Genomic DNA, 72,089 nt, shown 5'->3' with positions numbered 1-72,089 from the left:
GGATGGATCTCACAGACATTATGCTGGAGCAAAAGCAGCAGGAGGGCACAAAGGAGGGCATAATGCATGATTTCGTTTACATGAAGTTCAAAAATAGGAAAAACTAATCCATGAAGAAACCAATGAGAAAAGTGGTTCCGTTAGCTATAGTGGAGCGGGACATTGTAGTGAATTACTGGGAAGGCGAATGAGGGGATTCTGAACGGTCGGAAATTTTCCATATCTTCATGAAATTTGGGTTCAACCAGTAAATGGCATTTGTGAAAATTCACTGAATTGTAGATGTAATATTTGTGCATGTTATTATACCTAATTTTATCTCAAAATTTATAAATAAAATAAAACAAAAAGTACTCACAAGTTTCGTGGCCATTATTATCAATTAATGTGACATAACCAATATTTAAAAGTCCACAAAATTAAACTTTTAAGTCAAATTCCGTGACAGTAAATGAATTGAATCTTGACACATGTGTGTTCCAAAATTTCTATAAATGAGAAACAAGAAGAGTTCTCTTCTGGCTTTAGTTGTAATTTTAATCACCTTTGTTTATGCAAAGATTATTATTTTCAAATTACTCACCAAGGACCTGATTAAAAATGATGTGCATGTTCATCATTCTTTAACTCAGTAATGTGATCCTCAAAGACAGAAAAAAATGCTTGACATGCACCCAAATTAATTAAATTCAATAGGCTTGCTGTTCATTAAACCTCCTCTGATAATGGAACTATATTCCTTTCAATTTTGCTACTGGGAGGTAAGAAATCTAAAGAACAGGGGCCGGCCTGGTGGCGCAAGCAGTTAAGTGCGCGCGCTCCGCTGCAGCGGCCAGGGATTCGCGGGTTCCGATCCCAGGCGCGCACCAACGCACTGCTTGTCAAGCCATGCTGTGGTGGCGTCCCATATAAAGTAGAAGAAGATGGGCACAGATGTTAGCTCAGGGCCAACCTGCCTCAGCAAAAAAGAGGAAGATTGGCATCGGATGTTACCTCAGGGATGATCTTCCTCACAAAAAAAAAAAAGAAGAAGAAGAAGAGATCTAAAGAACAGATAGAAGGAATAAAAAAATTAAAATAAATGGACACTACTCAAATGTACATATGTAGCCACTGGTGCAGAAGGCATGCCCATACATCAGAGAGAAGAAAAAATTCCCATGTCAGGAAACTGAATATTCCCTACTACACATTTGTTCCCAGCCTTCAACATACGTTTCATTTGCTGAGTCTTTATTAATTCCTTAAGACATTTCCAGTAGCTCACTAGATCCTCCAAGTTTTGTATGCAAGTCAGATAAAACATAATCAACTTTGCAAAAGAACGTTTGGATAAGGATAAATTTCACTTACTAAGAATTAATACATAAAATATAAAATCCATTGTCCATTGCAAGATTGCAGGTCACCCTGTGGGTAAAACATTATGTTGTTTTAATATATGCCAGTTGTTGCTACCACATTAGTTCTTAGATTGAAGTCAAAATGCAGCCAAACTACTAAGGCCATTTTAGTCTCAGATCATATAGATATAAAGTTACAAGCCAAGGTATAGATATAGAAATAGTAAAAATGATAGGAATAGGACCAGATATAGGGATGGATATAGATACAGATGATATAGATATAGGAAAATGTGCAGATGTGAAAATAGAAGTGAGTGTAGGTATAGGTTTAGGTGTTGAGACTTAGCTATAAGTACTGTTGTATACAAAAGGAGTAAGACATGTACAGTAGTAAGAATCGTAATGAGTAAGGCAGATGGTTTTCTAGAAACCTGAAGTAAGAATTAAATTGACCACAAACCTTCTTAGATACCCTGTGATAAAAAGCTTAAGGGCCGGCCCCATGGCTTAGCAGTTAAGTGCACGCGCTCCGCTGCTGGCGGCCTGGGTTCGAATCCCGGGTGCGCACCGATGCAACGCTTCTCTGGCCATGCTGAGGCCATGTCCCACATACAGCAACTAGAAGGATGTGCAGCTGTGACATACAACTATCTACTGGGGCTTTGAGGGGAAAATAAATAAATAAATCTTTGAAAAAAAAACTTTAAAATCTCATTATTTTTAAAACAAAAAAAATGCCCAATATTCAAGAGATTTCTTCTCCTTTTTTTTTTTTAAACTAATTTCTAGGAGAGTTCCGTCGTGTGGCGCTTTAAATAGGGAACAGAGTTACATAATGGACAATGTCTTAAACAGCAGTTTTTCAGTATCAGTCCTTAAAGGCCTGGCCCAATTAGTGAACCACTCTATGATTAAGTCAACAACCAGATGTCTGCATGGCAGTGAAATAATTATGGAGTTATATATAGCCCTACAGGGCTAAGGGTGAAGGCAAGGAGCTGATAAGCAGGGCTTTCTAGATCTGGTCAACCGAAGTTCCAATGACTCAATAATCAGCCATAAATCTTGTATTTTAAATGTTTAAGCATAACTTTTGTATACATATTTTTTTTCTATATGCTATGAATTAATATGTAGTGAAATTATAAATATAAAGCTCAAATACAGACATGCAAAGAAAAGAATGCTGTCATATTTTTGATAACTGAACTAGTCTTGCTTCTCAAGTTGTGAACCATTTTCTCTGGGTCCTTCAGTGCCTGGAGATCCTCCCCTGTCAGTTCTCACCCGTGTAACTCCTTCTGGTGCTGGGGATCTCACTGAAGGCTACCTGTAACCTCAAGCTGAACTTTAGCTATCCATCTTGAAGCCATAGGCCATGGAATAGCCTTGTGCCATCCTCCCCCAACCTTCCCAATCCCATACACACATGTACACACCAATGAAAGATAACACTTGAGGATAAGCTACCATTCAGCATCAAAAGCTACATTTTAGGTTCCCCCTGGGGCAGATGGAAAACTCTGGATCCCTATTATTCAAACTCAAACTAAGGGAAACTTAAAAGTAGAAACTCAGATCCTCTCTCTGCCTCCTCAACACACCACCATCTTTACCCTGCTGGACACTCTTCTTTCCGTGTTTCCATAGCATGTTCCTGAGTAGCACTCTTCATTCACCTCCAGAGAGACCCCTGTGGGGAGTGTGACAAAACGCCCTCCATTTTTGATTCCCATGACCCAGGCTAGCACTGCTTTCCCATTAGAATGTCTCTAGAAAAGAAAATATAGCGCCCATTTTCCAAAACACCTGCCTATCTTCTCTTTCCTTCAGTGTCTCAGCCAATAGCATCCTTTCATCCTTGCTCTTGGACAAGGAATTGTGCCTTTTCATATTCTTCTTGCTCAAGTGGCATTCGTCCTTTCCTCTTTCCTGGGGCCTACTGTCACTACAATTTCCAAACCTGATTCAAAAGGAAAAAGAATAAAAAGTATACTTTTTCTTTCAGTAGTTTCAGATTACTATCTTGATTATACTTAATTCATTTTCTAACTTACCCCCCATCCATAGTGCTGCCTCTGACATGACAATTTGAATACTTCCAAATTTTACTGACATCTACATAGCAATTTTAGATTTTTCTGGCTTCAGGGAGAAAATACATAAGTGCTTTTTCTAGCTAAGTGAATTGTATGCATTGAGTCCAATGCTTTGAATTACTTAACCATTTTATTGCAAATATTTATGAAATAAATACTGCATCATCTTTTCCTCATAAACAGATTATTAAACAAAATCTAGTTGGTTTTTTTCAGAAGATTGCTATTAAAATAAGCAGTTGCATAATGATATAGTATTGTAATATCCCCAGAAACCTTTGAAAGGGTGTGTAAGGCTTTTTCTCCTACGTAAATGGCTGTGTATTCCCACATGTTAGGTATGTTTGTTTTAAGCCTCTTGTCGCAGTCTCTTCTTGCTATTGTCAGTGTCCCTGTTTATTAAGTACTTTCTACTTGACAGTAAGCAGCAAAAGCAGGATTCGGGACCTTGGCTACTTGACTCAAAATCTCGTGTTTTTCTAACTGTAACATATTGCCTATGAAAACTGTATGTCTAAGGACCATGAAAGCTCTAAATTTCTTATTCTGAAATCAAGCTGCAGCAGTTTTAGTGCTAGTACCCTGTAAAATGGGCTCCAGTACCTGTTGAGTGTGCTTTATTTGGGTCCTATTCCAGATAAAGCAGGCTTCCATATTCATATCCTCCAGATCAGTGAGACAGCAGTCTATGTATACTATTTATGAAGCTAAATAAAAGTTCATTAAATCTTAAGAATTCTTAGGAAAGAATGTTACATCAACTGATATAATAGAAACGTTTCTGGAGAGTCATGAAATCAGGTTTGCAACTCCTCTTCTTGATGGTGTCTCATTCAGTCAAGCAGATTTTTCTATTTTTCTCATCTATAGATGAGAGAGTAAGTAATTGATAGGAAAGAATCAGAAAGGTCATATAAACATCAAAATGCTATCCTGGGATTCCATATAGATCTATTATACATGTCACTAAGTGGAATTCAGACTCTTCCAATCTTTTGGAGGAAAAGATTCAAGACTTCCTGCCTGGCTAAGGTAAGTGCTGCTTCACTATGCCCATTCCATTTCATTACATCACCTTTTAAAAATATTTATTAAATAGAATTTTAATTATTTACTTAAATGTTTTTTTTCCCCTTCCTTTTCTGTGAGCTGTGGAAGGCAGGACTATTTCTTTCATGTTTGTTTACCTAGTTTCTAATGAAATGTCCAGACCCAGACTATTATTTACTGATTTATTTTGATTCAGTTTATTGACTGAATATTTAAACCTTCATAAGATCTAGTATGATTTTCTGTATAAAGAGAATTTTGAACTAATAGCATATTAAACATTATCTATTTCTGTCAAATGTGTGTGTATATATACTCCCATTATTGCCAATGAATTTGAGGTAGACCCATAGCATAAATTGATACAGGTGAATCCAGGTTCAATTCTTTTTGCATACATTTGTGCTCACCTCTCCACATTAATTTCACATGGCAAAGAATAAGTTCTCTCTAATGTTCTAAGCAGAAATAACAAAGAGTAAATTCACGTATTTTTCTTACTTTTTGAATAGGCCTTTTGCTACAGTACTTAATAAATGAAATTATGCTTAAATTTTTTAATCTTATATGTCATAACATAGGTCCAAAAAGACGTAGTCAAATTAACATCCCAAGCACAATAATCAATATAGAGTCCTGCCCCTAAAATTCTTGTTTAGCTTTAATTAACACTTTTGAATTGTTCCCTTTCCTCTATCTGTGGAAGTATTTGTCTGATGTATTCTTATTGTTACTTGTCAATAACAAGTATTTTTATTGACAAGGTTTGATTGAGGTTATTCAAACCCTCAAAATGTGCTGCCAATCACTCTCTCCAATCTTAAATCTCTGAGCTTCCTTTCACACAATTTATAAACTAGGAAAGTTCCTCAAATTCTTTTTCCCCACACATGTCCTGAGCTATAGTCTAGATCCAGGCTAGAACACAGAAAGAAACAATGGGGTTTGGAAATGTATTGCACTAGGTTCACATCCTAGTCCAGCAAATTGTTAGCTATAAACTTCTGTGCTATAGTTTTCTCACGCATAAAATGGAGGAAATCTTATTTTTTCAAATCACAAAGAAATCTCATAACCATTAACAGTCACTGTCCATTCCTCCCTCTCCCCAGGCCCTGGTAACCACTAAATCTTCTTTCTGTCTCTATAGATTTGCCTATTCTGCACATTTAATATAAATGGACTTATGCAATATGTGGCCTTTTGTGATAGGCTTATTTCACTTAACATAGTGTTTTCAAGGTTCATTTATGTTGTAGCATATATCACTTCTTTATTTTTTTACAGCTGTGTAATATTCCATTTTATCAATACACTACATTTTATCCATTCATCAGTTGACATTTGAGTTGTTTCCACTTTTGACTATTAAGAATAATGCTAATATGAACATTTATATACAAGTTTTTATATGAATATCTGCTATCATTTCTCTTGGATATATACCTACAAGCAAAATTTCTGGAGCACATGACAACTGTGTGTTTAACGTTTTAAGGAACTTCCAAATAATTTTTCTCAAATGTCTGCACCATTTTACAATCCCACCAATGGTGCATAAGAGTTTTAATTTCTAAAAACCCTCACCAAAGTTTGTTATTTCTCTTTTTGCTTATAGTTATCCTCATGAGTGTGAAGTGGTATGTCATCTGGTTTTGCTTTGCATTTCTCTGATGATTAACAATATGGATCAAATTTACGTGTGCTTGTTGGCCATTTGCACATCGTCATTCAAGAAATGTCTATTCAAATCATTTGTCCATTTTTAAATTGGATTATTTGTCTTTTTATTTTTGTATCTATATATTTTGAATACAAGTCCTTTATCAGATATATGATTTGCAAGTATTTTCTCCCATTCTGTGTGTTATCTTTTTACGTTCTTGGCAGTATCCCCTGACGCATAAAAGTTTTTTTTTTAGTTTTCATGCTTTTAATTGAAATTGAAATTTTAATCCAGTTTGTCTACCTTTTCTTTTGTCAGTTTTGCTGTTAGTGTCATATCTAAGAAATCATTGCGTAATCCAAAGTCAAAAGATTTACTCTTATGTTTTGTTCAAAGAGTTTTATAGTTTTTTCCTTTAGATTTAGGTCTATGATCCAATGTGGGTTAATTTTTGTATTTGGTGTATGAGGTAGGAGTCCCAATTTCATTCTTCTGTCGTGGATATTTAGTCCCACTATCACTTGTTGAAAAAACTATTCTTTCTCAATTGAGTTTTCCTAACACCCTTGCCAAAAATCAATTCACGATTGATTGGGAGGGTTTATTTCTGGACTCTCAATTCTATTCTCATCTATATGTCTATTCTGATGCCAGTACTATGTTGTCTTGATTACTGTTACTTTCTAGTAAGTTTTGAAAGTAAGAATTGTGAGTCTTCCAAATTTGTTCTTCTTTTTCAAGATTATTTTGGCTATTCTTGGTCCCACACATTCCCACATGAACTTTAAAGTCAGTTTCTGGGAAAAACAAAGCCAGCTTGGACATTGATAGGGATTTGTGTTGAATATGGATATTCATAGGTGTATATATATATTTATAATTGTTATGTATTTCTGAAGGATTATCCTTTTTATCATCATGAAATGGCCTTCCTGTGTCAAGTAACAATGTTTGTCTGGAAGTCTGTTTTTTTATATAGTTGTAGCCACAGAACTGTTTTGCATACTGTTTGCATGGTACTGGTATATATTTTCCCTTATTTTACTTTCAGACTATTTGTGTATTTGAATCTAAACTGTGTCTTTTGTAGACATCATAGAGTTTGATCATTTTTTAAATGAATTCCACAAACTCTTCATTTTGATTGGAGTGTTTATTTAAATTTAATCTAAGTACTAATAACGTAGGATCAAAGTTTACCATTTTTCTATTTGTTTCCTATATGTTTTATCCCTTCCCTCTATTATTGCCTTCTTTTGTGTTAAATATTTTTTAGTTATTAAATATTTTCTAGTGTTCTATTTTCAATTCCTTCTTGTTTCTTTTCCTATTTGAATTATTATTATTTTTGGTCGCCCTGGGGATTATATTAACATTTATTATGGACTAAATGTTTGTATCCCCTCAATTTCATATGTTGAAGGCCTACTCCCCAACATAATTATATTTGGAGGTTGAGTCTTTGGGAGGTAATCAGTTTTAGATGAGAATAAGACAGCATCTTAACCTAGAACAATCTAATTTGGATTAATACCAACTTAATTTCAATAGTGTGTAAAAACTTTTCTCCAATGTAGCTCTGGTCCCTCCACCCACTTTGTGCTATTATTGTCATACAAATTACATCTTTGTACATTACAAACCCATAAAAATGGTTTAATAAGTATTTCTCTACACAGTTGCCTATTAAATAAAATAAGTAAAGAGTTACAAATAAAAATACAGTTGCTGTCTTTTATGTTTATCACTGTAATTATCTTTACCGATACTCTGTACTGTGTGTGTGTGTGCACGCGTGTGTGTGTGTGTGTGTGTAGGTGAGTGACTGTTTAGTGCCATTTCATTTCAACCTGAAGACTTCTTTTAGTATATCTTATAGGGCATGCCTGCTAGTGACAATTTATCTCAGCTTTTGTTTGTCTGGGAATGTCTTAATTTCTCCTTTATTTTTGAAGATAGTTTTGCAGCATATAGAATTTTTATCTGACATTCTTTTTCGTTCAACGCTTTGTATATGTTATCCCACTGCCTTCTAGACACCATGGTTTCTGACGGTAAGTCAGCTGTTAATCTTATTGAGGATCTCTTGCATATAATGAGTTATTTTTGCTTTGTTGCTTTAAAGATTCACTCTTCATAATTTGGCTTTCCACAGTTTGACTATGATGTGTTCTGCTGTAGAGTTTATCCTACTTGGAGTTTGTTTGCTTTTTGGGGATGTAGATTAATGTTTTTCATCACATTTCAGAAGTTTTTGGTCATCATTTCTTCAAATATTCTTCTGCCCGTTCGTCATACTCTTCTCCCTCTAAGAATCCCATTATTCATATGTTGGTAGCTTGATGGTATCCCACAGGTCTCTAAAGACCTATTCATTTCCTTCTTTATTTTTCCTTTCTGTTCCTCAGAATAGATGATCTTGATTGACTTATCTCTGATTTGCTGATTCTTTCTTCTGCCCACACAAATATGCTGCTGAGACCTTCTAGTGGATTGTTTTTTTCATTTCAGTGATTGACATTTTCAACTGCAGAATATCTATTTGGTTATTTTTATAATTTCCATTTTTTTATTGTATTTTCCATTTGGAGAAATATCATTCACATAATTTCCTTTAAAATTTGTTAGACATGGTTTCCTATAGTTCTTTGAAAATATTTATAATAGTTGATTTAAGTCTTTGTGTAGCACAAAGTACATCTGGGCTTCCTTAAGGCCATTTCCCATTAACTGTTTTTTTCTGGGCAGCAGCCAGGCTTTCCTGTTTGTTTGCATATCTCACTTTTTTTTGGTTGAAAACTGGACTTTTTAAATGATATAAAGCAGTTACTCTGGAAGTTAACCCACCCTTTGCTAAGGGCTTCATATGTGTGTTGGGACACAACTTCAACACTCTAGCAATTTGCCACTTTGCTTTACCTCTCACTTCCTGATTGCACAAAACCTCAAGATTAGCCAGCCTTAGGAGATAGGGCCTTCTGAGTCCTTTCCTGTGTATACATACACTCCTGCACCGGAGTATGTCCTTCTAGATCCCCAGAAATATGTCATAGCTTTTCAAAACCACTATGGATATCTCATTTCACAGATTTTGCTTTTAAGACTTTGCTGAGTTTCTTGTGTGTCCAACTGGTACTGCCTCTTTGGGCAGCTGCAATGTTAAACTGTTGTTGCTGATTATTATTTTTTTTTTTTTTTTAACAAAATTCTAGGCATACAGCTTTTCTGGCTGAGTAGGCTCTGAGTCAGATCAAATAAAGATAAGCCCTGGAATAAGCTTTCTCCAGAGAGCTAATATACAGGTCAAATAGTAACAATTCTCTAGCAATGGAGCTTTTTGAGGAGCTTCAAATGCATTCTGCATCCTCCAGTGTCTTGTAGACTGCTGATTTTCAAAGCTTGCTTGGTTGCATGATTGATGGTTTTCAAGTGTACCCTGGAGCTGGAGAGAAGAGGATGGGAAAAGGACAAGTTAAAAATGCCACAAAACTGGCTGTTCTTCCCAAGATTCAGTTATTTTCTTTAAAAAAATACTCCTTAGATTATAGCAGTTCTTTGGTGAATTATCAGGGTTCAAAAAAAGTTGACATTGACAATTTTTGACAGTGTTTCCATTCCTTTTACGGGAGAGTGAGTTTTTGGATGTCCTTACTATGCCATTCCAAACAGTAAAATGGGTTTTATCAGAAAAGAAGACAAATATATTTGAAGTGTAAAACTGCCATCAAAATTTTTGAAATAAAAAAATTAAATTTACACTGATAGATGATAAATATGAGTACAAAAATAAGCCATAAAGTGGGCTTTTGGAGGTTACTTAATGGTTTGAAGTGGCAGAAAAAGAATTTTGAAACTGCATTGAACAGGTAAGTATTGACAGTTGGTCCATTCTAGTAATGTTGCACACCATTTTTCTATTTTAATTATTTTTCTCAAAACTCTAAAGTATATACCCTCATGTGTACATTTTGACCCTATGTGGCCATGTCTATGCTGAGCCAAACATATAAATGAAGATGAAGTGATTTATTTTTTCATAGAAAAGGAATGCATACCTGGGTTAATCTTTCAATTTTAATACAACTGATCACAGCAAGCAAATTAGAACACCACAGAAGGCCATAATGGTTTTGAGATAGTGATATTGAATAATCAGGTTTATCACTTTTCAGGGTTGTTAATTAATTGTCTGACCTACAATACTGATTCACTATTTAAAAATTTTCTATTAATATTTTTACCTAATAAATCTCTGAATGCCTCAGAAGAGATGAATGAATACTTTTCTAAAAGGACTGTTTGAAACTGTACTTGTATATAAAAGCTTTTTAGTAATGAAGTACTGTCTTCAGCCATCATATACACTAGTCATCTTGCGTGACCCTGCTCGCTTGCCCTGCCACTATTCAATTAACCTGTCATCCAACGCTCCAATAAAGGACACAGGGCATTACACATCATAAATGCCTCTCAAGTGAGCTCACTCAGCTGTGGTAAATACATTATGTGGACCTCGAGCAGAAGGGGAACTCAGAAAGATACATCCCTTTGTGTTTGGTTAAATTCTTTTCAATAATCCAATTCACCATGCTCTCTCAACTCCCAACAATCTCACTTAGTCAAAACAAGTGACCATACCAAAAGAATATTAGACTTTGGTATGCCATATTCCAGTCACATTTATTCTCTTGTTCCAAGGAAGCCTCTAAATGGCTGTTAAGTTAAGCTATACCAATTATTTACCCACCCTCTAATCTTTTTTGCTGCTACTAGCAGGGATCTTACACATAACTTTCTAAATATAAACCATGTCTGTTTTCCTACTCTGCATGAATATGTTTGTCTAGATAAATTTTTAATGCTCAGGTAATGTTATCAGCATTTTGTTTCTTTTTTATTTGAGAATTCTTCCTCAGCTTTACGTAAGTGAAGGGAATGAGTACAAAGGTTAAGTATGATAGCGGCACATTAAAGCAAATCCTTTAACTTGCTGAGTTAAGGGTATTCAAGATGGTCTTCTCATTCGGAATTCTGCTTGGGTAATATATTTAAAAAGCTTTTTTTTTTTAAGAGCTACTTTCTGCTTCATTGTTTTGCTTATATAAATATAATTAATTCATTAACTCTTGCCAGAAAGCAATGTGATTGATATTAAGTGATTATTCTACATGAGATTTCAGAGATCATTTTTTTACTTTCCAATTAAGAGCCAATTTACTGCTAATCATAGAGCCATCTGTGTGAAACTCAGTGTCCTTCAATCTGAAAAATGAGGAGTTTGTACCTCATATGAGAAGGAATAATACAGCCCATCTTTCCCTGGGGAGGAAGTCTTGGAATCCGATGAATCTGTAAGATTAACATTTACTATTTATATGAACTTTACTGAATTATTTTACCTTTCTGATTCTCAATTTCCTCATCTGAAAGAGAGGGTTGATTTTTTTTAATTTTAAAATTATTTTTATATATATATTTCTATTTCTTAATACTCTCGCTCTTTCTCACTCTCTTGTATGCGCTCTCTCTCACTCTCAATCTCACTCTTACTCACACACACACACACATTTGCATTGTAAAGCAAAGTAGTAGAACACACTATATTGGGACAAATAAATATATCTTCTTTACCTGAAAATAAGGTTCTACTTATTCCATTATTATTCGCATTTATAGGCAGCCTATTGTCAACTGAGTGTACAAAACAAGAAGTGACTAATTAGCTGCTTTCAGATGCTTTTTGAGAAGGCATCAGATTTTCAATGATTTTGATTTTGTTTCTTTAGCTGTTACATTTACCATTTTTTCACACACCGTCAGATTGGAAGATCACTAGGGAATATTAATCTATGAACTAAAAGCACTTACATATCGTTAACTCTTAAGTCAATCATGAGGAAAATCAGGAGCAGGAAGGACTGCTGTGAAATAAGAGTTTTGTTTCTTTTGTTGTTGTTATTGTTACTGTTTTAATATTACATATTTTCTGCTGACTATACAGCTTTATATTAGTTTTTATACTGTCACTCAAGAATTTAGCTCTCTTTGACAATAGCTCAGAAGAAAATTTATGTGATCAGCATTTTTACACCTCCATTAGACTAAACCATCAAGGACACAGAGCTCTCACACAGTAGACTCTCAGTAAATGTTTATTGAAGTGCTGACGAAATGAATGAATGAGTTAAGGAATTAATGAATGGAAAAATACATCTGTGACATCAAGTTCCCAATAAAATGTCCAAAGCAGCTCTTCACCTGGAACAGAAATCTCATCTACTCTCTATTTCCATTTTTTGAAATCCAAAGATCATTTAAGACTCTCTGTGCTTAGTAAGACCTCTATTAGTCACAAGTGGATTCATATATTAAAAATACATTGCAGTTTAATTAGAAGTTTAAAAATAAACAGGATAATATAGGATGATTTTATTTACCTAAAAGAAAAACTATTAGCATTTTATTTTTTTAAACCAAAGAACTCATAGTTAAGTGCTTTTGAAACTTTAATATCCAAATAAATTACATGGAGATCTTTTATTATGTAGATTCTGATTTAATAGGTCTTGGATGGGGCCTGAAATTCTTCATTTCTAATCAGCTTCCAGATAATATTAGTTCTGCTGACCCATGACCACACTTAGAGTAGCAAGTAGCAACTCAGTCTCAGACAGAAATTGTAGTTTAACTGGGGAGAGTCGAGCAAGCCCAAGGTTAAGCAGAGAGGAGATAAAGTCTAATCTAGATTAAGGCATGCTGAACAAGGTGGGGTCAAGAATGTCCTTGGAATCAGGAGGACTAATACTCTAAGGGAAGTGGACTAACGCAGGAACAACTGCAGCTCCAGAAAACTAGTAACAAGCTGGGGACTCAGAAAAACCAGGAAGCAAGAATACATATTGTACTAGGCAGACAGAAGATAAGCAGTTGGTCCTACGGAATATAGAGGTAGAGAGAAGTCAAGAAGGCTGCATAGGCAGACTCTGAACTCACCTCCTCCCACAGACACAGCCAATTTACAGCTACACGTGGAAAAATTACCCCTGCGAGAGAACTGAAAACTGGATAAGAGGAACTCCTGCAACAAATGATAATCCTAATTGAGGTGGAAGATGCAGAAATTCCCTTCTGGAGAGAAAAAATGCCACCTTCACAAGCCGCAGCACTTCACTGCTGCCCGGGAGCAGCCCACAGGTATACAGCCCTCCCTGGAGGAGTGAGGGACCTGAGATGGGGAGCGCTCCTGCTGTAGGAATTTTTTGGACCCAGCACAATTGAGACAGATGAGTGTCATAATATCTGACTTTGTCTGCTACTAAAATATTGGGGAAAACCCCCAGAAAAGCTGGTTCCCAAAGAAATTAAAACCGGCTCTTAAAGGCCCCACGCACAAATTCACCCATTTCAGAAAACAACCTAAAATCACCAGAAAGAAAGGTGCACAGTGCTTTGGCGAAAAGAGACTCACTTGATAGGCTCTGAGTGCATCTCAGTGTGCGGTGAGACCTCTCCACCACCGTGGCCATTGTCGTGGCCTGGTGTGGGCATGCTGACACACAGACATGGGCAGACACCATTGGAGTTGTCCCTGGGGCCTGCTAGCCCAGGGTCTGCCCCACCCACTGGAGCGCTGATTTAATCCAGCTCAGCCAGGGCAGGCAGCCCACCCTAGGGACTGGCCCCACACAACAACTAGCCCTTGGGCAACTTGTTGGCCTGCTAAGTGAGCTGCCTGGATTCTCCACAGCCTGGCGAGTGGGTCCACCTCTGTGGGGCAGGGCATACGCAAGGAGCGGGTAGAGAGCGTGGGCAGTGGTGGAGTGTGTGGGGCTCCTGCCTTGGAGAGACTGAGTCCACTTCAGGAGGTCAGGGCATGCACACTAGGGCAGGACTGTGTTGACTGTGTGTGTGGACCTATGGGTTGCGGGGCTTGTCAGCTGCAAAAGACTTGTGCTTCTCAAAGACCCAAATAGGGGGTTTGTCCCACCTCCCAAAGCCTGAAACAATTGGGTGCTCCCATGCCTGAGGTCAGCCCCACCCAGCTGCAATCCTCTGAGAGCTGACAAGAGACCTAAAGGCTAGAGGCTTATAGCAATTGTAAGCCCCTAAGCCTAACAACCTGCCACGCTGGGGAACTACTCACTTAAAAGAAATACTGCAACACAAATGTGCTACTAGAACTTGCAGCCAACTGTGCTGGGGCTCCCCACACCCAATAAAGAGACTGAAGGGCCCAAAACAACTACACGCAGCTGAGCATTACAACTGCTGGCCAGGAGCATAGCTCAGCCTCCCTGGGCACCTACAGGGAAAACAACCATGCCACAACAGAAGGACACAAGTAGCCCACATAGGAGTCACTCCTGGAATATTCAGAACTGAGGGAAGCACACTGAAGGGCCTCATAAGACATCACTTATATAAGGTCATCTCTCCAAGAGCAGGAGAAGTAGCTGACCTACTTAGTACATAAACACAAGGACAGGGAAAGAGACAAAATGAGGAGGCAAAGGAACATGTTCCACGTAAGGGAAGAGGACAAAACCCCAGAAAAGGAACTAAGTGAAACAGAAATAAGCAACCTACCCAATAGAGAGTTCAAACTAAGAGTGTTAAGGATGCTCACTGATCTTGGGAGAGAAGAGATGAACTCAGTGAGAACGTCAACAAAGAAATGAAAGATTTAAAAAAGAACCAATCAGAAATAGAGACTACAATACTGGAAATGAAAAATTCACTAGAGGGACTCAAAAGCAGAGTAGGGGATACAGAAGAATGGATCTGCGAGCTGGGCAAAAGACTAGAAGAAATTACCCAAGCTGAACAGGTAAAAGAAAAAGGAATTAAAAAGAGTGAGGACAGTCTAAGGGACATCTGGGACAACATCAAGCACACTAACATCCATGTTATAGGTATCCCAGAAAGAGAAGAGTGAGACAAAGGAGCAGAGAACCTATTTGAAGAAATAATAGATGAAAACTTCCCTAACCTAAGGAAGAAAACAGACATCCAGGTACAGGAAGCACAGAGAGCACCAAACAAGATAAATCCAAAGAGGCCCACACCAAGACACATCATAATTAAAATGTCCAGAATTAAAGATAAAGAGAGAATCCTAAAAGCCACAAGAGAAAGACAAGTTACATACAAAGGAAACCCCATAAGGCTATCAGCTGACTTCTCAGCAGGAAACTTACAGCCATGATATATTTAAGGTGCTAAAAGGAAACAACCTACAGCCAAGAATACTCTACCCGGCAAGGTTATCATTCAAAACGGAAGGAGAGAGAAAAAATTTCCCAGACAAGCAAAAATTAAAGGATTTTGTCACCAAGAAACCAGTACTACAAGAAATGCTAAAGGGAATTATTTAAGGGGAAAAGAGAAGACCACAAATAGGAAAAATTATCTATTTCCATGATAAGAGCGTAATGGATACAAATGCACATAAAAGAGGTTAGATATTGTATCAAGAACATAAAATGTGGGAGGAGGGGAGTTAAAGAGTAGAGCTTTCAGACAGAGGTCAAACTAAAGAGACCAACAACTTAACATAGATTCCTATATACATAGCTTATTGTATATGTACCCCATGGTAATCACAAACCAGAAACCTATAATAAATACACAAAAAACTAAGAGAAAGGAATCCAAACATAATACTAAAGAAAGCCATCAAACCACTAGGGAAGACAGCAAGAGAAGAAGAAAGGAACAGAGAAGGACTACTAAAACACTGAGAAAAAAAAAAAAAGTTAAAAAATGGCAGTAAGTACATACTTATCAATAGCTACTTTAAACGTCAATGGACTAAGTGCTCCAATTAAAAGACATAGGGTGGCTGATTGGATAAAACAACAAGACCCATATATATGCTGCATACCAGAGACACACTTCAGACCTAAAGACACTCACAAGTTGAAAGTGAAGGGATGGAAAAAGATACTCCACGCAAATGGCAATGAAAAGAAAGCTGGGGTAGCAATACTCATATCAGACAAAATAGACTTTAAAACAAAAACTGTAAAAAAAGACAAGGGCATTACACAATGATCAAGGGAACAATCCAACAAGAGGATATAACACTTGTAAATATCTACGCACCCAATATAGGTGCACCTAAATATGTAAAGGAATTATTAACAGACATAAAAAGAGAAATAGACCATAACACAATAATAGTAGGGGAGTTTAACACTCCACTTACACCAACAGACAGATCATCCAAACAGAAGATCAATAAGGAAACATTGACCTTAAATGACATACTACAATAGATAGACCTAGTAGATATATACAGAATATTCCATCCAAAAACCGAAGAATACACTTTCTTTCAAATGCACACGGAACATTCTCCAGGATTGATCACATATTAGGCCACAAAACAAGTCTCCATAAATTTAAGAAGATTGAAATTATACCAAGCATCTTTTCTGACCACAACAGTATGAAACTAGAAATCAACCATAGGAAGAAAATCATAAAAGCTACAAATACGTGGAGATTAAACAAAATGCTACTGAACAATGGTTGGGTCAAGGAAGAAATCAAAGGGCAAATCAAAAAATACCTGGAGACAAATGAAAATGAAAATAGGACATGCCAGAATTTATGCGATACGGCAAAAGCGGTTCTAAGAGGGACATTTATAGCAATACAGGCCTATTTCAACAAACAAGAAAATTCTCAAAAAATCTAACAATGCACCTAAAGGAACTGGAAAAAGAAGAACAAACAAAGCCCAAAATCAGTAGAAGGAGGGAAATAATAAAAATCATAGCAGAAATAAATGAAATAGAGACTAAAAAAACAATAGAAAAAATTAATGAAACCAAAAGCTGTTTCTTTGAAAAGGTAAACAAAATTGGCAAACCTTTAGCTAGACTCACCAAGAAAAAAAGAGAGAAGGCTCAAATAAGTAAAATCAGAAATGAAAGAGGAGAAATTACAACAGACATCTCAGAAATACAAAGGATTATAAGAGAATACTATGAAAAGCTATAATATGCCAACAAATTGGACAATCTAGAAGAAATGGATAAATTCTTAGAATCATACAACCTTCCAAAACTGGATCAAGAAGAAATAGAGAATTTGAATAGACCAATCACCAGTAAGGAGATCAAAACAGTAATCAAAAACCTCCCTCAAAAATAGGACCAGATGGCTTCCTTGGTGAATTCTACCAAACATTCAAAGAAGACTTAATACCTATCCTTCTCAAACTCTTCCAAAAAATTGAGGAAGGGGGGAAGCTCCCTAACTCATTCTACGAAGCTGACATTACCCTGATACCAAAACCAGACAAGGACAAGACAAAAAAGAAAATTACAGGCCAATATCACTGATGAACATCGATGCAAAACTCCTCAACAAAATATTAGCAAATCGCATACAACAATACATTAAAAAGATTATACACCATGATCAGGTGGGATTTATTCCAGGGGTGCAGGGATGGTTCAACATTCACAAATCAATCAACGTGATACACCACATTAATAAAGTGAAGAATAAAAATCACATGATCATCTCAATAGATGCAGAGAAAGCATTTGACAAGATACAGCATCCATTTATGATAAAAACTCAGAATAAAATAGGTATAGAAGGAAAGTACGTCAACATGATAAAGGCCGTATATGACAAATCCACAGCTAATATCATCCTCAATGGTGAAAAACTGAAAGCTATCCCTCTAAGAACAGGAAGCAGATAAGGATGCCCACTGTCACCGCTCATCTTTAACATAGTACTGGAAGTCCTAGCCAGAGCAATCAGGCAAGAGAAAGAAATAAAAGGGATCCAAATTGGAAAGGAAGAAGTGAAACTCTCACTATTTGCAGATGACATGATTTTATATATAGAAAACCCTAAAGAATCCACCAAAAAATTTTTAGAAGTAATAAATGAATACAGTCCTAGGGAATATAGTTTCCCCTCAGAATTAATGGAATGAAACAATATTATTATTAATTATTATTTATTATTATTAATATTATTATCACTATCACTTGTTTTAATCTGCAGACTTTCAAGTCTGAATGGATTCATCTCCGAAATTAGTGCTTTTTTTTCCATTTTAAAGAATCATGTTCAATAGTGAACAGTTTGATCTCCCCAGTGTCAGAATCTATCTTCAAATATTTCTAAATATTTGCTTCACTGGCTATGTTCATTTATGCATCCATTGAATATTTAGTGAAAACCACCACTCAATCCTAAATATTTTTGCATGATCTGATATTTTTAGCTAGACTGTAAACACCTCTTTGTCAAGAATTAGGGATTTTGCTTATTCCTTTGTGTCCTTTATATATAGTTTAGCACCTGGCATACAATTTAAAAATTTATTTCTCTCTAAAATATCCTACAATTCAAATCAACAATGATTCAAGTGTAACTCTCTCATCCCTTATTCCAAATTAATAATTATATGTTTTCCACCTTTAAATGTGCTTCAGAACATATTATAACATCAGGAAAACTGTCCTTTGTTTTTCTTCCAAGCACAACCCTTAGGAAATCCTAGAATTAAAAAATAATCATCTGCACTCATCAGGACCACTTGTACTTACTGAAAGCCTTGTGAATAATATACCTAGCTGTGAAATGAAGTATCTCGATTACTTGAGTAAATAAAGTTAGTAGTTTTTTTTCCCCCATTGTGCAAATTGTCCTAAAATACAAAATTATGGCCATTCCCTTTAAACTGTTTTTCATCACTCTGTGAAAATGTTTTTCTAATGACATCATCAAATGCTACAATAAGTTGTTCTGAATATGAAAAACTTAGGCTCAAAATTGTTGGTTAATATATGTTTCTTTACAAAATTTTATATTTACCGTCATCTTCACCTATCATTTTTGGCAATTCAGAAATCTCTAAAAAGACTAAGGTAAAGCAACTACAACAAATCATCAATGTAGGAAACGGTTAAGACTGAGAAAACACAATCTGTGTGCTAATCTCAGGGGAAGAATATTTAGACACCTTAGGTTTAAACAGTAAATTTGTTATAAAAAAACTTTGGAGAAACCGTATGTTACCAAAACATACTGTTTTGGGAATTCCCAGCACTATTTACCAACTGTTGTCCCAGTAGGAGATTTTACTGCTTTTAAAATGGGAAGATACGATAGCACTTAATAGTATGTATGTGTGTGTGTGTAATATATATATATATATATATATATATATATATATATATATAAAACTAAATAAGTAAGTAAAATCTGGTTTGTGTACCATAAGAAAGTAATACAGTGATGCCATAAGATTAGCATCAAAGTTTTAAATTCTTTCTTTTTTTTGTTTCTGTTTGCTAATTCCTGTCGAATATAATAAGTATGGGTGGAGTAAAAGTAAGATATGCTGAATATAATGAAACAGTCAGCTATATCATGCCAGGATAATTAACTCCTAGGCCAAGTATAGAAAATATGTAGTCCAAGGTAAAAATGAGTCTGTGCATCAGAAAATTGCTTTTACTCTTCTTGGGAAAAGATTCTTTCCAAATATTTTTAGTTTAATAGTCTTTAACAGATAATTTAAAAAGATGGACTTTAATTGTTATCAAACTAACCTTAGGATATTTAATGCATGCTAGGTAATCAAAGACTTGGAAAAACAAAGTCAATATGTACATTGGAAAATCAGTAAATTGTAAGCTACATTAGTTATCACTTATGTTTTCTGTGCTGATTTCTTCCAGTATTTCATTAATTCTTTTCACTTGGAGAATAAGAGAAAGCCAAGTGATAGATTGAGAATTAATGCTCATAGAATAAGAAGAGGCAGTAGAAAACCAAAAGATGTGGTTTCAAGAAAGTGGAGATGCCAGGCAACAAGGTCATAAGCCCTAGACTGGGGTGTGGAGATCACGGCAGATACTGTCTGTAGAGTCGTGGGAACTGAGGTCAAATTGCACAGGTTGCAGAGGAAATAGGTGGTTTGAATGCAGAAAAAGCAAATCTAAAAAACTGCACTCAGAATATCAGAAATATAACAGATTCTCAAGGAAAGTTGCCAGAATTTGATAGTAAAGTGACAAGTATAAAGTGAGAGCTTCGGGGGAAGAGAAGCTGCTTGTAGATTGTTTTGTGAGAGGAAAGACAAAGTTTTCCAATAAGCTGCCACCAGAGAGGGAGGGAAGAAAGAAGGGAGAGAATAATTAATGGGTTAAAGTACCACTGAAAGTGAGAAAAAGTTGGACAAAGAGAAAAGACAAAGAAAGTTGGAGACAGAAGCTGGAGAGAAAATGAAGCATTTGTACTATACTATGTGCCCATTTATTTGTGTCTCCTACTGTGAGAGATTGATTGCAAAAATGGCTCCAATTCTACCCCCCATCCTGTACACAGACCTTTAAATTTGGTTTTACAGCACTTTTCATCAAGAAGTGGAGTCTACTTTCCATGCTTTGAATACTGGCCTTATGACTTGTTTAGTTAATACAATGAGGCTGTTGTGAAAGTGTGACAATTCTAAACCTTGCCTTCAAAAAGCCTTGCACACTTCCTCTGTTTCCCTCCTTTGCCTTCACCATGAGGACATACCCAGGATAGCCTTCTCTTGGGTGTCTTCTTAGAATGTTTTAACCAGCCCAGGCTAGCCTGCTGGAGGATGAGAGATGATGTGATAGAGAGATAAGTTGTCCTACCTAAGGTCATTTTAGAGCAGCTATTCCCTAGGTCATTTGTCAGGTAACCACAAACACATGGGAGATACCAGCTGAGATGAGCTAATCTTGGCTGAGATCAGCAAAGCCACCCTGCTGACCTATAGAGTAATGAACAAAGACAGATGTCTATTGTGGTATGCCATCAAGGGTTTTGAGGTTGGTTGGTTATTATGCAGCATTGCTGTTGCTATATATAATTGATACATTCCCTCAAGACCAATATATCTTTAAAACAGAAACAGTATATTGTTTGCAGTTATAGCCCCAGGATCTATCATAGGCCCTGAGATAATAAATAGGTCTTAAAGATGATTTGTTTCATGAATGGATAGATGTTAGGTGGATGAATGAATTGATGAATGAATGAGATATTTAAAAAAATAGTAAATATCAGAAATTTCCTCCTGGGTGTTAAGTAAAGATAGACTCTGATTTTACAATGTCTTATATGTAAGGATTAGGAGTTAAGATACTACATATATGATAAAGAAGGAATATTTTTATGTTTTCATTTTTTATATGGGTATAACGATAAAAATATTGATGTTATTTTAAGATACTTATAGCAGTTTAAAAAGAGATTTCACATTTTATTCCCCTTGATTTCATGGTAAATTTGTGTGTCAGGTAAGCATTTGAATGAATATTTTATAGAGGTGAAAAAGATGTATTAGGGAGGTTAAGCTAATCACCCAGAGCCAAGTATTCTATCATATATTCTAATCTTCTCATTATATCACAAAGACTGACTCTTTTAGGAAAATTAACTTAGTGGAATGAGAGACATAGGAGGATTTTAATGTGAGACGTTGATTAATATTTTAAAAAACAATGTGCTAAAGCAACATCCTCCCATAGGAATATTGTAGAGGAAAAAGAGTGATTACATGGTAGATGATAACATGTAAACTGTCTTGTTTACTAATTTAACTGCGTTTGATGCAAATACCATTCAATTCCTGACCTTAGATAATACAAGTGACTAAGAACAAACGAAAACCATGCAGTCAAATCCAAGATTTCCAACATGAAGAATAGCTAATTAGTGAATGTTTTGTTATTTAAAAAAAAATTCCCAGAAATATTTTGGGCATTGATATTTTGCATTCCTTTTTCTAAAATTTTGTGATGTTATTAAAATCTTACTGATTTGGTATTTTTTTGATATTTTTTGTTTTCTTTTTTAAACAATCAATACAGTAAACAAAAGAGAAAAAGTCAATATATGTAAGTGGTATAATAAAATTAAGACTTGAAGGCATGAACATGACTATGTCTAAATAATAGTAAAATCTTTTAAAAACTGTCTCACAGCAGTAGTTTATTGAAACTTGTTACATATATTTGATTCATGTAAAGACCTACAAAGAATCTGACAAGTCACTTTTGCTCTCTATGTCACATCCATCTTCTATGCTTACCTTATTTTCACCATTTATATTCCATAAGAGTCATGAAAGCCACACAGAGTCTATGGATCAGCAATATATAAATCTATGAAGATCGTCTGATAATCTCATTGAAAGTCTCTTCAGTGATTGTTGTTATAATTATGTATTTCTCAGCAGGCATTCCAGAAGTGTGTAACAAACATGAGCTGCAAAATTAGTTACACTCTTACTATTTCCCTTTTCTCAACCACTTGATCATCTCTACTAAAATACATTTCTTCCTAGATTGATTTTTTAAATTTATAACACATTTAGTTTCCCACCTTCTCCCCCACACACCAGATTTTCTAAGATATCTGTTATGGACAACTTCTTGGTTCTCTGTGTTGTGTAAAAGAAGATTATGTCAACATACTTTTGGGAAAAATTTCAATTGAGAAAGGATCCTGGCTTCTCCAGTTTAATTTAAAGCATAAGAGTAAAATTTTGGTGAGAGAGTAGCACTCAATAGGATGGGTAATATAATAGCCTGACAACAACTTTAGGACATGAAATAATGGAAGGACACGTACTACAAGACATTTCTTTCATGTATTTAATCATTCATCCAAGCCACAAATTTTTAAAAAACGTCTACTAGCAGGAGATATATTATTATGAGATGAAGATGAACTAAGAACTAAGAGACTACATTGGCTAATGGAGCATAGAATTCAGTCAGGGTTGCAGGCAAGTAGAGAGGAAGTAAAAACATGATAACCTTTTAATGGTGGATAGTCCCACGTAATTACCATATGTTTCAATAAAATGGAATGAATTTAAGCAAGGAAGAAAGGGAAGAAGGGAGGAAAGAAGAGAGAGAGAAAGAAAGAGAATGCTTACTCTCACCTACGTACACTTTCATGAACCCAAACCGCAAAAACCCTCCAAGGCTCCTGCCCAAAGCTCCTGCTAGAGAACAATCAGAACAGTCTCAGATGAGAGAGGGTAGGGGAGGAAGACAATTCCTTTACCATCTAGGTCCTTCTGGCTGGTCTAAGAATTAAATTGACATGAGACAGACTAACAGGAGAAAATCAAACAAAGTTCAATAACATGTATACACCGGAGAAACTCAGGAAAATTGAGTTACTGGCCAAAACGGCCAAAGCCACACCTTAACTACCATATTCAGCTAAGGACAGAGGAGGATGTTGGGAGCAGTGGTTTGGGACTTCAAAGGGGAGGAAGGCAATTTATGTGGAGATGGAAATGCAAATGTTTGATAAACAAGTGTTTGCTGGGCCATCTACAGACAATTGAACCCTAAAGAAATCTTTTGATAAAAAGGCTCTTGCTAGATGTCTTTCTGTCTACCACACCTATAATTATCTATGGTGATAGCTCCTTCCTGGGACAAGCCCTTCTATCTTAAATTCTTTTAGGCACTTAGGGGAAAGGTCAAAGTTTCCTTCAGAGTCTTTGTTCTTAAAAATAATCAAGCCAAAGAGACACTATTGGGGTAGCCACTTCTGATCCCCGACAAGAGCAATGGTTGGTAAATGTTCAGGATACATACCTCCAACTCACACATTTAAAATTCTCTTTAGAAACCACATCACCCAGATCCCAAGGGGTCTCATGTCTCAGCACTGGCCTCCAAGCTGCTGCCCAAGTGGTTCAGGATCTTTATATATATAATATCCATAATGTGTAAGGAACTCTACTACATTTTGGAGGAGGACACAGGACACAAACAGGAAACAAAAGGGAAAATTATATATTAAAATATATTCTATTTTCCACATTAAATATCATCATCCCCGATATTCCTGACCCAAATTTGTAGGGAAATTACCTGTAATAGGTGCTATTACATTTGCTCAAAATTAAAGTCTAGATTACAAAAAATAAATCATACATTTGGTCTAATTTTTAAAGGGCACATTTAAACACAAAATTATTGTTTTGCTGCTCTCCTAAAATCATTACATTTTATTCTAAACTCTTATCTTAAGGAAGCATCTTAATCACAAATAACTGGATAGATATATAGATGATAAATAGACTCTAGTCTGAAGGAATTGTCTTGTCCACAAATAATTGACATACATTGTAGTTGAGGAGGTTAAATAAACATCTCTTTCCTGAGCAGAAGTAAGGTACAAACTGATAACTAGGGAAAAAATGTATTCAGAAAGATTCAAAAGTATTCAGGAAATTCAAGTATCAGCTTTAGTATCCATAAAAGGTTGATAGGAGAACAAGGGTGATGTGGCTTCTGTTGACTCTCAGATTTAGACATAAGCATTATTGAGCAGTTTCCACATATATGAGTTGTAATAGTAAAACAAAGCGTGAAGAGCTTAAAATAACTACTATCTGATTTCTAAGAGAGGAAAGGGTAGAGCTATAGATTCTAAATTCCTCAATAATCATTTAAACCAATCCAAATTCCTGGGTAGAAATAACGGGTGAGGCAGTGCCCCAAGTCAGGCAAACTGTGAGTTTAAGGGCGCAGCCCCCTAGATTGCCAAGTCTACCAGGATCCCAATTTTAAGGAGTTACAGTCTAAATACAAAGTTAGAGGGAAGGGTCCACCCAAGACCACCCTCCCTTCTGACACCAACTACAAGTTTCAGAATCTCCCAAAACTACCCTCAGTTTTGATAATTCACTAGAAAGACTCACTGAACTAACTGAAAGCTGTTATAGTTTTACCGATTACAGAGAAAGGATACAGAAAAGCAGCAAAGGAAGCAAAAGAAGAGGGCAGAGTCTGAGAAGGGACTGAGTGTGAATCTTCCATTGTCCTCAAGATGCTTTACCTACCCTCTTGGAATCCAAGGATGAGCATATGCACAGAACACTGCCAATCTGGGAAGCTCATCAGAGCTTTGACACCAGCAATTTTTGCTTGTTTGTTTGTTTGTTTCTGCTGAGGAAGGTTTGCCCTAAGCTAACATCTGTTGCCAATCTTCTTCTTTTTGTACGTAAGCTGCTGCCACAGCATGGCCACTGACAAACAAGTGGTATAGGTCGGCGCCCAGGAACTGACCCCAGGCCACCAAAGCAGAGCGCACTGAACTTAACCACTAGGCCGTGGGGCTGGCCTGAGTCCTATCTAAAAAGACATTTTTATTAAGGTTTCATTATGTAGGTATGATTGATGGATTTGTTGCCCATGTAGTTGAACTCAGTCTTTAGGTGGACTGATATAGTGTGACCCAAATTCCTGTGCTCATTCCCTTCTTTACATGGCCAGGATCCACTGTAAGATTATCGGGTGTGCCTGGCCTCATCCTGAGTCATCTTGTTAGCATAAAATATCAGGTACGATCATAGGGGCCCACATGAATAACAAAGACACTCCTATCACTGGGGAAAGTTCAAGAGTATAGAGATTGTCTTCCAAGAGCCAGGGACAAAGGATAGGCCTCTCTTTGAGTGAGGCCAAATTCCTCAGGACACAGGCAGTAAGAGTGCCTAAGGAAACTTTCTTCTAGAAAAAAATAGAAGTGTTCCACAACCCAACACCAGCACAAGCCTGGCAACGATACTAGTTATTCTTCATCATGTATATACACACAAAGCAATTACATTGCTAAGTTTTAAGCATTATGTCCTCATATCATAGTAATGCATTAACAATAAAATAATCATAGCAACTGTACACAGGGTAATAGAAAAGCTATTTGCAGTGATAAAACTGACCCATAATAAGATAAAAAAGAGACATATCTCCTTCACATCATAAGAGGGAAATAAAGACAAACCATACAGCAAAACAAAAATCAAAATAAATACCTATCTACCTAAAAAGACTCATTTAGGTGATGTCTAAACAAACGTTTGTGGGAGTTTTTTTCTGAGTTATAGACTTTTAGTAGATTTTAGCTTTTTCATAATCCCTTTTTGTATTACCCGAATTTTCTACAGCAAGCATGAATACCTTTATACACAAATTAAATGCATAGATTGTATTTAATAGATGATATATACTTATAGGATTCCTATATATATGACTTATGGATTTGTTTGCAGGAAACTGCAACTATCGTTCTGTTCGCCCAAGAATTTTCTGTTTCCACATCATAAGGGAGATTTAAATCTTCTTAGTTAATTTAGGAATAGCAGGTGTCCTCTGCAGTCTTGGTCTCTGTGGTTAGTCAAGGATATCCTGTCTTCTTCCTCATGAGTCATCTCACAGACATTTACGACAGCTGAAAATGCCCAGAACTTGATAGGTTCAAGGGATACAATAGTAAATAAGATATGCTCCCAATCCTCAAGAAATTCAAAGGCTGGCAGGACAATTAATTCTCAGAGTGTATCATCTCTCCTTCACAAAAGGTAGTTAGTTCATGAACTAAGTTAGTTCATGGCAGGGTCCTGAGCTTTTGAACCCTGAGTCTGAATGTTAAGAGCCTCTGAATCCTAAGTGTAGTAGATACCTTGAACCTTAAGTCTCTCTTTACCTTGTTTATGGTAGATGATTTGTAGATTTGATCTCAGCCTGGTTTAGTGTTCTGATGCCTGGGTGACTTCATTTCTGCAGACAACATCTGCCTTAGAGGATTGGGGAATGTGGAGCAGTGATATTTACTAGGCTTGAAATAAATTCTCTTAGTTTGTTTTTGTCTGCAAGTGTCTTTATTACAACTATACTTTTGAAGGATATGTTTGCTGTGTACAGTAAGCTAGCAGTAATTTTCTTTCAGCACATTAAAGAAGTTATTCAATTGTCTTTAGGCTTCCATTTTCTGTTGTAAAGTCACCTGTAAGTCTTATTTCTGTATCTTTGCAGATAGTGTACATTTTTTATTTTCCTTTAGTTACTTTAAGATTTTATTTTCATCTTTGATGTTTGGCAGTTTTACAATGATATGCTTGGATGTGGTTGTCCAAGTATGCTCAGGGGGTTCCCTGACCTTACCTTGAGTCAGTGAGTAGATATGTTTCTTCAGTTTTAGAAAATACTTAGCCATATCTCTTTCATATTACGTGTGCTCTATTAGGTTTCCTCACTTCATATGGGCCTCCTATTATGTATTAGCTTCTTAAATTTCATCCCATGTTTTTCTTATTTCTTTTCCATCCACTTTTTCTCTATGTTTAAATTACTGCATTTTGTATTCAAATATCTTTTACTTCACTAATACTGTATTCTGCTATATCTAATTCAGTATAAAACTCACCCCAACTGTTCTTAAATTCATATTTTATTTTCTTCAGTTCTAGATTTTTTGCTTATTTTTGTGCATTTGAATTCTTTGTTACTTTCATCCATTTTGTCTATGTGTTTTTCTGTTTTATGGACATAGCAACCCTTTTAGAGTCCTTTTATCCTAACTTAAACAGCTAGCTCACCTGTGAGTATGCTTCTAGTCTATTTTTACTTTTACTTATTGTCCACATGGTCTAGTATTCTCACATGTCTGGAAATTTTTATTAATTGACAAACTCTTTTATTGAAAAAGAAAAAAGTGGCTTCAGATAATATTCTCTTACCAAATGACAGATCCCTTGTTCTATCTCTGTCTCAGTCCTTCACATACACTCTGCCAGATTTATCTTTCTGAAATGTTATCTTTGTTAGATTGTTTCCTTATTTGCAAAACTTGATTGCTCTTTTGTGCCTGCAAAATAAAGTTCAAATGCTATAGGTTTTGAATCACTTAAGACATTTTCAGCATAAAACAAAAAAAATCTGCTTTTTCTGTCTTAAAATATGAGGTATTTATTATTTCACATAACCAAAAGTCATGTGATATTTGTCCCAGGGCTGGATGATTCCAGGAACTCAATGGTATTATCAAGGATATGGGTTTCATCCATCTACCCAGAGAGTCCTTCAAAGTCTCTCAAGTTTTTTCATGGCTAGTTCCCTCAGTGTCATGCATGTGCTCCACAATCCAGCAAGAGGTAGTAATATGCCTAGTGCCAAAAAAATGGATAATTTCTTCTTAGGATCTTCCTTTAATGGATGAGGAGACATTTCCCAGCAGGCCCACAAAGGCAAAGTGCTGGGGCCCATGGAAGTCAACATGGGGACCTGAATGAGATTACCATAATTAATTTAGGTTGATTAGAATATAATCCTAAATCACGCTGGAGTATAATAGACTCAACCTCTTAAAAATGGATATTCTGCTAATATGAAAAAAGTGGGTAATGGCTTTAGCAGAAGAATACAAGATTTTTTTTCAAAGCCAGTTACATAAAACCATCCACAATGTAGTCCCAAAGAACTATCAACAATCCCCCTTATCCTTTCCTCCTCCTCCCTCTCCTCCTTTTTCTTCTTCTTTTCCTTCTCTGAAGAGCGATTTACAGTGGTTAGAGGAAGTGGGGAGAGAGGGCAGGTCCAAGGCTCTAAGGAGGCTATAGTTTCTTGGATAGAAAAATTGTATGGAGGAGGGTAAAGTATGTACTTTTAGAAATCATTTAATGCAATGTATGATATAATCAATCTTGTAATATGAATTACAGAAAATAAAGCCTGACACTGTGTCTATTCTGGTGAACATATAGAGTAGATCTGTCAATTTAAAGGGAGATAATAAGAAAATTGGTTTTGATATATTAAATTTTGCTATATAGATAAGTGGTTAGAATTCAAACATTCCTAATATTAAGGCATATTTGCACTATGAATACATAGTACTGTAGATACTTGCTGGGAAAATTATTCTTATACTTTAGAGAAAATTAACCATATTACTAATCCTTCGTGCATACCAAATTATTTCATTTTAAAAATAATATGTAGTGGCTTTAATGTAAATAAACACATTGTATTCATATGGAAGTCCCAGATGCTTATATATTGAATATCAAAACAATGCACAGATAATACGTATTTAAAGAAAAAGTCACACTTAAAAAAGGAAAACATAGCAGAGAAGTTTAACATGGATTGAATGTGGGAAATTTCTTTCTAACCTAAGCACTCCATATGGCAAATGAGTTTTAGAGATTGTCCCCTAGACTCTTCAGTTTCCTCTCCTGTAAAATGAGGAGTGTTTTCAAGTTTGCTTCCATTTCTGATAGTTTAAAATCAATAAAAATAGAAACCAAATATACAGATGAAAAAATTAAAATACAAAAGCTTTCATCTCTTAAGAAAAAGCAAAATCTTTTTTGCTATTTTCCTTCCTCCAGTTCATGGTAAAATATTCATATTTATTTAACTTAGTATCAGATACTTTCTTTAGTCAAAGTCAATTGCTTAGTAAGGTTGCCTTTAATCTCTCTAAAGCTAATTTAGCTTTTTTTTCTTTTGAAAATATATCCCATCTGACAACTTTTATCTCTCATTTTAATGCACATGCAGTCAGTCGGCCAGAGAGCAGTGTCTTATTCCTGGCCATTTTTCTGCCCTTATCGCCTGTGAATATCTTTCTGTCTCTTCCTTATCATGCAATTACATAGTCTTTAGTGGTTTCAATTCTCTCTCTTCTTCTCAGAGTAGTACTGGCTCTAGCATATCAGTGTGACAAGTTGCACATTTCTAATGGAGCCATATTCTTTTGATGTTGACCAACAGCATGAAAAAGGTAATTCCTTTAAGATTGATTCAATGAATCAAATACTTTTCAAATTATGATGTTTATTTCAACAATAAAGAATGTTAACTCACTAAAACATATACAATTTTATCAATATAAAATTGTAAAGCAAAAAAAAGAGTCTCCTTTTTATTGAAAGAAATGATGCCATATGATTTAAGGATCTCCTTTTCACTCACTAGGAATAAGCTAGCCTAACACAGTAGTTGAATAATTCATGAGAGAAGAATAAAAGATTTATCAATAAAAACAGGGTCAAGTTCCCAATGTGGAGCTTTAAAATATAAGTATATGCTAGCACAGCATCAGAGGAGAGTTATATATTTGAATGCTCAATTTCAGTCTTCATCCAGTGCAGGTCTTTGTTAATAACTTAATATAGGAGATTCCCACCACATCATAAAGCCTATGCTATTTCAGAATCACTGATTTTTTAATATTACTCTTGGGGAAAATCCTTTCATGCCTCTGAAATCATTTTCCACTATATGGGTTTTTAAGAACCGCTCAAGTATCCTTAACATAAGAGAAGTGTTTTCTCTCTACAGAGGAACTCGTCTAGCCTCATGTAGCATGGCATTGCAAAAGAGACAAGCGCACAGACTTTTTGTCATCAACATATGATATTATGTTTGGTTCGTATATGTGTGTGGCTATAATATATTTATTCTACATACTTTCATGTTTGATGAAGCTATAGGTGGACGCTAAAGCAAGACCACGTGGGTGTGATTACACCGCAGGCATACATTTATCAGGAGCGGAGGAAGAACTGTCAGCTACTGTCCCCACACACAGCAATCATAACGACCCTGACAGGTTGCTGCCAAGCAGGCAGGGCATTCCAGAGATAACACAACTGCCAAAAGCAAGACAAATGCTTTTAGAATTGGTAATAAATCATATCAGCTGTCTCAAACTTCTCTTTAGTGTATTGATTATAATTAAAATAAACTAATTAGTTAGAATTATAATCATGATGCACATAAATGTTGAGCTCACAGATGAGAGGGAAATGGCACTGTGGATTCTCGGGGTGATGTTTAACAATGATAAAGTTGAACAGAATTTGGAAACCTCACCTGTTTCCATATAGAAAAGCATATAGAAAAATTATGGCCGATTTTTTTACACAAGTATTCTGACCATAACAATTTCTACTTAAAGGCTTTTTTGTTTTTTGCTCTAAAATCCCTCCTCCCAGGAAACCTACCCTCCAGAAGGTATGATATGATGTTAGTTAGTTGGTCACTTTAAATCACATTGCCCTAAGGGTGCCATAAAGTGTCAAATACAGATTATTTTTAAATTATTATTAATTTTATTAATAATAGTCAATACACATGTATGGATTTACAAGGCATATGCCTGATAATACTTTAAAAAGGATTATATTCGTTCTTAAAAATCACACAGTGATTTTTACACCATAGTTTTTCTCCCACATTTGGCCATTTATTGTTTATGGATGCTAATAATGAAAGGCAGCCCCTGAGACTAGGACTTGCTGAAGTCCCTAAAATAAATTGCTATTGGTCTTAGCCATGATATCAGTATCCTAACAACAGTGCAGTATTCTCTTGGTAGATATTGTGCAGTTTACTAAATGTGAATCTATATGCTTGGAAACAGGATATGATCATCAATATTTATTTAGACTCAGATTTCAATGAATACCAAAATAAATAGCAATATAATATCACTATATATGACTAACTATTTAAAAACTGGATATTTTTCCTCCTTGGGAATTTTTTTCATTAACTTACAACTTATCGTGCCACATATACAAAAGAAATACTAAATTTAAAATAAATTCCACAATCTACCTTGCAGAGAACTTCTTTTTTTAAGGAACAGTGGATTGAGAGACATTGAGTCAAGTTCTCATTGTAAATAGTATTTCATGAGTTATACCTACAAATGTTGAGACTTATAGTCTTAGAATTTTAATATATTGCTGGTGTACTGTCACCAATGACAGTGTTAACCCTGTGTATAACATAGATATTTTCACTTATATACTTGGAGTGGTGTGTCTTGCCCAAAATAACAGAGTAACAGTGGCTGAGCCAGCATATGGATTCAAGAGAAAACACTCTTTGGTCATAAACGTAAAGGCAAGGATTATAATAGATTAAGGTTTATAGGATGATATAGCCTGTTACACCAACAATCCCCAAATGTAATCAAGAACAAAGCTACAGTCCTTGAATGATGAAAGCTAAGATTCACAGATGGTTTGGGTGAAAATAGTTTTTATTAAATACATCAGCAATTGACCTAAGGGCTTCCTTGTAATTAAACACCTGCTCACCTTAGTACTATTACATACATAAACCCTTGAGGTTAAAACCATAACAACATTAGACTTCCTTGAAGTACTTTACTTTAAAATATAAATTCTTCGAAATGTTTAAGTAAACACAAATTTGTAAAGGGCCTCATTCAATTTAGCATGCATATATTAAGTATTTTTAATGCATAATGCATAGAACTGGTCTATTAAAATAAAATGATAGATAAATAAAATAAAATCTCTGCCTCACATTACTCTCAATGCAGTGGGAGTGACAAACAAGCAAGTGCAAGACAATTTGATAAATGTTGGGACAGAGATATGGCCAGAAGCAGAAAATATGGCCCACATTTGGATCTACCTGTTTCAGTCAGGTTTGAGCAGAGAAGCTTAACCACTAGGAGATGACATAAAACCACAAGATAAGGTGGTCTGGAAGGAAAAATGGACATGAGGTAGGATAAGTGAGGAAAAGTGGGAATCTGCAAGTGTGAGTTAAAATCTACCACAATGGACAGTGATGTCAGTATCTCACAACCTCCAAACTCCAAACACTAATGATGACGGTCATCTGTGTGAAGGGTTTGTGCCATTTGATTCTGAGTTGAATAGGCACCTGACCAAGATGTCAGTGAGGCTGAAGAAGGAGGACTGGCCAGACCTGGGAAGAACTGCAGTCCTGGCTGCTGCCCTGCACCAACAAAGTGAGAAAGCTGATAAGCAACAACATGTGAGAGCAGTGGTAGCCGTGGGCCCTGCATCAAAGACCTCTGTGTAAAAATGAATTCCTACCTGTTTCTTTTCTGCCTTCTATTTCTTATAAAAAAAAACAAAACAAAACAAAAAAAAAACATCTCTTGTAGCTCACCATAATTGGAAACAAAAGGAAGGGAATTCTGGGAAACGTTATTCCAGTTTAGCTAAATTGATATGATGAAAATCCACTCCATTGCCTATATATTCAAGGGATGTTAGATATCAGAGATGGGAAACCTGAATGAGTAAAGAAGGCATTAACAAGTTGAAAAGATCTCAATCATATTTGAACAATGTTTACTATTGTAGTAAAAATGTGTAAGGTACTCATACAGATGTACAAAATACTCCTAATTTTTCTGACTTCTAACAACTTTATTTTGTACAGTGTGGTTTCATAAAATGTGAACTAGTACAAAGTTTCCTAGAAATGTTTAGTTTACAAATATCAAATGGGATGTATACTTTGATGTTCATATGGATTTAAAACAGATGGATTAACATTAGGATGAGGATGGTAAGATGTCAGACTGATAGTAGTGGGCATTCAACATTTTTTAATTAAAAGAGAATACCGTTAAAATAAATGCTTGCATTTCTGATGTAATAGAAAATAAATTCTTTAAAAACACATTTTTTGAAAAAGTAACCATGTCAAAATGAGTTTTACTATGAAAAACATAATAAAAGGGAATTGCTTTTGTGACTATGTATTTCTTTCACATACGCAAGTCATAAAATTTTACATTCACAAACAAATAATATTCCAGTTATAAAACATAAAAATAAATTATTCATTAGTAAAACGAGAAAAAAGGAAGAATAAGTGATATGCTAAGAAAGGAGAGAAAATGGAATTATATAAAATGCTCAATTAAAACCACAAAAGGCTGGCCGGCCCCGTGGCTTAGTGGTTAAGTGCGTGCGCTCTACTGCTGGCGGCCCGGGTTTGGATCCCGAGCGCGCAGCGACGCACCGCTTTTCCGGCCATGCTGGGGCCGCGTCCCACATACAGCAACTAGAAGGATGTGCAGCTATGACATACAATTATCTATTGGGGCTTTGGGGGTAAAATAAATAAATAAAATTATTAAAAAAAAAATAAAACCACAAAAGGCAGAAAAATAGTGGAAGAAAAAATAGGGACAAACAACAGGGAAAACAAAGAGAAAACAGTAACAAATATGGTAGATATTAATCCAACTATATCAATAATCACTTTGAATATCAATGGTCTAAATGCACTAATTAAAAGACAGAGATTCTCAGAATCGATCAAGAAACAAGGACCATCTATATGTTATCTTCAAGAAACCCACTTTAAATATAATGACACATATAGATTAAAAGTAAATAGACGGAGAAAGTTATGTAATGCCGACACTAATCAAAAGAAAGTAGGAGTAGCTATATTGTTTTCAGACAGAGGTGACTTCTGACAAAAAAAATATCAGGGATAAAGAGGAGTGTGAAAATTTGCCAAAACTCACATAAGAAGAAAGAGAAAATTTGAATAGGCCTATATCTGTTAAATAAACAGAATCAATATTTAATAACCTACCAAAACAGAAAGCACCAGGCCCAGATGGGTTCACTGGTCAAGTCTGCCAAATATTTAAGGAAGAAAGTGTACCAATTCTCTATAATCTCCTACAGAAGATAGAAGTAGAGGGACTGTTTTGTAACTTATTCTATGAGGCCAGCATTACTCTAATACCAAAACCAGATAAAAACATTACAAGAAAAGAAAACTACAGATCAATATCTCATAACCATAGATGAAAAAAATCCTCAACAATGTATTATCAAATCAAATCCAACAATGTATAAAAAGAATTATACAGCATGACAAAGTGGGACTTATTCCAGGTATGGCTGGGTAAACATTCAAAATACAATTAATGTAATCTATCACATCAGCAGATAAAAAAAAAAAGAAAGAAAAGAAAAATCACATGATACAGAAAAGCTTTTGACAAAATTCAACAGCCATTCATGATAAAAACTCTCACTATTTAGAAATTGAGGGGAACTTCCTCAACCTGTTAAAGAATGTCTACAAAAAACTTATAGCTAACATCATAATTAATGGTGAGAAACTAGAAGTTTTCTCACCAAGATCAGTGCAAGGCAAGAATGTCCCCTCTCACCACTCTTTTTCAACATTGTACTAGAAGTCCTAGCTAATGCAATAAGACAAGAAAAGACAATAAAGTGCATAATAGATTAGGTAGGAAAGAATAAAACTGTCTCTGTTCACAGATGATATGATAGACTATGTAAAAAAATCCAACAGAATCAAAAAATAAAAAACTTCCAGAAGAAATAAGTTATTATATCAGGGTCACAAGATACAAGGTTAATAATAAACAAAAGCCAATTGCTTTCCTATCTACCAGCAATGAACTAGTGGAATTTGAAATTAAAAACACAATACCATTTACATTAGCACCCTCAAAATAAAATACTTAGGAATAAATCTAAAAATATACATACGTATAAGAGCTATCTGAGAAGAACTACAAAACTCAGCTGAAATAAATCAAAGAGATAAATAGAGAGATATTCAATAATAGTTCCTGGATAGGAAGACTCAATTTTATCAATGTCAGTTTTTCCCAGCTTGATCTATTGATTCCATGCAATCTCAATCAAAATCCCAGCAAGTTATTTTATAGAGATGAACAAACTAACTCTTAAGGTTATGAGGAGAGGCAAAACACCTAGAATAACCAACACAATACTAAAGGAAAAGAACAAAGTTAGAAGACTGACACTACATAACTTCAAGACATGCTATAAACCTATAGCAATCAAGAGAATGTGGTATTGGAAAAATAACAGACAAATAAATTAATGGAACAGAATAGAGAGCTCAGAAATAGACCTACCTAAATGTAGCCAACTGATCTGTAAGAAAGGAGCAAAGACAACACAATGAAGCAAAGAGAATCTTTTAAACAAATGATGCTGGAACAACTGAACATCTATATGCAAAAGACAAAAAAACAAAAAAAAAGAATCTAGACACAGACCTTACACCTTTCACAAAAAATTAATTCAAAATGGATCACAGATCTAAATGTAAAATACAAAACTATAAAACTCCTATCAGATAACTTAAGAGAAAATTTAGATGACCTTGAGTTTGTTGATGACTTTAGATAAAACATAAAAGGCATAATCTGTGGAAGAAAGAATTGATAAGCTGGACTTCATCAAAATTAAAAACATCTGCTCTGCAAAGGACAATACGTAGAGAATGAACAGACAAGCCACAGATTGGGAGTAAAATATTTGCAAAAGACATACCTGACAAATAGTTGTTATCCAAAATATACAAAGAAATCTTAAAACTCAAAAATAAGAACACAAAAAACCTGATTAAAAAATGGACCAAAGACCTTAACAGACACCTGGCCAAAGAAGATATACAGATGAAACATATGAAAAGATGCCCCACATTATATGTCATCAGGGAATACATACTAAAACAACGAGATACTACTACACATCTATTAAAGAACGGCCAATATCCAAAAAACTGACACCACCAAATGCCGGTGAAGATTTGCAGCAACGGGAACACTCATACATTGCTAGTTGGAATACAAAATGGCACAGCCACTTTGGGAGACTAGATGGTGGTTTCTCACAAAATGTAACATATTTTACCATTCAATCCAGCAATCACACGCCTTGATTTTTACCTCCAGGAGTTGCAAACTTATATCTACACAAAAGACAGCATACAGATATTTATAGCAGCTTTTTTCATAATTTCCAGGACTTGGAAGCAACCAAAATGTCCTTCAGTAGGTGACTGGATTAATAAAGTGTGGTACATCCAAAGAATGAAATGTTTTAAGCTGTGAAAAGACATCGAGGAATCTTAAGTGGATATTACTAAGTGAAATAAGCCAATCTAAAAAGTCTACATACTGTATGATTCCACCTATGTGACATTCTGGAAAAGGCAAAACTATGGAGACAGTAAATAGTGGTTGCTAGGGGTTAGAGGGGAGGGAAGGAAGAATAGGCAGAGCACAGAGAATTTTTAGGGCAGTGGAACTACTCTATATGATACTATAATTGTGGATACGTGCCATTATACATTTATCCATATCCATAGAATATCTAACACCTGGTGAAACCTAACGTGAACTGCGGACCCTGGATGATAATGATGTGCCAATGTTGGTTCAAATGTACCTCTTTGGTGGGGGATGTTGATAATTGGGGAGGCTGTCCATGTGTGGGGACAGAAAGTACATGGGAAGTTTCATACTTTCCCCTCAATTTTGCTGTGAACCTAAGACTACTCTAAGAAATAAACTCTATTTAAGTAAATAAATAAATAAATAAATAAATAAATAAATAAATAAATAATTCTTTAGAGAGGGAGGTTTACACATCAGCTCCCCAACTTAGATGAATAGGCATTATAGCAGAGTGGGTAAAGCTCATGCTGAGAATGTGAACTGGGCTGCATTCACACCCTGACTTTACTGTGTATCCTGACTCAGTTTACTTAATATTACTGTCTCAGATTTTTCCTGTGTAAATAGGAGTGTTGATATTATCTAGGTCACATAGTTGTTGTTTTTTTTTTTTTTTTGACAGACTCTAAATAAAATATTTCCTATAAATGAAATCTGTTGAGTGCTTACCAATTACTAAGCATTGTGGAATTCTTTTAAAAAGTTTAAGTATGTAGGCTGTGGAAGGTTAGTTTTGCTTAGATCACTTGTTTCTGTCATGCCTCCACCCACCTTCCTATCACAAGTGTTCCAAATAATGTTCCTTCAACTTTATGTTTGTGGTGCACCCCGACTGCCTTAAATATAACACAGCTTGTTTCAGCCTGCTACCTATGTTGATGTGAAAATCACATCAATAATGACATCCAGACCCAGTGGTCACATCATTATATTCTACCTTACATTCTTCACGGCATTTTGACCAATCTTCTATTTTGTTAATTTATTTTCTTCTACAAACTCCCTGCAAGTGGACATTCTCCAAGTTACTGCTGCTGACACCATTCCTTATACATTTTGCTTTGGAGAGTCTCATCTGCACCTTTGGGCTCAATCATCTCTATTTGTAGCTAACTACAAAATCTATCTACTATGATTTATATGGATAAATATATAGTTAGATAATATATGATATAATTATATATTAAGTATATGTATATACTAGTATCTGTAATTCTGTACAGCTGTATCTATAGCCATATCTGTCCCTAAAATCTATATACCTCTTTCTCTTAAATAAGAGATCTACTTTTGCAAACAACTGCTGTTTCTTAAAATTGACGTGTATACTACTAGATTATAATATAAAAGTCTACCCACGACATAAAATCTCATATGTTTTCTATTGCTATATTCCTAGATTTTACAAGCCTTGCTAAGCTGTAGTACCCGCTAAAATGAGTGATTGTATCATATGGATGAGAATAATTAAAACTTTACTGGATACTTGCATAGAGTAAACTTAACTCTTTTTGCATTCTCCTAGTATCTCTCTCATGCTCAAGACCCATACTTTCATACTCTCTTGCTCTGGCAGTTTCCCGTCCAAGAATCTACTTTAGGGGAATGGGGGGGATCTTATTTCCACCCACTTTTACTTTAAGAATCCTGATTTTTATGCCAATGGTTCTCTCTCTACTCTCCTTTGAGATCTCAAAGTGGCTCCTCAGTCCTGACTATAAAGAGGTCATTTTGGAATGCGGACAATCTGCCCGCCACACTGGATGCCACTTTTTGTTTCAGTAGGACCCCAGAGCAGTGATGTTGTCGCTTCAAGGAAAAGTACTGTAGCTTTTATTTGCAGGACGACTTCTTATAAGTTTTAGATGTAAGCCAGGGGGGTATCTGGAAACAAAATCTTAAAAATACAGTCAATTCCCATTGTTCACAGTATTTATGTTCTATAAAGTTGCAGCAAACACTGAATTAGCAAATACTGAACTGTTGCTCCTAGTAAAATACAGGGTCAGGTTCTTGAGAGCCTCTGGTCACAACATTTTTGACAACTAAAATGCCATTTGCAGTATGTAGAATCCTTTGGTAACGTTCTTATTAAACAAACTAGTCTCATCAGCATTGAAAATCTGCTCTTCAACATACCTCTTTTCCTGTCTAACACTTAGTAGGTTTTTAAAAAGTTCTTCCATAGCCTCCTGATCTGCAGAATCTGCCTTTTTGCAAGTTTGACATTTCCCATGTCATATATCCTGTGGAAACATGGGATCCTGCCAGAACTAGCCAGGAAGAGTTGAACATTTTCCTGATCCTGGGTAACATGACTGTAAATTTCTTTGGCTTTCAACCTCACAACAGTGTTTTCCCTGCACTTCTTTTTATCGGTCTTCCTTTTCTGGAGTACAGCATTGTTGATTCAGTAATATTGAACTCACAGCCAACAACACTGTAACTCATGCCTGACTGAAGTTTATCTAATACACGTATGTTCTCCACAAGACACATCACAGCCTTCTCGCACTTAGGAACACTAGACAGCACTACAGCACTACACTTGGGGGCATTGTAAACAGCAAAATCACCAACAAAAGGCACAAAAATGCAAAAAATGTGACAATAAATACACCATGGAAAGGGCACTTTATTACATTATGGAAGCTGAAACAAGAAGGCAGAGCACAATCTCATTCAACCAGAAGTGGGAACAAGCAAACTGAGTGACACAAATTTTTCTCTGTTGCGAATGATAGCAAAAGCACCTGTGAGTATAGCTTTTGGGGTTTCCAATTCGTTTTAGCGAGTAGGCTAATTTGCACGTATGGAATCTGTGAATAATGAGAATCAACTGTATTATGCTGTTCCTGTATTCTAATTCTGGGGTATATTATGGGCTTGAATATATTTTATCAGTCCCAGGAGAAAGAGAAAAATCAATATGAAATATATCAAGTACTAATTAATCCATTCCATATCCATCATTGACACTGTCCTTAAGTATAAATTCTGTTTTTGATTTTATGACTTTTTTGGTACATCTTTTTCATTCAAAGAGATATTTAGAAAATCTCAGATGATTAAATATGATGAAATATCTAATTTGGAAGATTTGTGGGTTTTGTTTTATTATAGCTGGCTTATTTTATAAATACAAATGAAATATTTAAAGGTTCACAGAATAATACTGTAAATTATGTTTATTTATATTCTTTTATCATATATTATAGAAAATATTTTTCAAACAATCCATGTGTCTGAATTTCAGAGCTAATGAGAGATGGTATGAACAATGTTCTCCACAGCAGAGATGTCTTAAGCAAAACTGCTGGGAAAGAATGCTCTTAGTATAAAAATATCCATATCTTTCCAGAGCAATCCCCATTCTGAAACCAGCTTTCCCTTGGTAAACACATCTTTAACACGCTGGTAAGATTTCTTGTATTAAAATGCACTAAAAAAGGGAAAAATGGAAAACAGGAATTAATCTTATGGGGAAGTAAATTCCATAGATACTTTTTTCATGTTTAACTACTACTTCTTCAAAATACTTAAGGAATTGGTTTCTATACAGAGCTTCCTGAGTAAAAATCCAAGGGAATACTGCTAAGACTCAAGAATCAGCATTTTTCCAAAAGTGTTTTGCAGAACTTTAGTGCCGCTGATATGTTCAGTATTACTTTTCATGGGACTTCTGTAGTCAAAAGAAATGTGAGCAGCTCTGCACATGATGTCCCTCTTGGATATTCAAAATAAATATTTCAAAGTGTCTTATGTTCAACTGATTTTGCTCTGTTGAAGCCTGTGTTTCCCAAGATTATTTGAGCAAAAATACATATTTAAGAAAGTGTGGGTAATGCTTAAAGTTACAAGTTATGGAGTCAGACTGCCTAGCTTTGAATCCTGGTTTGCTTGCTAGCACTGTAAACCAGGGCAAACTGTTTAACTTCCCTTTAGACCAGTTTCTTCACATATAAAATGAAATAACAGCTATACCTACCTACCTTCTAGAGTTTTCTGAGCATTCTATAAGAACGATGTCTGCAAATATTAAACATTCTCAAAGCATCAGTTATTACAAAAAGGAAAACAGGCTTCTGTAGAAGACAGTTTGGGAAACATCATCAAAGGACATTCAATGCATTTAATACTTACTTTTTGATTTAAGTTTCTTTCAAAATTGAACTACATAAATTTAGTCTTGGATCTTAGATACCATTTTCTTTTGTAGATGAAGAAGGTAAACCTTGGAAAGACCAAAAGACTTGCCCAAAGTCGTACTACTCATTTGTCACACAAGTAGGTTAAGAAATCAGGTCTTCTAACTGCTAATTGAATAGCATTTTCTCTGCACTTGGCTGCCTCTCATATACTCAGATATTCACATATTGATTCTCTTTCAATCTAAGGGGAAAGACACTATGCAAAGAGAAAGGTGTTCGGAAATCAATTTCCTATTACATTAGTCATTAATGCTATTGAATATCATGCTTTTTCATCACCAGTCACTCCTTGAAACACTTCAAGGTTATGGTCCACTATGACACAAAGATTTTTTCCTGCCCAAAATACTAGGCCACTAAACTTTATATTCTACCAGTTTGTACTTCTTTCCATCGTACACTGTTCATTAATTATTCTTATAAATATGTTTTATTAGCATATTATTATTTTTCTTCTTAAACATGGTCAGTTTTAATTTTAAAGTTATTTCACAAGGGCATAAGCATCTCCTATTCTCAGCATCTATACTTTGTAATTTGTTCAGCTATTTGACTAAATAATATCCTATATAATATGGATAATTGCTGTATTATTTCAGGTTAATTTTAATCCATCCATAGCAATGGTTTTCGTGTAACATTTAAGTCAGTCAATTATATGACTGATTCTTTAAAAAATGCAAATTTTATTAATTCAATATTGAGCATCTCGCATAGCTCAGTAAAAAATTTTGCAGAAGTCAGCATATGTTGAAATACATAAAGGACACTTACGAAGTCATTAGAAAATGATGAATATGCCAATAGAAACACAGACAAATCAAGAAATTTTTTTAGAAATCCAATAAGCATATTTAAATTATCCACTTTTTAACGTAACAAAAGCAAACTAAAACAAAATCATGTTCAATAGAATAATTAACGCATGTGATGAAGTAGTCATTTACATGAACTGCTTAAATGATTCACTTGTATGAACTGCTTTTTTGAAATTTTCTGAAGGCCATTTGGGCATTCTCCCAAAGGCTTTCTTTTTTTTTAAAGATTTTTATTTATTCATTTTTTCCCCCCAAAGCCCCAGTAGATAGTTGTATGTCGTAGCTACACATCCTTCTAGTTGCTGTATGTGGGACGCCGCCTCAGCATGGCCGGAGAAGTGGCGCGTCAGTGCGTGCCTGGGATCTGAACCCTGGCTGCCAGCAGCGGAGTGCACGCACCCAACCGCCTAGCCACAGGGCCGGCCCCTCCCAAAGGCTTTTGAAAGAGTGAAAGGAAAGATATAGCTACAAGAGTGCATCTCACAAAGGTGTTTATAAAAATCCAGATTTAGAATTTACTGAAACTTCCAACATTAAAAATATTGATTAACTACATCATGGCACATAGAACACATCAAAAACTATAAAAATGCAGGTAGAGCAGGGATATTACAGAAATCTGCTGAATGATTCAATTTTCACTTTAGGTGTGTAAAACTGTTTGATTAGGTTATATAGCATGAGATATTAATAATCCCAATCTCTGGGTAGTGGATTTTGAATGCATTTATTTTATTCCTTTTTGCTCTTAAGTGTGCATTACTTTCACAATTAAAGTGTGTCTATGTAAAATTATGACACCGTAATAATTTATATTGTACTATTTCCTCATAGGGAGAAATCAGAGGCATAAAAATCCAGTCATTGTTAATTTTTAATTACTTTGAAAGTATGATTAAAAATTAGAGTTTGAAAATATGATTTTACTATAAAAATATAAGAGAAAGACATAGAGATGTCAGCAGAATTTGCTTCTGACAGTTTTTAAAATATATAACCATGAAATTAGAATTCAGAATAATTATCTAAGTTAATATCTTCCTTATCAGTTTCACTATTATCTTAAATGATTAATAAATAACAGTTATGCTTTTATTTGTTTTCAACAAACCAGTTGCTATTAGGAAATATAATATTCTTAATGGATAAATTAGTATTTGATATTTTAAAATTCTTTGAAAAGATTACTTGGAGTAAATTAAGTACGATCTTTGCCATTTCTCATTTCAAGCACAGCATCATCATTCATCATGTACTCTGTAAAAGATATCTTTCCTGGCCCATTCTTTCAGATATCAATGTGTACCCCCACAACAAATGTTCTGTCCACTCTAAATCTGCATATACAAATGAAATGAGATTGTACTGGATTTTGTTTGTCTACTAACTAAATTTTCATGAGGATTTTATTTAATGCAAGCCTTTGCACGAAGAGAAAATAGATATCACTTTAGCTTTCATTCAATAAGTAGGCCACTTTTGCAAGTGATGTAATGTTATGTATTCCATAAGCAAAGGACTTTAAAAAATCAGAAAGGATAATAGCATGACCAGTAGTCCATGGTAGGGCCCATCTAGTAGGTGAGCACCTATGGAAATCAAACATGACTGATAAAGTGCCTTATTTTGTTTGTGCAGTTGATAACTTTGTAGTAGCTTATACCAGTCTAAATGTTATAAAAGGTTAATCTAGCTATTGTACTAGTGCTTTTCCAACAGAAATATAACGGAGCCCAGTTACAAAGTGAGAAATGCCCTTTATACTTCAATGCTTTCTTCATTTCCAAAAGAGCTTTGTTCCTAACTAATATTTCTTATAAAATAACTTAACTTATTGCCAAATAATAGGAAAAGCAAATATTCTTTGCATATAAGTTATGCCAAACACTTTTCTAAAAAAGAAGTTCTAAAACTATGTGGAAATGGAGGAAAAGGGCAGAGAGAATCTTAGTGTTAGCAGGAATTTAAACATAAAGGATGCCAGATTGTTCTGCCTATATTTAATCCATCTTCCTGGGAGTTGTTGACCTTTGGAAAGGGCACTGAGAGTTGCCTAACTACGCAGAGAAAAAACATTTTCTATAAATACGCGTGTTACAAATAATTGGAGTTGACAACATATTTCGTATTCCTATCATCATCTAATCTATCCATTTTAGTTTGTTAAAAGTCCTTTATTTCCCCTTCATCTTTCCTAATTTCATTCATATTAGGACACTATCCTTGATCTTCATTCTCCACTGTACACACACGCAGAATATATCCATTAAAATATCTAAATTAAAATAAATACCTAAATCTATAAAATTTCCTAAATAAATCCTCAAGCGTCAGGTAATCTCCTTCTAGTTAATGTTCCTTGTGCTTGAACACAGTTCAAATAGATGTTTTCTCAACACAACAACAATAACGGTTTAAGTATGGAATAGATATATGTTATGCAAAATCTTTAACCTCTGATTATCTTCAAGACTGATTTTAGTTCCATTGCACGATCTCTCATAAAATATTTTCCTTCAAAATAATATGGTTTAGGTTTTTACAGCTTAAATTCAATTTCAGTGGTACAGCAGCAATACATTTCTGTAAACAATACTTACAAATATTTTCATCTCAAAATAAATTACTGGAGTCAGCCCCATGGCCAAGTGGTTAAACTTTGGCTGCCTGGTTTCACGGGTTCAGATCCCAGACACGGACTTACTCCGTTCATCAACCATGCTGTGGAGGCCTCCTACATACAAAATAGAGGGGGATTGGCACAGATGTTAGCTCAGGGCTAATCTCTCTCAAGCAAAAAAAAAGAAAAAAAGGAGGAAGATTGGCAATTGATGTTAGCTGAGGGCGAATCTTCCTCACCAAAAATAAATAAATAAATTACTAACAGATTCCAAGTAGAAGTAAGAAAGGCAGTGGGTCTAGAATTGAACTCTGACAACCTGCACTTCTTAACCTTTGTATTCTCCATTTTGCCTCTATTCTACAGAATGTGTACTTGTAAGGTTTATGTATTTGTTTTAGCTATCTACGATACCCCTCTTACAGTATAAATCTAACATCTCTGCAGTTTTTTACATTGATGATCACGTCCTCATTATTAAATTTACTGGCAGTTTTCCAGTTTTCACACTGTAGTACTGTCATCTTAATTCTCAGTTTCTGCTTCTAGCCTCTATATAATTTTTACCATCAGAGCAGGGATAGTAAATATGCTTCAACTTTGAGACTAACTGACAGGTGACAACTGCTTATTAAGAAGGATTTGAGGCTGCATCTATAAATCCTTTGACTATCACCTCCTAGCCCTCTCACAGAAATAGTGCTGCTTCCCATATATACTTCATAGCAACTTGCATAAACCTTTATTATAACCACAAAACATTGTACTCTAACTTTATTTGCGTGACAATCCGGTTCACTAGATGAGATCTGAGCCAGAGTCTGGAATGTTCACCTCTCAGTTCTCTGTTCCTAGCCTAGTGCTTAGCCCAGAGAAGCCACTCAGCAAATGCTTTTGAATACTTGAATAAATTGAAAAGTAAATGAATATACGCCAAATTATCTGGAGCTTTGATTTTTATGCTCGGAAGCTTGGACAATTTGATGAAGGAATTTGATCATGGAAAGGAAATCTTTTTCTTTATTTTTACTGGATACCATTTTATTGATCATCAAGAACTATATTAATTTGACTTAAAAATGAAATAAACTGAAAGATTCCCCAGATTGTGATAGCTTTGTTGAGAAGAACACTTTTAAAGATTGTTGGTGATATTAGTAGCCCCCAGCTACTAATATAAGCTGAGAGGAGTGAGTAAAATGACCCAAACTGGCACTGTGAATGTTATTTTCCCAATTATTATGTTTTGTCTCTTTTTAAAATATAATATTTTAAGATAGATTATATTTTCTCCTAATGTGTATATCTTATAGAAACTAATATAAGTTTCCAGACAGTGTGACAACTCGGAAAATACACCAGCCACCCTCCTAGATTCATTGCCCCATTCCTCCTTTTTTTAAAAAATAAGTAATCTTTTCTGAGTATTTGATAATAATTGGGTGAAAACAAATGAATAGAGGAGATCTTCTCTGATCTGCTTTGTATCTTGCCAAATGGAAAAAGCAAAGTGAGATAAAACATACTAATCTATTATAGCATCTATATATGCAACTCTAACTCATATTGCAAATGCTTTTCAAAAACATGAGCCTTTCCACAAAAAAAAGAAGCATCTCTAGTTATGAAATATCAATATTAAATCTTTTGTAGTAGGAACAAAACTACTGGCAAAGAAAGCCACTGCCCTCCCCGCTAGTACACGCACACACACAAAATGGAGATAGAAGTTATTTGAACACATGTTAGATTCATTTGGATGGTATTACTTTGGATTTACATGCAAATAGGTTTATGAGAAGTATTTTGCCACATTACCTGTAATTAAGAAGCATCTCTTTGTCCCATTGCTTTAGAAGTATGGCTCTCTAAATCAGAAACAGATAATAACCCAGTTTACTTCAAATAATTACTATGGAAACTAAAAATAAATAAAAAAGAAAGCTTATTATTGGCCTCCATACATGATTCACTGTAAAATTCTTAGATTTTGATTGGTATATTTTTTTTTGTTTCTGTGTTTGTACCTATTTTCATGAGCAATTTTAGACTTGCTGAGTTAAATTGCATGTTGCATTCTATTGTTTTTGTTCTAATAATTTCACAATAAGAAAAGATATTATAACCATCAATCACCTTTAACTTTATACATTGCTATATGTGTGTATATGTGTATATATATAATAAAGATATATATATGTCCTTATCAGAAAAAGAATTGTATTGTTCTTTCATAATAAAAGGTATTTTTATGTAGTTCAAGGTAATTCTAAGCATTTGAATATTGTGTTTGGTACTTGTGTTTATGAACTTGAGGGCCAGTAAGTGTAGCTCCTACTATACGTCTTTCAAGGAGGATTAAAATAGAGCACATTTTGAAGCAAATTTCCAGTAATGAATGTGATTTTGCACATGATCTGTGGCTTAAATGAATAAAGTATCAACAAATTCCACAAAGTAAGTATAATTTGGCTTTAAAACAAGTAACTAATTTCGTAAATATTTATTTTATTTTATTTAAATCTCTAGAGATCACAATAAGGCATTACAAAGACTGCAATCTGACACACTATCTTTTTTTTTTTAACTGAGAAAACCAAAAGAGGGGCATTGTTTCCACAGACCTTCCCTTGATCTTGTGAATGCAGCCTTTCAAAATGACCTAGGGTGACAGCCGGCATTTTGTCAGTGATCTCAGGAGACAAGTACTAGAAGCTATGTTTCTTTTCCTTTTTTTTTTTTAAACTCTTATTTTCAATAGACTCTATGTGGCAAAATATATCTATCCTTTTGACAAAATTTTCAAAAATCGAACAATTTTGCACTTTCTTTAAATAAAATAGGAATATACACCTTTATGTCAGATGATGAGTTTACTCTGATAATATCTATTTTTTAATTAAAACTCTAATTAAAATGTCTATTGATTATGCAAACAAGGTACTTGACTCTTTTTTTCCACAGTTGACTTTATATTGTTTTTTCTCTTGGCTTTTCATACTACACTGTAAACTTTTTGAGAAGCTTTACTGATTTAATGATTCAATTTTGTTGTTGTGTTTGCCTTACTTAAAATAACGAGATAAGTTTTAATGGCAGTTATACATTTAACAGATTTTAAATCTCATAATTTATGACTCTTTTGGTCCCATTTTCTTTCATTTTTAATTTTCTTTTATTATCATTGGTGGTTTGCCATATCATTTCTTTTTTGAAGTAGTCCCAATAACCTCCCATGTACAATAGTAGGAGAGTGAAGATAATTTCCCTCCTGTCCATCCTGGAAATGCCAGCATCTTCAGTCATTGCTTCAGTCATTTTTCAGCTGTTTAATTTGTCACCATTTTCCTGCCTTCTTTTCTTTTTTGTTTCCAATCTTAATGTAGAATTTACTGATCCTGGCTTTGTTAATTTTCCAAAAGCTGTGGTAAACTCTGTCTTTGAACATCCTACTTATATTGCACCCAACAAGTAGCTCAAAGCATGGATATCATAATTATACCTACTCATTGAAAAATAAATATTTCTTGCTCTATGGTTTAATTATCTTCATTTCTGTATGTATCTTTCTACTTGTATTTATTATTTTTAATAACAACAATGTAAAATTTTCATATTACATTGATTACATACAGGGTTGTATTTTATCTGCGCAATAAATCTATGAGCAGGCTATTATTTGAGTTTACAGATACAGAAACTGAAAAGTTGTTTATCCTTCTGGTAATTGGACAAGTCAGAGCACAAACGCAAATACAAGTAAAGTTCAGTGATCTTTCTAGGGTGCTATAGCTGAGTAAGAGAACATGTTTACACCAAGTAGAATCTATATGTTCTACTCACCTTGTACTGTGCTTATAAAAGTGCTAATCGTAGATGAGAACCTCATAAATACTGAAAATTATAGCTGACGCTGACTTTCTTAGGTGACTAGCAAGCTGATTAATTGACAGAGAAATAATGGAAAGCTGTCAAAAAATGTAAAACGCATGATTTTACAAAGGGTGCATGGCATTGTTTTCTGAATATGCCTTTCACTGATCCAAACACTGAAAGGCACGCTGCGTATGTGAGAGCCTGGGTAGTACTTTTGACTTTCCATTTACATTTCCCTTAATTTACCTCCCTATCTTACTACCTCTTCAACCTCAGATAATAATTTATAGAATTCTATAATGGACAATGATCCCAAATATCAGTGTTTAATAGTACTAGTTATAGCTAATATATGAAATTTTAATATTATTCATATTAGTTAAATAATTAACTTTCTATTAGCCTCAGGAAAAAATGTATGTTTTCCTCTGGATAGAGACACGTTTTTATTCATTGCAATCATGAGATCAACATAATATTATCTTATTTTCCATATTCACTGGAGTGAACAGATACTTTTTTCTATTCTATGAATAATTCAATAGAGTGAATTCTAATTTGAATTAACAGTCTTAAGAGTTTAGAAAGCATTAAATAAAGAGCTATTATCAGAAATGCTTATTTTCTCGATTTACTTTTAGTTTACACAATTACTTTTAATTTCATTTATGAAACCCTAGAGATTAACAAGAAAATGGTCCAAATCACATTTTCTCTTTAGGGAGCTGAATTATAGTTATTAATTCTTGTTTTTTACAGAATTATTTCAACTTTATATTATCTTATTTTCATGGTACTATTCAGTGCAAAGTGAGTAAAAATTTCAGGTTCTTCTCTGAAATAAATAATTCCCTGAGGATCACCCATTCAACTTGTCCACATTGATATCTTTTATACCAGAAATTAATTTAGTATAGTTGACTAAATGATCACTAGTATCGGGCACAGAAGAAGCTACCCAAACAATGTCAATCCTCATGAGCAAGGATTTTGGAAATAATGTGAGTATATATTACAGTATGATATAATATATGGTATATTATCTGATACATTTTAAGTATAAATATAGACTTAATACATAAATATTTCTTACAGATCAATAACATAAATAATATCTCAATTAAATATAGACTACATGAACAGATATTTTGAAAAGAAATAATACCAATGGTGAATATATATTTTAAAAAAAATTCATCCTTATAAAAATCAAAAAATCAATTATAATAATAAATTTTTTTTTGTTAAACACTCACACAATCATCCCCCATACATATATATTCTTGGAAAAAGTGTTGAGAAACACAACTGAAGAGCTATATGACAATATGTATACAAAGTTTTAGAAATATTCATAGTCATATCTAATAACTCTAAGAACTCATCCAATGGAAATAATCTTAGCATAAATGCCCTCAAATAATTGTAGACAAGAATATTCAGCATTGCATTATTTATGATTGCATAAATGACAAATAAGCTTAACGTCCAAAATAGCAAAAATATTAAATAAAGCATTATCTATATATATATAGAGAGAGAGTTTTGTAAATCACATTTTCAAAACTACTTAAGAAATAGGATATAGTATATAGTGATAATATAATTGTAAATAAAAAAGTAAGAAATAAAACTTTATATAGTATAAAATACAAATTTTATAAATATACATATACATTTATATATGAGATATCCATAGAATAAAATATACCACATTTTTAGAGTAGATGGTGCTGTGTTATATTTATACCTTTTTCTATTTACTAAATTATATTTCTCTGTTTTTTTCAAATTTCATTAAGAAGTATATATTCTATTTCTAATTAGAAAGCAAAACATTACCAAAAAATTAAAAGCTATACATTTCATGTTGAAAAAAATTGAATAGTGACATATAAAGTATAAATGAGTTAAATACAACAGTAAGAAGTTTTGATAAGCTGCATTTAAATCAATTTTTAAAAGTTAACCTCTGCATAAATGAGTGGATATAAAATGAAAAGGAAAAGAATAGGCAATCCATCAAAGAACTATAAATAATTAATAAACATGAGAATATTGTTCATAATCTTAAGCAGTCAAAACTATATAAATGTAACCATTATAAAATTCTCAACTCTAAATTTGACGAAAATTAAATCACACACCTCTGCATACTATACAATCTTGAAGAGGTAAAAAGATAGGGACCGTCTAATGCGTCACAGGTAGAAAGCCAAAATGGTACGATATTTCTATAGAAAGTCATTTGGAAATGAATGCTAATGGTTTGTTTTCTGAAAAAAAAGATTATGCTTTCCATATACTGAGCGCTAGTCTATCAGAGTGGTCAGGAGCGTGGTCTCTGGTCAGACCACTTGGTTTCAAACCCCACTCTCAGCGATCAGCATGGTGTCCACGAGTAACTAATTGAAACTTTCTTTGCCTCACTTAACGTATCTGTAAAATGAGAATAGTGGTCATGATGACCTCATAGGTTTGTCATGAAAATTAAGTGAATACGTATATGTAAAATTCTTACATTTCCAGAAAATGTTAAGCAGTCGATAAATATTAACTGTTATTCATAGTATTATTGACATTTTTAGAACCCATTTTAAACATAGAGGGAGCAGGTCTATATGAGGAAGGAAGAAAACCCTGCATAGGGCAGAGCAGCTGGAAATGTAGTCTGGTTTTGATCCCCAATGTTGTGATGTCTTATTAAGACCCACAATCAGTCCCACTCTGGTCTTGGCTGAGCACTGTTGGCCTCATTTCTTTGGCTAAAACCTGTTGTATGACCCTTCATTCATTTTCCCATGAGTGCGCTAAAACTATCTAGGTGCATTTTACTTTCTAGAGAACAACAAAAAGGAAATAAATGGAGAGTAATAGAGAAATCTTTATTCTCTTATTTTGTAAAAGCTACTTGTCTATAGCTTACGGGGATGTCTCACTTTTTTGCTTTTCTCTTACCTCCAGGAAGTAAGGTCTTCCTTTCCCTCAAGCACTATTGTATTTTTTGAAGTAGAGGTTCAAAAAAGTGATTCCCCAAAAACGTGTTCCTCCAGTCTAAGACCAGCTTGCCCTCCTTTCTATATCCAGTTTCCTTATCAGAGATCCCACTATGCAGGAGAGGCACACTCCTATCTAAAAAGGGCTGTAAGCTTACTGTGATACCCACAGGACAACCTAAAATATTGCACAATAAATCTAACATGTTAACAAGGACAACAAAAACACTAGAAGCAGATGGGTTTCTTCAGATATGATCAAATACGTTTACGACATTGTTATTTACACTGTGTAAATAATTGGGAACCAGCTAACTATCCAACAATAAAGAAATAAACTATCATGCAGCGGAGGGTGTAATATAAATTTATTAAAAATAAGTTTTTGAAGAATTGTAATGCCAGGAGTTAAAAAAAATGCATAATGTAAGCGTGTCTCTGCATTATGAAATGTATTGTATCATTTATGTGTGTGGGTGTGGGTGTATGTTGATAAAAAGAGAGCGAGAGGGCGTCGTGGTGTGTGTAGGGAGAAATGGCTTATGGGAAACATACCATATTTTAATGGTAGCTACATTTGGTTTCTGGAATTATGAACAGTGATTTTTTTCTCTGTTATGATTTTTGCATTTTCTAAGTTATTTTGAATCAGAAACATATTCAAAAAGCTTAAATTATCTACTCTCATATTTCTGCTATAAGGTTTGAATGTTTCAAATAGGTTTATCAAGACTTAGGCATGAATGAATTTAAAAATATATTGAACAATAAAAATTGTCAATGTCGTTAATAATTAAGCAATTTAAAAAGCGTAAATGCTATTAAAATTTGTATCTGTCAGATTGGATTATTAAGAATCTTCTTACTACCCGATGAATGTGGGAAAAGAAACACACTCATACAATCGCTGGGAGTATTAATGGATGCAGCAGTTTGCAGGGGAGGATGGTGAGAGCAAGGAACATCTGAACATACAGATCCTCTTGCTTAGTGACATCCTCTTGCTTAGAAATCCCACTGTTAGGAATTTATACCTTTTCTAATCAAAAAAAAATGTGTAAAGATAAATATACATGAATGGTCTCTGATTTTTTTCTAATAGCAAAAACTATGTATTACATAATAATAAAGCCATGCTAGTCGGTGTAAAAATAAATGTAAAGTGGGATATAAGTAAAGATGTAGAACATCTTCCAAGATGTTTTGTTAATTAAAAGCATCTGGTTTTAGAATTATATGTAAAGTGTTTTTACATTTTTACATAATATCCAGATTAAGCAGTAGGATTTCAATCAATTATAAAATACAATTATGCATATTTTAGATCTGCATGGAAAATTTCAGAAAGAATACACTAAAAAATTTTTGACAGTGATTATCTCTGGGTCATGCTAATAGAAGTCTAGGAATTTTTACTTTCCAATGTTTGTTGCACGGTATTTACTACTTTTATAATAGTATTATTATAGTATATAATCGTAAGGAAACAACTGAGGCATATTCACTGCCATTAAAGTCAGAGCTGATTTAATTTTTCTTAATTAGTATGCTGAATCTGATGTTGTCTTTTGAGACTGAAAAATTATAAATGCCATCTTTTTTACCAAGGGAATAAACATTTTCACTTTCAGAATAATGACCTGCTTTGTTCAGTCACATTTTATTACTGTTAGGTCAGATTTCACTCAATCCCCCTGTGTCATCTGGATATTATGTAGAATAATAAACATTTTATTTCATTTAATTACTTTAGCAACTGAAATCTCACTCATGATTTCCAGTTCTACTCTTTATTTGTTTTCCAAAATCATGATTTTTATCAATCAGAAGTAATTTTAATGAGATTTAAAAAAAAGAAACCCAAAACTAAAAATTAAAACACTCATTCTCAGGGCAATCAGGATGTCCAGAAGAAATTGATATTTCAACCATCAAAAACAAAGAGCGGCTGAAGTATTGGATGATAGTTAATTCTATAAAAAATAAGTCCTTATTGTCAGTTTCAATAATATCCAAAGACAAAATATGCAAATCATCAAGTTTCAATTAAGAGTCATGGAGTAATTATAGTAATAATCAATTTTGCTGTAGCAATTAAAACATTGAACTCAGATAATAGAGGATATACCAAATACAAAGTAACTTTAAAATTGTAACCATGGATACAATTTTCCACCAGCACTAATTTCAAGACAGAAAATATATATCCTAAAATAGTGACTCATTATATGTAAATATATTTTAAAATTACTTTGAGTTCCAAAGAATCATTTTATAGGCAATATGCTGCATTCCTAAAAATAGGCAAGTGGATAAAAATACATTTCTATACACCGGAAAATACTACACACACACACACACACACACAAGTAAATTGGTTCAATTCTCCAGTTCTTCCCATATGTCCCAAAAAAAAGCTATCAAGAAACCGATGATTGTTTCCCCAAACTGAGACATCAGTGTTCAATATCTTGAATCTTACTAATACACCTTGCTAAGGTTATTTTACACATGAGACTTTACACTGCAGATAAAGGATACAATAGGGGGACTGGATTCAATTGTTGAATTCAAGCTTAATGATTCACTTGATTTTTTTCCTTATTATCATCATTTCTATAGAACCATTCAATATACCCTCTTACTGTGAAATGCAGTTCACTCTACACAACTTGAAAATTCCCCACCCAAGTTCACAAAATAGCTCTAATCATTTGAAAGTTCTCTCTAGGAAACTTTAACTACTGAGAATTAGTGGTAAAACTAGTAACAACTGTTTATTATTTTTGAGACAATTTTAAGACAACAGAAGCATATCTTATTGCCGTGAGACTCTCATACAGCAAGGGCCCTAATCTGGGATGGATGAATGAGCTTCATTGCATCACAGACTCTGAAAAAGCCTGCAAATTCTGCGTGTGTGTGTTTCCATGGGACTCCTAAACTTGCATTGACTTAAAAACAGAGGGGAAACCCCTTTTACAGAAAGGTTGGTAATTTGTTAAACAATCAAAAATCCCCCTTTATCACTTTTTTCTCTACTGAAAGCTGAAATAATGGTTGCTAGCCTCTCCACCCATAAAGAAAACAACTTGTTTGACAGTATTCATCTACATCAGGTATTGATTTCAAAATAATATTCATTTCAATATTAGGCTGCTTAGATGATTTTTTAATTATTATATAAAAGATCATAGTACATGATATTTTCTAAGCCCTTAAAAGAGAGAAGAAAAAAAAGAGTTAGTGGATTATTTCGATGTCAAATTAACAGGGCAAGAGAGGATCTAAGATGAGAAATAGCTTCAACCTAAGAATTACTTTTTATTCCTCAATTCCATTTTACTAACTGAAAATATCGATTAGAAAACAACAAAGTTAGACCTCGGTGCCTCATCTATCTTCTTGTATTAAGAGGGCAGCACTAACAGAGAAGCTCCTATTAAATGTAGGTGTCATTTTTATTCCTTATGCAGTTCTCTTTATTCTGCACAGTTTCCTGAGGGGTGTGAAAATAAACATACTTAAGAGATTTCACAAGAAATCTGTAAGTATTACTTCAAGGTGATATGCTGCAATTTGATCCTCCCTGCTATCTTTTGTTCCTCCAAAATAAATCACATCTTTTATTATTGTGTCATTTATTCATATATTGGGCTTTTCATCTGTAATTGTGACTGTGTCCAACACACAAATATCATAATTGGTATGAAAAACGTTTAAATGGAACAGCAACCAATATTGGTTAAAAGTAACAATTCTGCTGTACTGGAAGCTATATCACACATGTGGCAGAAATACAAGTAGAAAAATGATTAAACAGCAGTGCAAGACATCTAGAAGAAAAATAGTGAGGTATAAGGGGGCTGGCCCGGTGACGCAGCGGTTAAGTGCGCACGCTCTGCTGCTATGGCCCGGGGTTCGCAGGTTCGAATCCCAGTGCACACGGACGCACCACTTGTCAGGCCATGCTGTGGCGGCGTCCCAAATAAAGTGGAGGAAGATGGGCATGGATGTTAGCCCAGGGCCAGTCTTCCTCAGCAAAAAGAGGAGGATTGGCAGATGTTAGCACAGGGCTGATCTTCCTCACACACACACACACACACACAAATGAGGTATATATTTGTGACTTAGAGGGCATATAAAATGTGTGCTCTTAATTTTTAAGTGTACTGAGACAGAGATTTAGATATTGTTTTATTGTTAGTTTGTAATTTTATTAAACTGTAATCAGAGAGTGAAATTTGCATAAAATTGACCCAGTTTAGATTTTTTGTTTGAAAATTCTTTGGGACCTATTCTGCCAGCATGAAGAGAATGTGCATCCTCTCTTTTTCAGGTATAGGATCAAACTGTTTTTCTGTCAATCAATTTATTCACACACAGACATATAAAATCAAATTTTTAAATTTTCCTGTTCCACTCTTATATTGCCTCACTAATATTTTAAGGCTTTATCTAATAAGTCATTTTACTTAATTTTTTGTACAGCTGTTCTATTACTTTACTCATTTTTAACTACTTTATCTATCAGTCTCTGAGACAGATGTGTAAAAATCTCCCACTGTGATTGTGGGTTGCCAATTTATCCTTTTAATTATTAGCATTATTTAAAAATATTTCTAGTAGTAATCGTAATAACATCTTAGTGTATTGTTCTTTTTGCTGTTATAAACCTTTATTTCTATATTTGTGAAAATATTCTTTTTAAAAAGGGAGGGTTAATTTACATTAACTTATAATTTACTGGGGTAAACAGACAATGAAAATTAAAACTAATTATTTTCTTGTATTGGATAGTGACATCTGATATAAGGAAAAATGAAGCTGGGTAAAGAGATAGTGTGTGATGGCAAGCCTCTCTAAGGAGATGACTTTGGAATAGAATCCTGAGAGTGCTTGATAGATCAAATCATGTCAGTTACTGGGCAAATAGTGTTCCAGGAAGTAACTGCAAAGGTCTGGGAAAGGTAGCCTGAAAGGAAAGTTCCAGTAATGGAAAGAAGCCTACATGACTAAATTAGAGTGAACAATGGGAAGTGTGGAATAGAACGGTATTAGAGAAGAGGCAGCCAGCCGGTGTTGTCTAGTAGGTAAGATTTGGTGCCGCCATGTCCTGGGTTCATTTCCTGGTCAGGGAACCAGACCATCCTGTCTGTCAGTTCTTATACTCTGGGGGCTGCATGTTGCTGTGATGCTGAAAGCCATGCCACTAGTATTTCAAGTACCAACAGGGTCACCCATGGTGTACAGGTTTCAGCAGAGCTTCCAAACTAAGACAGACCAGGAAGAAGGACCTGGCCACCCACTTCTGAAAAAAATTTGCCATGAAAACCAGCTGAATAGCTGTGGAGCAAACCCTGTGAATAGCTAGGGAGGATTGTCTGATATAGCACCAGAAAGTGAGAGGATAGTGCAAAAAGACCAGGCAGTGTTCCGCTGTGCTATACACAGGGTGGCTAGGAGTCCGAATCAAATTGATGGAGCTAATAACAAAGAGAAGAGGCAAGCCATGCAGGGAATTAAATTTGGGTTTTAATCAATTTGGTACTGAAAGCTACTAGAGTCTGTTAAATCTGCTGTAGCAGATTTCTGTTAGTATTTACTAGGTGTATTTTCTTCCATCTCCTATTTTTATATATTCTAGGTAATTTTGTTTTGTGTGTATCTTTTAAATAGCACTTTGCAGTTTGTTTTTTTTTAATTGAGTTTTATTTTACATACAACATTGTGTAAGTTTAAGGTGTACAACATATTGATTTGATACATTACAATATGATTACCATAGTGGCATTACTATGATACATTGATACATTGATTTGATATATTGCAATATGATTGCCATAGTAGCATTATCCTCTATTGCATCACATAATTATCATTTCTTCTACTGTTGGAAACAATTAAAATCTAGTCTCTTAGCAAGTTTAATGTTTATAATACAGTTTTGTTGTCTATAATCACTGTACTATGTATTAGGTCTTCAGGACTTACTTATCTACTAGTTGCAAGTACGTACCATTAAACAACATCTCTCCTATTCCCTCACCCCCAAGCCTCTGGTAATCCCTATTTTACTCTCTGCTTTTATCATTTCAGTTTTTTTTAGTTTCCACATATAAGTGATATCATACAGTATCTGTCTTCCTCTGTTTGACTTATCTCACTTAGTATAATGTCCTCAAAGTCCATCCACGTTGTTGCAAATGGCAGCTCATGGCTGTACAGTATTCCGTTGTATAAATATACCACACTACCATGTTTATTGCAGCCTTATCTCAGCCGAGATATGGAAACAACCTAAGTGGCTGTCAATGGATGTTCTTTTGTCTAGTCTGTAATTGTCTAAATGGTTAATAAGGAGACAGAATAGAATGGTGATCAATAAAGTGTTGTCTGGATTCAGCTTTGTGACTTTGGGAAAATATACTTAAATTATCTAGGTCACAGTTCCCTCTTTTGTGAAATAAGAATAATTATAGTACTTATATGATGGGTTTTCTTGAAGAAGTAAAATATTTAGTACATATAAAGCCTTTAGAATAGTGACTAGTTTGTAGAAAGTGTTTAGTAAGTGTTAACTTTTATTATTAACTGAATTTGTTCTATTCACATTGTAATTAATGATTTTATACACACACATGCATGCATATATACATATATAAAATTATTTGTAATATATCTCATTGTGAGTTTTCTTTTCCTTTGCTTATTTTTTTCTTGCAAGTTTAGGTTGCACTAATAGATTTCTTTTAACTATTTTGTTTCCCTATACAAATTCAGAAGCCATAAATTTATTTCTCTTAGTGGTTATCTAATTAAGAATTTCTTAAAACTCTGCTTTTTAGAGATAAGGAAAGACAGAAAATGACTCCTGTTTATGAACTAGAAGTATATTGAAAACAAGCAAGCAAAAGTAAAATACCAGTGTCACCTCACTCTAGATGTCTGACAGTGACATCTAGTAGTATTTAATATATGTAATTATTGTCTCATTGAACAAATTAAAGCAACATAGAGAAAAGAATTAGGTCCCTACTTAGTGAGTTATATTTAGAATAAATAAGTGCATGAAAAGTAAGCTATTGCTTCTGTTATAATAAGTTTTGTGACATGGATTGTTGAAAATTTTCAGGAAAAAAGAATTGGGGAGAAATCACAATAAGATGGTCTTTTAGTCACTGGTTCGAGACGTTGTAGTGTATATCTTACTTACTTGAATGATGCTTTGAGAATAAATCAACTCCTTTTGCTTCCCTTGTAAAAAAGAAATTAAAATTGTAGACCCTGTCTATTCAAACTTTGGTCCAAAAGGAGGCTTCACTGCAGTGTCCATTGAGTGAGGGTACCTGGGCCAGAGAGTGTTCTGCTGTGGGGACCATAAGTGGAATGATTATTTCATTTGTTCTCTATCGGATTCACCAGGTAGACCTGCCTTAGTTGATTGGCCTATGTTAATGGGGTAAAGTAGATTAGAATACAGTTTCCTCCAGTGCTTGGATCCTCTAAGTAACTCTATTCCAAATGGAAGAAAGTCTCAAATCACCATAACTGATTTTAGTGAGAAGCTTCATTTATTAAGGAAGATTGTTTACAAGTCAGAGAAACCAATCGAAACTAGCTTAAGCAAAAGATAACCAAGCTTATTATGGGAATGCAGGGACAGGACTTGAAACTGAAGGAGAAACACCTCTTGCCATCTTTCATTTCTGCTCCTCTCTCAGCATCTGCTTCATTCTGTTCTGACTCTGTGCACTGGCTTTTCTCTTTCTAAATCCACCTGATGACAGTCCAGTTTTTTACATCTTCTCTTTTTAAAAGGCAAGCACATATTGAAAATGAAATTCCTCAGTTACAATTCTAAATTTCCAGAGAAATGACTATCATTCAGAAAATATCCTTGGACCAATTAACTGGTATAAAACCTTGTTATTTTGTGTGTATTGAAAGTAAGTCTTAGGGGTAAAAATTCTAGTTGGATGGCATTTGGCAAACAAAGAGATATTTATCTCAGAAACCAAAAATGTACTCAATAGTTCACTAGTGTGAAAGAATAACCCTCATTTCTATATGTGCATATGATTCTGGCTATTCTAGTTATGGACTTATTTCAGGGTCTGATACTTATTAGGCCCTTAAATATTAGTTATTATTAAGATAGGTTTATACAATTCAGTCCCATTCCTGTGACTGACCTAGAGAAGATAAATATCTTTACATAGGAAAAACATCAAATATGAGGACCTGAAGTATACTTCTTAAGAGGTCATTGACCCTAAATATATGTCAGTATATCTTCAATTACATATAAAATCTTCATATGGTCAATTCTCTATGAAATAATATACCGTAGTATTATCTAAACTAAGTTTTTCCTTAAAATAGTAATAGATGTTATGGAAAAGAATCAAGACAATTAGATTATAAATGCAAATATTTTTATCTAGTCTATTAACTGGAATGAGACAAAAACAAATTGCTAATGACCTTCTAGGAAAATAAAAGCTAAAACGTCTTTTCCCATTAGTTCCTTCTTGCTTACCAACCTGAAATACCTCAGTTGCCCTTTCTGGCTCATGTGCCTTATTGAAACCCCACAGCTACACTCAGCAGCTGGACTGCTCCTGAGATCTGTGCTGGTAGGTGACCCGTAGATAAGAGTGGCAGACTATTAAATATTGAAGTTTTCCAGTAAAATCTGTTTGAAAATATTTGAATAAAAAATGAATTCAACTCCCCTTTTAAAACATGTGTCATGTCTACAACTGAAAGTTTAGAAGGTGAAGAAGAGAGATTACCTGAGGAGCTGTAAATTGTCATAAGCGTTTAAAGCAGTTAAAAGTGAAAATCAAGGTAGTATAATTTCTAAATTCTTTCTTTGGCTTAAAGTCTATCATTAGGGCCAATATTTGAATCATGTATTATTGACTCTAGTTTAGAGCTATGAAATTAAATCTCTGTATATAATACATAATGTTATAGTCAGTGTATTCCACATTTTGGTCTCTTTAATTACACAATATAAAATTCAAAAGAAAGATAAGAGATTATCTAATAACCCACATATATAAAAGATGAGAAAACTAAGACCCAAAGAGGAAAAGTGATTCTTCCAAGGGCACCTTAGTAGTAGTGGCAAAACACGCTCCAGCACACAAGCCTCCTGGTTTCCACTTGTACTTTTACTGTTTCACATACCCTCACCAGGTGGTCTTTCTTTTACTTTCTTATAGGTGAATTACAGGCTTCTCATTTGTTCTCGTCTCTCAATATAAGATACTTACTGGTAGTAGAATTCACTGTTTCTGACAGCTAACTTAGCCTTGGATGAGATGGCAGCATTATTAATATTTATAAGGCTTTAGTCATAGTGCTCTGGGTATTGTTGAATTGGAGCAATTTCGTTGAAAACAAGTTGATCAACTCAAAAACTTGTTTGAAATGACAATTGGTACATTCCAAAGAATAGCCTACTCTTAGATATTTAGTTTTGTTAAAAAATTCCCTTTAATATCGAAAATCTAACTCCTAAATTTTATCCATAACAATCAATGCAGAGTAGAAATTCATTACATACTTAGATTTGTTTAAAATAGATAAAAATGCTGAAACATCCATAAATATTTGCAATGCCACCTCGTGTTTATTATCAAATTATGATTTAGGCCTAAGCTTGCTGTAAATTAAAATCCTTTCAACAAAATTGCATGTAGCTCTATCATTCAAATAATTTCACTAGCTACAGTGAACGTTGTACTATATTATTATCTGAGGATGAAAACATCTATTTTCTCTACTCATGAAGTAAATTTATATCCATAAAGAAGCTGTGACCCCTTGTTAATAAACAAGGCATGCATTCAATGAGTTTGTTGCTGAGAAAAAAAGAATTATTTCCATCACAATAATACTTTCTAGCAATTCATGTGGATGAGGTTGAAAACTGGGGACACTCAATGCCTTTTAAAAGGAACGGCAGAGGGGCATTTTACAACTAAAAATAGACAAATCTCTTTTCTTCCAAACATAAGGAAGTGTGTTCTAAAGAAGAAATTCATTTTTAAAAGCCACAGGAGCATTCTCATTTTTCCACCTGAAATACCTCTCCAATTTTTGCATTAAAATTCCATAGTTCTTGGAAAGCAAAGAAATGACTTTAAATCATGACTTATCTTACTTTTTATGTGAACCCTTTCCATTTTATTGGAAAATGAGTTTAACCTTCAGACATTCCAATAATTTATCTACATTTTATGACCAGCTGCTTCAAGACACACTTAAGATTTATCCCAAGTGCTTGTGGTCAGTCAGCAAGGCAGCACATATTTGTTGAGTATCAGATGCGTGGATAAAACTATTTTAGGCACAGGTTTAGATTTTAGGAATTATGTTTAAAAATATTTACTATGTATATTTATATTCTCTAGCCTTTAATTTCTTAGGAAAATAACAATGTTATTAGAAATGCACATGACTATATATTTAGTGAGATTAGTGATAATTATGATGTGAATAAAAACATCTTTCTTGAAACAGTGTTATCTTGGCTGTTTAATGTCAACAGCAGTCCTGGTGGATTTTTACAATTAAGCTATTTGGTGAACATCTATAAGAGACTCAGTTGAATAGAATATCACTAATTATAAACTAGCTGCTCATGAATGCATATTAACAATTTTTAATTCTTTTTCCAAATTACTTTTAGTTTTCCAATAAAAGTCTACAGAAATTTTAAATTAGGTAAAAATTTTTGTAAAAATATATAAGGATGCCCCCTTTACCCATTATATGTTAAAAAACCAGGCTTTCATTTTAAAGAAAGAAACCTCATCAAGGCTGTGACCCTATTCATGCAGTAAGGGCAGTAGCAGGACTCAGATACACATACTCACGATTCCTCCCGGCCTCGTTAGTGACTGAGGAATATGTATGTCATAAACCCAGTTGGGCTACATCAGCAACACTACATTAAGCAGCGTATACAATTTGCACATTTATGGACTGATATGCTTAGCATTTATGAAGACTCATTTTTCTATTGCCTGAAAAGAAACAATACTAATAGTGTGTGCAATTAGGAGCTCCCAAGAATAATGGAAAAATTGGTGACCTGTAACCACTTTTAGTACTGCGTGCTGCCTTGAAAACATAATGAATTCCTCCTTATTGTCTTTGCAGAATATCAATGCAGATAAATAATCTACCAGACTACTGGACTAATACAGGAGATGATGAAAGGGTGGTGACCAAGGTAGTCTCTAAAGATACAGCCTTACTTCCCTGTACATCTCCCATCCTCCAACTTACTGATGACTCCTCTTGGTAAGTTAATTCAATTTTAAAAGCATTTATTAATAATCTCCTTCTCTGATAGGTGTTACATAAATAAACAGGAGTCGTTTGTCTCCAGGAATAATAACACACACTGAGAAAAAGAGACACATAAATGAAAAAGTTCATTAGCTCTATAGAAAATACAGAGTTAAGGAGCAAAGTGAGTGGTGGAAATAACACTTAAAGAAGTCAAAGAAAAATGCAATTAGAGGAACTAGGAGAAATTGGGGAATCCTTAGAATGGAGTAGGAGCTTGGATGGATATTAATGTATGGATATAAAGGGAATGAGAGAGAGAGAGCAGATGGACAATGACTAAATCTGAGGAAGAAGGTCAGGTTGTCCTGGCCTTGCCCACAGGTGGTTTTATGCCCTTAGTTTAGATATGTAGCCCCTTCTCAGGAAAAAAATTGACACTTTGTGTATCATCACTCCTACCACAGGAGAAGACACAACAGAGAGAGTCTTGGGTTGAAGTGACCCTGGGCCAACCTTAAGGTCCTAGGCAACAGTGCAAACACAGGTGTTCTCTTTCATAGCCCCAGGAAAAGAGTTCTCCAAGAAAATATCAGCCTGAGAACAGTACAAGTTTTCCCAGGTCTACAGCCACCAATTCTCATATAACTTTTTAGCTCAACACCTCTTTATCCCCTGCAAAGAATACAGTTCTAAAATAATATCAGAATTGTAAGGATTATTAAAGGCTACACATTTCAACCCCCAATTATTAGAACAAGTGCCATGGCCACAATTGGGCATTGATTTGAATAGAGATTGTTTGATGTCACAACCTAATTCCTCTTCTGTGATGACTGTTTTCTCTCTTGCTTGCTCTCCTACTTCCCTTGTTTCAACTTTAACCACTCTCTGATCTCATCCTAACCACCTCTTATTATGCTTCTATTTTCTTCTGGTTCTAAGCACCCTCCTGGTTTCACATTCTTCTTATCTAACCATGAATTGCTAGTTGACTTTATTAATTACTCTCTTGTGAGCTTTCTCAAGTTCTTCCATCCGCTCTCCTTTTATCTATAATCCTGGATCAATCTAAACATTCAGCTTCTCCATACCTACACAGTTGGCAAGTGTGCGTGCAAGAACCCACAAAACTGTGCATATTGCTGCAACTACAAAAAGACGTGGTTTTCAATTTCCAACAGATCCTCAGTATCTGTGTTTCCATTTGTCTTGGGTCAACTCCATTTCCTGTTACCCAAATTTGCTGTATGGAAACTTACTTGTTTTTAAGTATCCTACTGTACCTTTAGATCAATTACTTTCAACAACTGATATGATCTCCTACAGCATATACAAGAGTGAAATCACCATGTAGGAGAATCCTCAACTTAATGACGTGTAATCTCATGATTATCCATTAAATACCTATTCTTACTTCTTTCCTCCCATCTCAGAAATGGTATTACCTCTAATTTTTTTCCTGAATTCTATTTCTTCTTAGCTGTTTGTTGGTTTTGGCCCTTCAATTGTTTTCTATATCTACAGCATATTTTTCTCTAGAAGCGTCTTTTCTTCAGCCTATTTATCTATTCATTTCTTTACAATTTCTTTTAGCTGCTATATCCTCTACACTAAAAATTGAAATTACTTCCTGAAATGCACATACCAACTTTTGGGAAATCCACAATTTCCATATGATTTATCATCCAAAAAGGGCCACAGTTGAGACTGAAAGAAGGGTGATATTAATAAGTAAAGCCAGAACTGTCCAGAGCAAAATGAGATGTATGACCATCTAAATAAGGAACTACCTAACCCCACCTTTATATTACAAATGATTAGACTATGAATGGATGCTTGATTTGCCTTGGGGGGCAGGAGTGGTTGGTAGAACACCTTGGGTCGAATTTTCGCAATTATTTCTAAAACAAATCCACAATGTTACCACATTTTCCGGTATTTATTGATTAAATCGCAGAATAAATGTAGGGTGACTCACGTATCAACTGGCACCTAAAAATTCTGTATATGGTAGTAAAGCTACTCACTTTATAAGAAATAAAAGCCTCATTCATTTTTGAAGAGTTTTAAAATATTTTGTTTGAGGAAATAATCTAGGATATCCTATTTGTGTACTGGAATACAAAACAATGATTAGATCTGAAATTAACAGCAAATTTTATTCTTTTCTCTTTCTGGATGGGTAGAAAGGGAGCCATATCTAATGTAATTCCTTAATTAATTTGCATCCCATTTCTGCTTGTTCTCAAGCTTAAGTCTTATCTTTAAATTGTCTTACCATTGTATAAGATTATTTTACTGTTAGTTTGGGTTCCTGGACCCGATTTCAGTGTGTGGGGTCCCCACATAAAACAAGCAGTGGTCTGACACTAGCTGAGTGTCCTAGAATTCAGCTCAATTCTGACACTATTTACTGAGTGATAGCATCACGTTCCACAGGTTAAGGGTTCAGGTCTATAAGACTGCCCCCTCCCCATCTATGTCAGACATCAGTAGCAAATCCAGGATGTTACTTGTGCTCCTTGACCAACCAGCTATAAGTCAGAGGTTCACATGACTCTCTCCGTGGGTTTGATTAATTTGTTAGAGCAGCTCACAGAACGCAGAGAAACATTTTACTTACTAGATTACTGGTTTATTATAAGAGGATATAACTCAGGAACAGCCAGATGGAACACAAGCATAGGGCAAGGTATGAAGACAGGACATGGTGCTTCCTTACTCTCTCCAGCGTGCCGCTCTCCCCAAATCTCCATGCCCAAAGGTCTCAGAGCCTGGCCAGTTGACAACTGATCCAAACTCCACACCCTGTCCCCTCCCTGGAGGTCAGGGGCATGGCACTAGAAATTCCAACCCTCTAATCACATGGTTGGCTCCTCTGGCAACCAGTCCTCATTCTTAGGTGCTTTCCAAAAGTCACCTCATTAACGTAACAAAAGACACCTTTATCGCTCTCACCACTTAGGAAATTCCAAGGGTTTTATGAGTGTGTGCCAGGAAAAAATGAAGACCAAATTCTTGTAATAAATCACAATATCACACCATTTATATAAAATTTTATTTAGTACTGTTTATATGGGAAATCTAATTTCTCAAGGAAAACAAATTACCTCTTGTAGTAGATTTTTTTTAAAAGCTCTATATGTCACTTATTCACAGAATGATCACACACATTCAAAGAAAAAAGCAGAAGAAATTACCTATTTAAAAAACTTTAGTTTATTTTTGTGTCTCCAATCAATCAGTATGGTGTTAAATGCAAGAAAGGTTTTTTGACATCACACATTTACTTTAAAATAAAAATACATATTTTCACATTAACATATTTATATGTGTCATGTTGTAGTTAGTACCAAGAGAGATCCACAATATTACCTCTTTTTCAAGTCAGCGCTGATTAATTGATTAACTTGAAGAATATATGCAGGGTGAAATCTATACATATATATGTATATATATATAAAACTATTTAAATTAATATATGTATATATACATATATAAGTATACATGTATTAATATAAGAATAAAATATAAGAATACATATATGTATTAATAGAAGAATATATGTAGAGTTATATGTATGTTTAGATTTAAATATACTTAAATAAATGTAATTTAAATTTCTCCCAAAATTAAGGGTTAGAATTGATTTTGAGTAAACACAAGTCTAAAGTAGAATTCAGAAGAATATTAGATTTTAGAGTATTTTTCCCCTTAGGAAAGCTAGGTATTTATTGCTGTCCATAAACCTTGAGTACTATGTTATCATTAAATTAATAAGTGATTATTATTATATTGATGTTACATACTCTTCTGGGCACAGAGTGTAATATCTGGCTGTATGATTGGATTTTGAAATGCTAATTGTTGCAAGTTAGTATGCAGAATAAATTAGATCTGTCATCAGTGGATTTTTCATGCATGCTACGCTAGATAGTTTAAATCTAAAGACTGAGCATTATATCTAGAAGGTATAGCAGTGTACTACAGGTGGTGGTCTATGTGAGCAGCTTTTGCTAGAGAGATAGACCATGTTATAATATGGGGGTTCAAACAGATACGTAGAACGTTATAACACGAAATCCTAAGAGAGGTACAGTCGCTAACAAAGGCAGCTTAAAGGAGTCTTTGCCTGAATCCCAGTGTCCTTTCACTCCCAACAGCCAGTACTTGCTGCTCCTTGTTGGTAGGCTGACTTTGGGCTTCACATATCCATTTTTCCTGCATGCAGAAGAGCTGGAGATGCCTGGGAGTTAATGTCTCCCCAGACATGGCATTTAACCAATGACTGAAAGATAAAAAGGTATAAATACTTCAGGTTTCTTGTACACTAAGGAAAAGTTTCAGCTATAACATACACTGTCTCCAAATTTCTCCTGTATTGTTGAGCCAAAGGTAACATTCATAAACATAGCTTAGGGGGGTTCCCTTGCTTGGACTCTCTCTTTTCCCAATCCCCCTTCCCCATTCTCCTACCAATTTTCCCTGGGAATACTTTCAAATTATTCTCTTTCACATCAATCCTTCTCTCAGGTTCTGCTTCTGGAGAACCCAAATTAAAATACTGTTTATGGTGAAGAAAGAAAAGAGGGCAACGGTTGGGAAAAAAAGACATAATTCTAGTTCTAGTGGAACAAATGATACTCATCAGGTTATTAAAATTGTTTAAGACAGAGAAGGTGAAAAGGTTAGGAATCAGATGCCAGAACTGGAGTACAAGGGACAAGGAAGAAGATTATTAAGTAAGTATCTTAAAACCATATAGTGAAAAGCAGCAGAACGTACATTGAGAAAAATTAATCCTGATTTTCTTTTTGAGATTTACAACAGCAATATCATCACATTGAAAAACTTACAATTTCTCATGGATAGAATGAACAATGGTGAGTTAGAAGAAGGAAAACCTATTGACCTAGTTCTTAGCTGTGTAGAGAATTTTCAATTTCAAATGACAAGAAATATGGCTTTTAATGAACTTGAACAAAGATGGATGGAATCTGAGGTCAGTGAAAATGCAGTTTTGGATCATATATAGTTCATAATTCCTGGAGAATGTCCTTGTTTTGCTTTTGTTTCACCATTTGCAGTTGTTGCAAATATTGATGAAAAAGACTTTCAAACAAGACAAATTGTACAGCCACTCTTCCTAACATGATAGAAGTGGTTTCTGGAATCTTGGAACAAAATGTGTTAATGTTTCTGTCAAATTTTGGTACTGTAAGTTTTTACCTTGGCTACAACTCAATACAGGATTTTTTTCCTACCATGTTCATGAAGCCAAACCCAAACTGTAATGGCATAAATTGTAGGAAGCAGCAGGAAGAATATAAGAAAAAGATAATGACACTCCCCAAACAGGAAGTTGATTGGAAGAAATAATACATGAAGATAATGAGAGGAGTATTGAATTGGTATCTGAGATTTCAGAAAAAGAACTAAAAATTCTTCAGGTCCAGTTCCTGACTTATGTGTAGGAAATACAGTGGCAGGAAAATTCTGCAGCTGAAATGAAAAAACTCTGATGAATGAAATCAAAGAAGAACTAAATAAATGGAGAGATATTCCATGTTCATGGATAGGAAGACTCAATATCATCAAGATATCATTGCTTCCTAACTCGATCTATAGATTCAATGTAATCCCAATCAAAATCCCAGCAAGTCATTTTATGGATATGGGCAAACTGATTGTAAAGTTTATTTGGAGAAGCAAAAGACCCAGAATAGCCAACACAATATTGAAGAAGCACAGAATTGGAGGACTAACACTCTCTGTCTTCAAGACTTACTATAAAGTTATAGTAATCAAGTAAAGGTGGTATTGGTGAAAAAACAGACAAATAGACAATTAAAAGGTCGGTAGTTGCCAGGAGGTGTGGAGGGGGTCTGGAGAGAGAGATGATTAGGTGGACCACAGAGGATTTGTTTTTCTACATTTGCCCTTCGTTCTCCAAATTGTATCCCAAGATCACCTGGACCAGAATAGTGTGACTGCTTGTTAAATGCGCAGAAACTTGGGCCCTACCACAGACCTTCTCAACTAGAATCTCAAGTGCATGATCCTCATAATTGGCATTGTTTTAAAAAGTGCCCGAGTGTTCATGAGACACAGTAACATTTGTTATATTTGCCCTAGAACTCAAGGCTAGACTGTTGGGTTTTAATAACCTCAATTTGTCCATAGGATTGCAGAGCCACCTCACCACCAGGTGACCAGGCAGGGCCAGGGAGATGCAATGATAAAGAAGTTAACCATTGAACTTAAAAACTACACATGTGTATATTAACAACTAGAATACAAAATGTGTTCTATCAGAAGTGGACTATGAGCTATAGTCTGATCAGCCCACCAAAGAGGAAATTTCCAGCTCTGACTTTCTGGGTGAAAGGTGAGAAAAGGCTGCAGAAAGGAGTAGCATTTGAGTGGGGCTTGAATAGTGAGTGGGATTTTGATATGCATATGTTTCTGTAGGGAGAAAGGTATAGGAGAAACGATATTATAGACCAAAGTATTAATGGTTAGCCAGGCACAAAGTGACACAATGTACCAGTGACACAATACACATGTCAACATCCTAGTGTATGAAAGGCTTTGATTCAAGATGAAGATTAAAATGAAGCAGGTGCTATGTACACTCTCGACTATAACCCTTGAAAGTGTTACGTAATCTCAAGTGTTACAATTGAGTGTGAACCTTATATTGCAAGTAATAGCACAAAGGGATATGTTTTGATTATAATATTTTACGTAGATGTTACTAATCAACCGTCAGCAGGTTGTGAATTTTGAGTTATTTTTGGTGTTATCAGTTGTGTAGACATAAATGGGGACACATCAGATAAATTGTGGCTTTGGAGCAATTATTAACTTGTCTGTATTTAGCTCTGATATTTTTGTAACTTTAGAACAATTTTTTAAAAAACATGCAATACATACACTCCCATTGCAATGTTAAGAGATACAATTATGTAGCATAATATGTTCTAAATTGTGTTCCTCAGAAAACATGTAAATAGGTGCTGTGGGTTGGATTATGCACCCTCCTCCCCTCAAATATATGCTGAAATCCTGGCCCCAGTACCTCAGAATGTGACCTTGTTTGGAAACAGGGTCTGTATAGATGTAATCAAGCTAAAATGAGGGCACTAAGCTGGGCCATAATCTGATATGACTAAAAGGAGAAATTTGAATGCGTGTGAAGATGGAGGTGGAGATTGGAATTACGCTGCCACAACCAAGGAACATCTGGGGCTACTGAAAGCCAGAAGAGGCAAGGAAAGAGCCTTCCTTTGCAGGTTTCACAGGAAGCATGTCCCTGCCAACACCTTGATTTCAGATTTCTAGCCTCCAGAACAAAATTAAATAAACTAAACAAATTTCTGTTGTTCTAAGACATTCAGTTACGGTACTTTTTGTTACAGCAGCCGTAGGCAATGAATACAGTAGATATTGATGTGGGAAAATAGTTTCATGGTTAAAACAGAGTGAGCAACATACTTTCACACACAACTAAACAGAACTGAAGGATATGTCAGTGATTTCACTGTATTAACCTTTATTTTGATGCTCCTAGAGAGGAACTATTGCAAAAAATGTTTTCTAAAAATATTTGTTAGTGGAGTAAAACTTTTTCTATGGAAAAAACTGCTCTATGGAACATAATTCGGGAAATGCAGACATAGATTGTCTGAATTTAATAATCCCCATAATACTTAGAAAACTCAAAGAAAATCATTCTCCCCCAGGTTGAGTCAATGAACCTTTTCATTCTGCTTCATTCTTTAGCCTTAATATACGTTTTCCTTAAATGTTCTCTGAGGGCCAGTTGTGCTCTCGAGTGTGAATCTCAGCCTGTGAAATTTTTGTTGAAAGTATAATTTACAAAATCAGATGCTCAGATTGACAAGAACATCTGTGAGAACATAATACAACATTAGTTTCAAGAATCTGCCTGCCAGGTAAACATAAATCAACATCAAATACAACAATTCAAATATTTAGTTGGGCACGATTCATACTAAACATGTTTCTTCTTGAATTTTGCATGGAATAAGCAAAATAGCAATATTATATATTTGAAACTGATAATTTGGAAAAAAAATCTTCTAAGACAGTTATATGATTATGTCTTTATAATACACTGAAATATAATGTGCATTACTAGACATTCAAATTTAAGCAGATCTTATTTTTATTTTGTCTTTTTCATTATTTGCTGTCAAAGAATGTTACTTCTTTATCAAACCCACTTCCTCTTCCAACTGGGCATATAGCTTATATGGCCATCAGATTGAGTGCTAGCCCATGAAATGTGAATGAAAATGTTGTAAACCAATTCAAGTCTTAGCCGTTAAAAACGTATCTAGAATGTTTCCAGAATGATCACAATTCCAGGATGATCTTGGAAACTGTGCGTGAAAATGGTTGATTCACACTGTGGAAGGAGTCAGAAGTCTTGAATCATCATTTGGAGAAGAAGTGCTGACTTAGAACACATTTATCACACTTAGGCACAGTTTAGGTACTGACAGTTCAAGTATATCTGTTGTAGCACCTGGTATTACTTTAACTAGAACCCATGTTATTTTTTTGTGACATACTGAGATCTATTTAGAATTTTGATGTTTCTTTCTAAATTCACTTTTTTTTCAATTTATTCAGTGATATTTATTGAGCACTTACAATGTGTCAGATAAATCCTTGCAGATAAGGAATAAAAACAAAAAACAGATAAAAATATTCCTGAAGTTTCCATTCACTGGGGGTTAGCGGAACTGTCACGGAGATAGAACAAGGTAAACAAATACGCAAAATATATAGTAAATCAGTGCTATATAAAATATAGTAGAATCATAAAATAGGGCACTGTGCTGAAAACAGGGATGGGAGGAAATATTACAGTTTTAAATAGATCGGTCATGTAAATCTTGTTAAAAACATGGGAGAAAGAGGAAACTATTTAGCTATCTGGAGAAAAAGTTTTTATAAAATATTAAATACAAGGGGTAAAATTTCTAGGGAGAGGGTATGCCAGATATGTTCAGGATAAGCAAAGATATACATAGACATGAAACAGAGTAAGTTACAGAGAGAATAGTTAAGAAGTGAGAGGAAAGCAATAAAAACTAAACATCCCAGGACCCCGCAGGCCATTGTAAATTAAGGACAATGGCTTTTACTCTGAGGAAAATAGGAAACCATTAGAATGTTTTGAGAAGGAAACGTCATGTATATCTAATGTTTTACAATATTACTCAGGCAGCGTTGTTGAGACTAGGCTAAAAGGGTAAGAGTATAAGAGAGGAGACCAGTTATGAGTCTAATGAAATACTCAAGCAGGAGATGATGGTAACTTGGACCATGATCTTAACTGTAATTTAATAGTAAAATTTTGAATATATTTGAAGGTA

The 72,089-nt window shown here is 34.6% G+C and overlaps 1 pseudogene; it reads left to right on the top strand.

Moving 5' to 3' along the window:
* Window positions 1-32,608: 32,608 nt before the first annotated feature.
* LOC101387267 (ubiquitin-like modifier-activating enzyme 5) lies at window positions 32,609-68,185 on the top strand (annotated as a pseudogene).
* The last annotated feature ends 3,904 nt before the right edge of the window (window positions 68,186-72,089 follow it).

The sequence above is a fragment of the Ceratotherium simum genome, chromosome 2, assembly GCF_057802395.1.
Source record: "Ceratotherium simum simum isolate JZ-2026a chromosome 2, ASM5780239v1, whole genome shotgun sequence".
NCBI lineage: Eukaryota > Metazoa > Chordata > Mammalia > Perissodactyla > Rhinocerotidae > Ceratotherium > Ceratotherium simum.
This window is presented reverse-complemented; position numbering and strand designations above follow the sequence as displayed.